The following is a 71620-nucleotide window of genomic DNA, read 5'->3' as shown; positions in this document are numbered from 1 at the left end:
TTGCTTGCTGGAGCCCAGGGTGTCTGGCACACACATGTAATAGTGAGTTTGTCTGCTATTCCACAGTTGAAGACGAATGAGGGCTGGGGCACCTGGGTGGCTCAGTCGATTAAGAGTCCAACTCTTGATTTCTGCTCAGGTCATGATCTTGTGGGATTGAGCTCACCTCAGCTCTGCACTGACAGCATGGAGACTATGTGGAGTTTGGTTCATTCTCTCCCTTTCTGTCTCTCTCCCTCTCTCTCTGTCCCTCCCCTGCACATCCCCCCCTTCAAAATAAAGAAACATAAAGAAAAAGAGAGGACTGAGTCCTGTTCACTGCTCTAAATTCTAGAGGCCTCCATCATCATACAGACAGCAGTTTGAGGCTATTTCAAGGGAATTCTATCCTTTATTTCCCCCCGAATGGTTAATTCTTTTATCAATTTTTATTGTCAGAGGTCTCTCTGCTTTGTTTTTCAGGGGAGGAGGAAAGTGATGTGTAGAAGTTTGGGGGAAGAAATCTTTCCCTCCATAGCCTATTTTAAATGGACTCTGTTTCCCAAAGTAAGGGTAGGTTTGCAAATCTGGGTTCCAGAAAAGAACGTACGGAACCAGTTCTCTCTCTGCTCAGAGAGCTGAGGGTGGCCGAGGGTTTCGTTTGCCCAGGATAGAAGATGTTACAGCTCCACTCTGTCAGTGACACACCTTTCACTGGCCATGAGCTTGAATCAGGAAATTGAGGACTTCATTGTGAGCAGTTTTGCTTAATAAGGGTTTCATTTTTATGTGTTCACATTTTCCTCATTGCATCCGGCGGGGTGAGATGGGGAAGGGGTGATAAATCCTGGATCACTCACTTTGCTCAAGGCCATTGAAGAATGATTTATACGCCTCATTTGACAATCGAAGTATTTGGTCTCCCTCTGTAGTCTTTTGGTATTTGTATGAGTGCCTCACGTACTTCTTTAAGGCAAAAAATAACCTCAAGCATTTGAACACCGATTCACCACAAGTCCCCCTCCTTTTCTCGTTCATTGCCTCACATACGATTTTACATATTTTGCAATCTCTGTGTGTGCTGTTTTGCCACCTTTTATAGATTGGCACTTTGGCAGGTCGCCCGCAGCTGCACTCTCATCACTTTGAATAGCTGTACAGTGTTTTATTCTACTGCGTCTCAGTCTCTTGCTTAGCTGTTCCCATTTCCATGTTTCCACTCTTAAAAATGGTGCTGCTGGCTGCATCTTTGTGGAAGTTTGGGGTGTTTTTTCTTCCCCTACTTGGGATCCCATGCTCTGAGAAAGTCACTTTGTCTCTAGGGAGCTGTCCCAGGGTTGGGGGGGGGGGACGCAACAGTGTGGAGCCTGGGCATTTCTGCTGGTCAGCAGAGAAGGGCGAGGCCAGTGTGACTTTCCCAGCCCCAGCGTGAATGGTCCTATGGAAAACTCCAGCGTGCAGTTCACTGCTGATTCAGTCACGGGCCTTCAGGGCCAGGCGGGCTATGCCAGTCTGCTGTCCCCTGCTGAGCCCCGAGCATGTTGAGTTTTTATTATTACAGAGAAGAAGGAAACTCGCTGCCCATAGTTGCCGGGCGAAGCCTAGTTTTGATGCACAGGGGGGTCCTCTCGGATGGAGACGCGAGGTACCGCCTTCACTCTTTCCTTTCCTCTCTGCCTTGCTCTGTGCCTTGGTGTGTCAGGACTGTCGGGGATACCCGCTGTTAGGATGTGGAAACCATGAATGAATCATCCCAAAAATATTTAGACAAAGCAGCTACGAAAACCAGAGCTCTAGTTCCGAATGAAACAGCCCTGGGGAAATGTGTGCCTGGTGGTGTGTTTACTTTCCTGCTGATGAATGTCTGCAAACAGATAGAGCTTCTGGGGATCCTATTCATGGAGACGCTTTAGAAAATAAACAGTAGCAGGTTTGCGTGCTTCTATTCCCTTCCAAATATAGAAAGGTATAATTCACATCTCGAGCAGCTTAGGAGATCTGTAAGAGGATAAAACCTGTATTTATCCACTTCGGTGATGAGGAAAATTACACTCAGGCCCAGAGTGGAGTATAAAAACTCACTGTGCCCTTTCTGAGGGTTTTTACTTCTTCATAAAGTAGGTAGAGTATTTTTAACCTATAATGGTTTCTGGTACAGGTTGCTATAGGCTCTTCAAGGACGTCTTTTTAATATAAATAGCCATCAGAGCTTGGCTGTGATTTTTTGCCTCTTGACGTTGTCAAAGTGACTGAGTTGGCCTCGCACTGTTTGAGGTTCCAAAAACTGGGTCCCTGACCGAAGAAGTTAGGATAATCTAGTTTCTTCCCAATAATCAATGCTGGCGTGTGGTCTGTGTTCTTAGCAGAGATTTGAGCTTATCTGAATATGTCTGGGAAGAGACGATAATGGTACTTGCTCATACTGGTGAGGAAACGCAATACCAAAAAAGAAAAAGAAAAAATGGTTAGGAAGCGTTGGTATTCAGTGCATTTTAGTGCACACTTTCAAACACTTGCTAAGTCAAGTTCTGCCAGGTTATCATGGTTACTGCAATCTTGTTTGGCCCTAAGAACAGTGATTTCATGGCCAGATTTATTCATTTTTTTAATCTGTAGCCAATTGTGAAACACAGGCGCCTTTAAGAGGATTTAGAACTTTAATTCACTCTTCTGGTTTATCTTGAGCCTTGCACTTAACAGCAAGAATCCTGTGTTTCTTCTCAGCATCGTCATCTTGGCCAAAGTCTTCAGAAAGTGAAAAAGGTCAAGATAAACGCTAGGTTTATCCGCAGAGAATTAGCAAAAGGCAGGGGGGGAGGGGAAGACAGCAGAATGGGAAGTAATAGCATCTGACTTAGAAACAATACGATGGCCACTTTTTATTTACTGTGCAAATATTAGTGACACTTGTTCCTGGTGACATCCTAGGGGATGTCTGAAGTGGTTTCTCCAACACCGTTTGCACAGCTTATCAGATTCCAGAGAAAGATTGGTTTTCCTTTGATCTGCTCCTGGGGTCTGTGGCCAGCAATTCACACGAGCTCTAGGATCTTCTGCAGAAAAGTCATGGGAGCTTAAGAAAACAACAACAGCCGCTTTCAGAAGATCTTATCTCTAGGGGAGGATCGCCAGCTGAAGAAGTTTCTAATCCGATATACCGCCAGCTGAAGAAGTTTCTAATCCGATATACGTTAAAAAAAAAAAAAAAGAAAAGGAAAGAAAAAGAAGTTTCTAATCTGGATCTTCGAAAGCTTTCCTAGCAGCCTTCTCGTTCCTCACCCCTGGGAGAACCCGGCCCGCTGAGCTGTGCACTGTTACCATCTCTCTGCCGCAGCTAATTAATTAGCGCAGTCTCTTTGGAGCCCTTGAGGGCCCTGCTTCTGTCCAATAGCAGTTGTTTATCTGATGATCTGCTTGGCTCTGGCAATTGATTTCCAAACAGACAGTAACTCTTCATGAGCTCTCGGCACTGGGATAGCAAAGCTTCCCTCCCCTGACTCTGAATTACTGCGACACTGTGCAAACAAGGAAGGGCAAGGGTGGCCTTGCGCACACAGTGGCATTTCCTGGAAGCATCTCGGTCGTGTTGTTCAAGTGATAATCAGAGTAACATTTTGTCTGCCTGTCGCCCCTAGGAGACCTCACAGGTTTCATGGAAAGCTGTAGATCACACACGTGACCCTAAACACAGTCTCGCTGCTGCTGAGGGGCACCTTCCCCGGGCTGTGCTTCCCGAAGTATATCTTGTCCGAGCTTCTGGCAAGAGCCAAGGGTCCTGCAAGGCTGTGCCCACATGGAGAATGGTGTTTGAGAGCGGAGGGTGAGCCGGCCCTCTGCCCTGCCCGGGTGACCGCAGTGAGAGTTTAGTCAAGGGAGCCCAGGCTGTAGGCGGACAGGCTGGTACTGAGACCCTCACGCGCCAGAGGTGAGCGGCTCCAAGAAAATCCCCCTGGCCCGGCTCTGATCCTCTAAGTCTAGCACGAGGCCCCAGGAATCTGGATTTTAATAGACGCAAGAAATGTTGGAATAGGGAACTTCGTGTGGGACCTGTGAGTGACTCTGGACTCTGGCCCTTTCTGGCTTTGGGTTCTCAGACAAGCTCACGTCACCTTTTCCTATGAGATGGGGCCAGCGCCTGTGTCGTCAAGACCGGGAGTGTTCCAGAACATTCCTTCTTAGAACTGTGTTATTACCGGCACCGTTATTGACACGTGCAAGAGAAAGAAGCTCACTCAAAAGGCTAGGGAATAAAATCACATGTAAAATCACAGTGGAAAACAGAAACGCGGGGTCTCTCATCAGCCCTTTTAATGAGTAGCACAAAAAAAAAAAAATATGAATCCAGTAATCTTCAAAATAGGCCAAATAATGAAATCCGTTTCCAGCAGGTGATTTTTAACCACTAAATCATTTTTATTTTGACCTTTGGAGTAGTTAATTTAGTCACATGGACTAAAAAAGATACACAAACTCTTCCCCCTTCACGCTGCCCTTGCCCCGGGCCCCCTAATACACAGGTAACCACTCTTCGCGATATGCGACAACTACCATTAGTAATAAGAACATTCCCGTACTATCTACTGCAGGCCATGCGCTGTTCTAAGTGCTTTTTCAATATCAGCCTGTTTATAAGCTGTGAGGCGGATGTTGTAATTTTGTTCTTTTTACAAACGAGGAGGCATAGAGGGGTTAAGTAACTCGCCCGTGGTCACTCAGCTCTGTGGTAGAGCCGGGTTTCAGAGCGAAGCAGCCCAGCCCTGGAACGAATGCCTTGATCCGTTTTGTCACCCTTCAGGAGGGGTCTTTCTGCAGATGCAAGCAAACATAAGGATAAATTTTCCCCTCCTTTTCCCCCAAAGGGTGGTATACTGTTCCCATTGTTCTGTCCCTCAGAACTTCCTCATTCTTTTCTGCGGTACCGTGTTATTTTGATCAAACACCCTCCCCTCCGTGGTTCATCCAGGAAGTAGAGACTGAACTGCATCTGTGTACCTGTCTGCGGGTCATTATGGGAGTGGCCGCCCCGACAGGCTTATGTCTGCCCGCCAGGTCTTTTAACTGAGGCACGCTACGAAGGCTCACGGTTGGAAATAAGAGCCGCAGGGGGAAACGGGAAGAAAACTTGCCAGTCTCCAAGGAGCCCCAGGTGTCATGCTCAGGAGAAGCACTGCAATGAAACAACTGTCCTGTGTGTACAGAAGCAACAAGTAGGGGCTACCCTAAAAGAGTTGCCTCACAGAAGTCATTTCTCTTCCTTTTTTTTATTTTTTTATTTTTAATTTATTTCTAGGGGAGAGAGACAGCGTGAGCAGGGGAGGGTCAGAGAGAGAGGGAGTCACAGACTGAAACAGGCTCCAGGCTCTGAGCTGGCAGTCAGCACAGAGCCTGACGCGGGGCCCGAACCCACGAACCGCGAGATCATGACCTAAGCGAAAGTCGGATGCTCAACCGACTAAGCCACCCAGGCGCCCCAGTCATTTCTCTTCCTAAATGTGAGGCTATATTTAATATCTCTGCAGCAGCCTTGTAGGCAGAATTGGCAAAACGGAATAAAGGCACTGCTCTCACTGGAGACTTGAAGGGAGAATGGGACAGAAAGAGCGCTCAGCCCCAGGACAGGGTGCTGGGAAGCCTCACAGCTAGTCGGTGGCGGACTCCGATTCTAGCAGAATGTATCTATTATGCCATGGGCTTCAGTCCACATTCTTTTTTCCTGGTGCTTTCTCCATCTTGACAATTATTTCTTCCTGTTGTTTGTCTGGTTACTTGCTTTAACCTGGGCACAGGGGTTGATTCCCTGGAAGTTAAGCTATGATGGAGTTTCCCCCCGGCCGGTGCCTCCAGATGAAGTCACTGGAGTAGAATTCATTGCCCTCTGATACACGTCTGGGATCTGCAAAGACCTGGGTTTAACAAAAAGCTAGTTTAGGTCAGAAGGAAAAATAAATATTGACGGACTCAAATCCAGAAAGAGGAAGCAGCTATTCATTTCATTTTGAAAAATGAGAGTTCAAGTTAGGGGCTGGTCAGGTGAGGGAATTCCCTCCCTTTTGAAATATTTGCTAAGCATAAGAATCCCATTTCATGGTCAGTTTTAAGGTACTTTTCATAACCTTGGAAATTTCTTAAAAGTGTGTCTATCATTATTCCCCTTTTGTGTTCCTTTTTTTTTTTAATTTTTTTAATGTTTTATTTATTTCTAGGAGAGAGAGAGAGAGACAGAAAGACAGCGTAAGCAGGGGAGGGTCAGAGAGAGAGGGAGTCACAGACGAAACAGGCTCCAGGCTCTGAGCCGGCAGTCAGCACAGAGCCCGACACGGGGCTCGAACCCACGAACTGCGAGATCATGACCTAAGTGAAAGTCGGACGCTTAACCGACTAAGCCACCCAGGTGCCCCTGTGTTCCTTTTTTTAAAAAAAAATTATTTTTCACATTCTATTCTGATAGAAGTGGAGTCCTTTTTTTGCATGTAACCTATAGCCAAGCCTGTTTTTCTTATGAAAGATGCTCACTGGCTTCTTTTGTTTTGCTCATCATTGCAGATGGGCTAATGACAGCTTTTAAAAAAAATCACAGCACGTTTATTACTTGGATGCTCTTGCACAGTTTGTTTTAGACTAAGTTGTGTTGCAGAAGACAGAAGTAGAGTTTTATCTCTTAATGACCCTCCACCCTGCTAGACTTCATGCTGGTCTTATTTCGGGTCTTTGAGTGGCCTTAAATTAGCTAAAGACCTGTCAGGAGGCAATGAGAAAATGCAGGGAGAATTTATCAAGGTCCTGGCCCATAGTAAGCCCTGACCAATGTCAGTTGGTGTCAGTACCCCTAAAGTGTCTATAATTAAGCCACCTCCACCAACTTGAGAAGCATCAATTGAAGACCAAAGATTTTGTGTGCATATGAAGGATTGTGTGCAGATAGTTTCCCTCATGCACAGAGGACACAGTCAGTGTGGGTCATTGACAAGGAATTCAGAAGTAAATCCTACCCACCCACAGCCCCCACATGGCATGCCCTTGAACACTACAGAAGCTCACTTTGCTGAACTTCGTCTCCTCTGAGCTTTTATGGAGGCCTGGGATGGGGAGACGACCGCAGGAGTATTTGCTGCCCACCAAATCAGCCATCTCATTCCGTGACAGTCACAGAAGGCTGTTTTCCAGGAAAGGAGGTCGGTGTTCCAGGAACGGCCCCCTGGGCAGATTCTGAGTCCCAGTCCAGCACTTACTTGTGGTGCCTCCCTAGGGAAAGAAACGTGGAGAAAAATTGACATCTCCCCTCTAGACCAGACAGAAAATGTAGGGAGGAAGAATCTAGGGAGGGATATTTTTCTCCGAAAAATCAGATAATCTCACAGAAGAAAGTTGGCCTTATTAAAGGTGGAGGGTAACGTAGTGTAGCAGTTGAGAAACAGCAGTAAGCTGTCTGGAGATTCGACATAGAGAGCTACTCTGTAATCTCTGGACCCAGGTAGGAGGGGCCACGGCAAAGGTCCTCTCCTTCCAGAGACTGAGAAACTACAGCAGGTGAGATTCAGTGAAGACTGAGAGTGAAGTACCCTTGGGCCCACATTTGTCAGGTACCAAGCTGAGTTTTTATTTTCACTTTACTCCTTCCCACGTTTTTGATGAGAATTTTGGGACAGTGGTGAGTGAATCTTCTAACAGATAGGTGAGGGCGTGGGGCTCTGAAACACCATCTCTGATGGAGATTCTGACCATCCCCTGAGGCCGATGGGGTGGTCTCACTGTGCTCATCACTGCCTGGCTGACCTTGAACAACCCCTGCCTCCCTGTGGACCTGTTTCCTTATCTATAAAGTGAGGACTTGATTCACTCATTCACAGAAGACTTTTTTTTTTTAACCTAACTGGGTTAAAATTCCCCTGACTAGAACCTCTCTTACAGTATTTAACAGAAGTGGTCAGAGTGGACGTATTTGACTTGTTTTTGACCTTAGGGGGAAAGCTTTCAGTCTCTCATCATTAAATATGATATTAGCTATGAGTTTTTCATACATGCCCTTTTCAGGTTGAATTAGTGCTCTTGCAATTCTAGCTTATTTAGCATTTTCATCATAACAAGGTGCTGTATTTTGTCAATTGCTTTTTCTGCATCAGTGGAGTTGCTTATATGGTTTTTGTCCTTTATTAATATGATGGATTACATTCATCGATTTTTGGATGTTAAACTAACCTTGAATTCCTGGGATCGATCGCACTGAGGGATGGTCAATAATCCTACACACAGAATGCCAGATTTGGCTTGCCAATTTGTTTTCTTGAGAGTTTTTGCATCTATAGTCATAAGGGCTGTAGTTTGTAAAAAAATCAGTTATTGCGGAACTTACATCAGGCATTGCTCTAGGGACTGGGGACACAGTCATTTTTCAGAACAGATAAAAAAAGACCTCTTGTGGAGCCTACATTCCTGTGACTGACTAACACAACTGCTTTCCACTCACATTTGACTTTCTTTTCCATTTTATCTCAATGATGCTTCGTGTTCAGCCTCAGTGCCCATGTGCCAGACATTTGGAAAGCTGGATGGTCCGTGCCTAGAGACTGGAAGAGGACCACTTTCTTTTTTCTTTTTTAAAGTTTATTTATTTTTGAGAGAGAGAGAGCAGGAGCAGGAGAGGGGCAGAGAGAGAGAGAGAGAGAAAGAGACAGAAAGAGAAAGAGAGAGAATCCCAAGCAGGCTCCATACCGACGGTGCAGAGCCCAACGTGGGGCTCAAAGTCACGAACTGTGAGCTGGAGCCAAAATCAAGAGTCAACGCTTAACCGACTGAGCCACACAGGCGCCCCAGCTTTCTTTTATAAGTTGCTGCTCCTTTTTCCCCCTCCTTTCCACTTAACTACTTCTACTATCAGGTATTAATGTTCTATATGTGGGTTCTTTCATTCAATATTATATTTGTGAGATTTGCTTATGTGGCTTTGTGTATTGGTTGGTTCACTCTCGTTGTTCCGTAGGATTTCATTATATGGATATTCAGCAGTCTATTCGCTGCACTATAAACAGACATTTGGATAATTTCCTGCTTGGGGCTGTTGCCAAACAGTGCTGCTGTGTGCATGTGTAGATCTGTCCTTTTTGCAAACATATTTACTTTACTTTGGGGAGGATCCCCAGGAGTGGGATTGCCCCGTCATAGGATGTATTTTAAGTTAATTTTTCGTAGATTCTACCAGTTTTCCACTATGAAAGTCCAAAGTAGGTTCCCACAGCAACGTATGACCATTCCAGGTGTGAAATGTGGTCACCAACACTTTGTAGCCAAACTGGTGAGCCTGTCCTAGTGTCCACATTGTGACTATAATTTGCATCTTTCTGGCACGTGATGAAACAAGGCAGGAGGTCCTGTTCATTTTAAATATGGCAGCTAAGCCAAGCCATCTGCCCACCTCGGGCCTTTTCTTCACAGATAGTGGCGCTCACTTGGGTACCCCTTCTCTGCCAGTAGTGGAACCAAGAGGCCGTTTCCATCCAAATGTCTTCTACAACCCCTGACTGGCTTTATATTTCCCCAGTAAGAAGAAGAAAAATGACTCGGGGAAAGCTATCACGACCACCCAGGACCAAGTGCCTAAGTATCAATATAACATGAATTTTGACAAGTTGGGCAAATGCATCATAATAAACAACAAGAACTTCGACAAAAAGACAGGTAAGTGTTGTGGGCGTGGGCTAACCTTCCCTGTTCCCTTCCGTTGTCTTCAGCTTGTATCAGACTTTGACTGGAGCAAGGCTGTGCCCAACTGCTGCGGCAGACAGCCCCCCACCCAGTGCTATTTACGTGTCCGGGAGGGAGGGATGCCAGGACACCAGAGGCATTAGAGTCGAAGGTCCCGCCAGGTGCGTTATCAGATGCAGGACTTGGACCGAAGGGCTAAGAATCAAGACGCGCCTGTGGTCCCAGTTGGAGTGGGGAGATGCCATGATGAGGCTCACCCTCTGTAGGCAAGCTAAGTGACCCTCTTTCAGTTCGCTTCATATATCAGTTGCTCATTTTATTTCTGAGAGAGAAAGGGTGCAAGTGGGGGAGGGACAGAGAGAGAGAGGGAGATACAGAATCTGAAACAGTCTCTAGGCTCTGAGCTGTCAGCACGACATGGGGCTCAAACTCGTGAACTGCGAGATCATGACCTGAGCTGGAATCGGACACCCAACTGACTGAGCCGCCCAGGAGCCCCAAGTTGCTCATTTGAATTGTGACCTTGGGAGCATTTACACAGGAGCCAGCAAAGCCACACTTAGCGCCTGACAGGGTGATGCTGGCGGGCGGTCCAGCAGCCCAGGATCGCTCACCGTGGGCTTCGCTCCCGCAGGCATGGACGTCCGAAAAGGAACAGACAAAGATGCCGAGGCTCTTTTCAAGTGCTTCAGAAACCTGGGTTTTGACGTGGTCATCTACAATGACTGCTCTTGTGCCAAAATGCAAGATCTGCTGAAACAAGGTGCGTGGCCTACCCCCTGCCTCCATCTTCTTCCTGTTCCCGGGAGGGGCAGCACGCCAGTGGGCTGGGGGGCGCGGGGGGTGCCTTTGCAGGACAGAGGGATTTCAGCCTGGGGAGACTTTCCTTCATCCAGATGACTCAGTCCCTGCCTGCGGGCTAGGCAGGGGATATGAGCTGATTTCATCTTTTAGGGAGAAATCTAAGTTTCCTGAAATAAATAAACATTAAAAAAAAACTTTTTTCGGGGCACCTGGGTGGCTCAGTCGGTTAAGCGTTCAACTTCAGCTCAGGTCATGATTTCACGGTTCGTGGGTTTGAGCCCTGCATCGGGCTCTGTGCTGACAGCTAGCTCAGAGCCTGGAGCCTGCTTCAGATTCTGTTTCTCCCTCTCTCTCTGACCCTCCCCTGCTCACGCTGTCTCTCTCTCTCTCTCAGAAATAAATAAAAAACATGTAAAAACTTTTTAAAACTTTTTTAATTCAAGAACAGTGTCAATTTCAAAGAGTTAATTCGTGGGGAAGGAACAAGTCTATAGCATTCTGTCCAGAAGGGAGTTGAAATGTAAATTTTTCTCTAATCTCCAAATATGTCAGATGTACATTATTTTTTTAAAGCTTATTTACTTATTATGAGAGAGAGAGAGAGTGAGAGAGAGAATCCCAAGCAGGCTCTGCACTGTCAGCCCAGAACTACACAGGGCTCAATCTCACAAGCTGTGAGACCACAACCTGAGCCGAGATCAAGTCAGACACTCAACCAACTGAGCCACCCAAGCGCGCCCCGAAGTACCTTCTTTTTTAAACAGATTTTACAGATAAGGAAACCAAGGCACAAATGGTTAAGTAACTTGCCTGGTATCACAGACCTAACGGGCAGCAGGACCGTGCCCTCAGCACCCCAGTATGCTGCCTCCCAGCGGCCCCCTGAGCCCCTCCCACATTTGGGGCACAGGTCCTCAGGAGGCAGCCCCCTCATGGTTTCAGACTGAGGGAGAATATTCTAGAGTTCTCCGCGTCTCTCAATTCTCTCCACTGGTCTTCCTCCTCCCCGTGAACACCTGTCTGACTGACAGTCAGTGCCGCTGCCAGGCTGGGAGGGAGGACCCTTTGGAGGCCCCGCAGGACTTATGTCTTAACCTTTCAACCTTCACCTGGCTTGCTCGCAGCGTCTGAAGAGGACCACGGAAATTCAGCTTGCTTCGCCTGCATCTTACTGAGCCACGGAGAAGAAAATTTAATTTATGGAACAGACGGTGTGACGGCCATCAAGGACTTGACGGCCCACTTTAGGGGAGATAGATGCAAAACCCTTCTAGAGAAACCCAAACTCTTCTTCATTCAGGTAAGCCCCCTTTCAGAGCCAATGCCATCGAAAACGGGAAAGATTACAGGGTGACTTGGGTCAGATCACTTCTACGAACGTGCGTGCTGTTTCAGTTGGGGTTTGCAGTTTGGTGTTTTGTTTCTCTGCCTCTAANCTGACTCGAGGCTTGAACTCAAGAACTGTGAGATCATGACCTGAGCCAAAGTTGGACACTTCACCGACTGAGCCCCCCGGGCACCCCTGTCAGGGCTTCTTTAAGACGCTACACTATTTTTTGGGGCGCCTGGGTGGCTTAGTCAGTTAAGCGTCCGACTTTCGCTTAGGTCATGATCTCACGGTTTGTGGGTTCGAGCCCTGTGTCGGGCTCTGTGCTGACTGCCAGCTCAGAGCCTGGAACCTGTTTCAGAGTCTGTGACTCCCTCTCTCTCTGACCCACCCCTGCTCACACTGTCTGTCTCTCTCTCTCCTAGAAATAAATAAAACATTAAAAAAAAATTAAAAAGAAAAAAAGACGCTGCACTATTTTCATTTGCTCTTGCTCACTAATTTGACACAACCTTTGTTCGTTTATGTAGTGATCAAACGCTTGCTGTCCCTGACACGCGCGTCCTCGGCACTGGGACGCTGCAGTGAAAGCACATGCCCTCCTCTGCCTGACTCCATGGAGTGATCTCTGCTTTGCTCCTTAGGCTTGCCGGGGGACAGAGCTCGATGACGGGGTCCAGGCTGACTCGGGGCCCATCAATGACACAGATGCCAGTCCCCGATACAAGATCCCTGTTGAAGCCGACTTTCTCTTCGCCTATTCCACAGTCCCAGGTATCAAGTCCGTTGCCTATTAACTGGACCGTGACATTCCACCATCAACACGCAGGCTTGGGGCTGTATTCCCTTCCTATTGCTGCAGTGCTAAATTCCCCAAAATGTAGTACCTTCAGACAGACAGGTGGATTCTCTTCCTGCTCTGGAGGTCAGAATTCCTAAATGGGCCGGCAGAGCTACGTCCCTTCTGGAGGCCCAAGGGGGAGGACCCATGTCCTTGCTTTTCCCAGCGTGTTTGGATTCCCTGGCTTGTGCTCCTCTTCCTCCAGCTTCAGAGCCGGCAACCTCACGTCTCTGTGATGCTCCTGTGAGCGTGTCCCTCTCTCTGATCACAGCTGGGGAAGGTGTGGGACTCCTGGGATTGGGGGGGCCCACCCAAGCAGCCCAGGGTACTCCCGCCCTCTTACTTCCGTCACTGTGATCACATGTGCCGAGTCCCTTCTGCCAAGTCCGGTCACCTGTCCACGGGTTCCAGGGCTAGGGCGTGGACCTCTCTGGGGGCCTGCCACGGGGATGTGATCACGTTTCTCTCCAACTAAGCTCAACCCTTCCATTGAGTATCACTCCTGTTATTGGTCATAGTAAGAACAAACATTTCTATAGCACTTTACATCTCACAGAGGGTTTTTCATGTCTCTTATCTCTTATCATTCTTCTAATAAGGGAGTAGGTAGTTAGGAAAGGTGTTACTATCTTAATTTTACAGACTAAAAAAAGTTGAGCTGGGGTGAGCTTAAGTGATATGCTCAAGATCCCATAGAGATTTTGGTATAAAACCAGAGCTGTAGCTCGGACCAGGATTCCTTTACACAGCGACCCAGAAACAGGCACCAGAAAATACCAGGAGTGAGCAAGCCCACCCATCCCCCAAGCTCCCTGTTGGCCTCAGTTGAGTGGAATTCTTGCCTCTATTTTAGCTAAAACCCATCACTTAGAAATGCCCTGTGAGGCAGTAGTTCTGTCACATGCTTGCTACAGAGGTATTGGCTGGTTACAGTAAATAGGTGTGTTTGGAAAACTAGCTCTGGCAGGATCTACAGATGAAGTTTCCTGAGAATGACAAGTTTACAGGCTTTAAGGATCACGTGAAAAAAAAAAAAATTGGTCTTCCTGCACTTGAGAGGGAGGCAGTGTCATGGGGGCATCTGTCTGGGTGACAAACCCAAGGCAGAGCTCAGTGTTCCGAGCAAGGTCTGGCAGAAGAAGGGGAAGAAGGGTGAACTCGAGGGAGGCAGGCGAGAGAGGCGTTCATAAAATGCCAATGAGTCACGAAGGCTCAAACGACAGGGGAAGGGAAAGATGGCTTCCCGGACCAAGTGCCGAGGGGTCAGGGGCCCAGTGCTCTGGCAAAACTCAAAATGCTGGACCGCAAGGTGGGTTAGCCCGCTTGGGCTGCTGTAACAAAATGCCACAGGCTCAAGGGCAGAAATATATTTCTCACCATTCTGGAGGCTAAGAAATCCAAGACCAAGGTGCCAGCCATTTTGGTTTCTAGTGAGGGTCTGCTTCTTGGCTGGTAGATGACCTGCTTCTAGCTCCGTCCCCACCCACGTGGCAGGGAGATGGTGGAGTCCTTCTGTTAAGGACACTAATTCTTTGGAATCAGAGCTCCACTCTCACAACCTCATTTAACATTAATTACCTTCAGAAAGCCCCTGTCTCCACACATAGTCCCATTAGGGGCTGGAGGCTCAACATTTGAGTTTTGGGGGACACAGTCCATAGCACAGGATGTGACGAGGCACAGCATAGATCAAACCTGGACAGGTGAATGGGGGTTCCCATTGTGGGGAGCCCTGTGTGCTGTCTGAAGCAGCCTGAACTTCACCCTGATAATGAAGTACAATGGAGCTATTTTAGGTAGGAGAATCACAAGATGAGGCTGGCTCCCTGGAAGACCAAGCAGGTCAGGGGTTAGAGGACATGAGTGCAGGGGCAGTACTGAAATGGAGGTGGCTGCACTCGACCAGCCTCACCAGTTCATTGTATTGAATGAGATGCGTTACATGAGCCCCAATGCAAGCGAATTGCATTCTGGTACTGCTAACATCATTGGGCTTAAATCATCACACTGGGGTTACCAGTGGGCTGTGGGAAGAATTCTGATGCCTCAGTCACGTCACACAGAAAGGTTATCCCTGCTTATTGTGCATTTATTCAATAAGTGATTGTTATAATGAGCAGTGACCCAATTCTCATCAAATTGCTGTGACCGTTTAGGACTACGGGCACAAATCACAGCTCTTCATGGAACCCAACTACAACTTTATTTTGTTTCATGCTCTCCTTTTAAACTGGAGGGAATGGGGGCTAGTGAGGGGAAGATTCCCTTGTCCCTGTATGGAAACATCAGCAGGTCCATGGCTTTACAGCTCGTGCTAAGATATTTAGACAGTATTGTCACTTTTCAAGTCAGTCACAGCCCTGTAACCAGAATGTCCAGACTGAAATAACAACTAAAACCCTGAGCCCAATTTGGCTGTAAATTTCTTTTTATCCCAGATCAGCCCGGCTCTAGGTCTAAGGTGCCTTGATCCTTCCCCTTACTCACCTCCTCACCCATTTGCCAGATCCTTTTTAGATTCTTTTTAGATTCTCCCAGAGTCAAAGATGGGAAGGAGGGAGGGAAGTGAGTTAAGGTAAGCTCCGGGTCCCGTGGTCACCTGGCTGCTTGTGCTCCGAACCGGGGAGATGATAAAGGCTGGGTACTTTCTCCTTGGGCACTTTCCTGAACCGCTGGGTTTCCTGGACCCTGCATCTCCTTGGCTTTGGCTTTGCATCTTCGTTCCTGGCTCTGCATCGTGATTCTTTCCTCCTCTTCTGGGCATCCTTCAGGGCACTTGTCCAGCCTCTTCCTGCTGAGATCTTCTTGTCCCTCCAAGAAATCCCATTGGACAGGACCCAGGGACGACTGAGAGCCAGCTCTCTCTGCCACAGACCATGTTTGGTCCATGAGAAGCACACCCCTTGCCCTTGTGATGGTGGCCTTCCCGGAGCAGCAGGCTCTCTGGGCTTCACTGTAAGGCAGTTGGTCAGGCAGCCACCTCTTACTTCCAGATTTCTCCATAAGGAGCTCGGCTTCAGTTCTGTGTCCCTCCTCCCTCCCCCCCAGCAGCAGGAACACATCTCAAAATTCTCAGAGATCTCTTGCAAGTTTCTCTCTTGTGAGGCTTGGATTAGAAAGTAGCTCTGCCCCCAGAGGACAGTGAGGGGTTGCAGAGTTAAGAGTGCTTCGCTGGCATTTCCTTTGAGCACTTAGGTATTTGCTATGTGTCCATGCAAGAACACCAGGTCTTGTGTTGAGCATCTTCATGCAGCCTTCTAAACCTAAGACCTTTGCTCACTGAGCACATGAGCATAATTCTCACCTGGGACTTGCATGCAGAGCAAGATAATTTCAGAAAAGCAGAGGTTCCGTACACCAAGAGCTCATTCTTGGTGGTGTGGCCAGGCCAGCTGATCTGATCATCTCCTTTATGTCTTATTGAAGGCTATTACTCATGGAGGAACCCGGGCAGTGGGTCCTGGTTCGTGCAGGCCCTGTGCTCCGTCCTGAACGAGCATGGCAAGAGCCTGGAGATCCTGCATATCCTCACCAGGGTGAACAACAGGGTGGCCAGGCACTTTGAGTCCCAGTCTGATGACCCCCACTTCCACGAGAAGAAACAGATCCCGTGTGTGGTCTCTATGCTCACCAAGGAACTCTACTTCTGAAAATAACCATTCCAGGGATGCCTTCTAGCTGGAAAGCGACGGATCATTCATTCATGAGTCTTTTTTTTTTTTTTTTTTTAATGTTCTTGAAATACCCAGAAATTCTAAAGGATTTTAATTTCAGGAACATTTATTGATTCCACAGGAAAGAAACTTTTCTGGTGCTGTCTTATGTTCTGTTTCCTGAGGCCTTTTTTTTTTTTTTTTTTTTTTTTTAAAAAATGTTATCCATTTGATGACTTTGTAATTTCTTCTTAAGACTGATTTTCTGTTTGTATTTTTCTCCTTGTTCCATTTAGTACATACAACAAAAACGACCTCTGCAGATGACTCTCGGCTGTGCCCACCATGATCAGTGGTGACACAGCAGGGTCCTGTTTGCACCTGGCATAGAGCATTTCAGTGCTGGAGAAAAAGCTGTGTGTGTTCACCTGTGTTGCAGACAGTGGGTATTGAGTGTGATTTGAGTGATTTTTCATTGGCTTAGGGCCGATTCTCATGCAAAAATTCCCAGATAAGTTAAAGGGAGAGAGGGAAAAGTTAATGAATCTAATACATATCAGACAGAAAACAGAAACCATTCTAGGTGTTTCAATAGAGGGGATTTAATAGAGGAGATTGGCTTACAAAGATGATCAAAAAGAAGGTAAATATAAGGAATCTGTTACCACCTAGGGCTATGAAAAGGTGTGGTTCCCTTAATCCAGAAGCCCACAGGAACTGGCCACCTGGTCATGGTGGGGGCCGCCTGGTGCAAGCTGGGACCACGAAGGGATAGTGGGATTTGGAGCCATGGCAGAAACAAAGCCCCTGCCTGAGATGGGTCAGTACCAGCTGAGTCAGATGTGGAGAAATACCCCAGCTTCATCTCTCCTGCCTTGGTCTCCCCCTGGCACCTTACCCTCCCAGCCATACCTGGAAGCCAGCTGACAGGGGCCCTGAGAAATGTGATTTCCTGGGATACAGAGCACAGCAAAGCCTAGTGAGGTGGGGCAGGAACAAGAAATGGATATCAGAATGGCCCATAATGTGAATATAAGTCATCCTATTCCCTGATGTTCAGTGATTCCTCATTCAGTAATTTATTCATTGAGTTGTCAGATAATCTACGTATTGCCCACTCTGTGCAAAATAATCTTTTTTTTTTTAGCTTTAACTATACCTGGAACTTGTTGGATTATTCCAAGCCTTATTCTGAGTAAATTTTTTGTTACCTCTAATTCTGTATGTGGGCAATGTTTATGGCAAAGATTTTTTGCACCTTGTGTTCAAGATTACTTTTTGAATTCTTGATAAGTTACTATTTTATTCTGCCTAATCACTGGTTAACATACACATGTTCCTATTTATTGATTAAAATGTGATTGCTTAATTCCTAACCTTCTCAGTTTGCTTTGCTTCTAAAGTTTTTTATGGCAGTGGGAAAATGGGAAAACAGGGTAAGAATTGACCTCACTGACTTGATCTCAACACATAATATAATTCATGTTTCTTTTGACGCTAGAAGACCAATAGAACAGTAAGTAAATCATCACTTAGGAACCGCAGATTCTTCACGTAAAGGGTTACTTAACTTATAAAGCTGGTTGCGATGAGCTACCATTTATTGATTTGGCAACAAGATCAGATGGAGTAGAAATATTTTTTGTATGAAGAAAATTAACTTTAGGGCCAGTTCATTAGATTTGTCCCTGGTTTCCTGCTATCTAAAGTATACCAAATGCACAAAATTTAAGGGTATGTCATGAATCAAGAATCAACAAGCATTCATCCTACCATTCTCAGGATTCACCAGCTGTGTGTTCTTTGGAAAATAGACTATCCTATTAAAGGAACCTCTCCTAGAAATAAATGTGCCTAAGTGCATTGTAATTGGAAGTAAAAACTATAGCACTCTAGTTTTTTGCCCTGTAAGCTTCCTTAAAGATCCCAAATGTCAGGATTTGGGACTTTGTAAAAAATTCTCTGAGCGATCGTAGGTATTAAGCTCACAAATAATGAATATTCCTTCACATCCCTTAGATGAGGGGTATAAATAGCTGTTAAGAAAGAGACTTCATCCTTGAGTACTTCATTGGGCAGACACTCTTGTTTATCAAGATCTGAAATGCTGTTCCAAGTTGGTTGTGTGCTCAGCCACACCTCCATTCTTAAACTTTTCTGATCCTTCTATGAACCAAAATTCTGATAAGCACTGAAACCTGGTGAATACACATTCCTTGTTCTCCTTCTTACTTAGAACGCAAGCTGCCCCTTGCAGGAGTAAGAGGCACAGTACCGTCTCGGCTCACATGGAAGACAGTGCAGGTGTGTGCCGTCCTTGTGGGCACAATGGGCTCAACTCTGGGTTTCTCTAGTTTTTCTCAAGATGCCTGTAGCCTGTTTTAAGTGTTAGCTGTTATTACATTCACAGTCAGCTTTAGGCTCTGCCGTGAGTGGTTTTCTCTGAGCAAATTTCCATAAACCATCCAAGCCTACTGTGTTTATGAATTGCCCAAAATAGGTCTCAAAGTGCCGGAGTTCGGTGTATTCACATGGTTTAAAGCCTGAAGGAAAGAAAGGCCTTTCTGTGAGAAAGATGATGTCTTCTGGAAGGGCACAGACCATAGGTGACAAATTCTTTATTTCAGTGACCAATTCTTTATTTTGTTCAGTCTTACAGCCTGTCCCCTGAAATCCTGCCCCCAGCTACTCTGGTAACTGGAGATTGCCTTTTGACTCCATAGGAGCACCTCCTGCTTCTACGTCCTTTTCAGCAAACCTCTGGCCAAGTGAGCAGGAGGTGGTCACCAGGTTAAAGCAGCAATCTGTCTGTGTCATGAGGCAGGGAGACAAGTAGCAGCAGCCTAGATATCACTAACTTCTGAAGGAATGTGATCCTTAAGAGTTCTCCAAAGATACACAGATCGAAACACTAAAGTCCTACTAAATGCTAGGTGTTGGGTTAGGGATAGGGCTAAAAAAGATGACCAGGAAATGATGCTTTCCCCAAAGGAGGTTAACAAATCCCTCCAGTAAACTAGTGTCTGTAAAGGAGATGTGCGCACATTACTCTGCATGCAAATAAGGGGGTGCCCCGCCGCTTGAGGATTCTGAGAGGCGTTCCCAGAGGAAATATCAAATCCTCTTTCATTTTCGCCACCCCAGAAAGGGTGAGGGAGGCAGTATGGAAGGGGAAATGAACTTTTTAGTGTGACTTTTTTACTTTAGAGATTCTCAAGCTCTGGATGCCTGAGAATCCTGGGGGAATGTGTGTATGAAGCAGATTCCCACACCCCCATCCTAACCCCATTGTAATTCTGTACTCTGGGGTGGAGACCAGGAATCTGCTCATTTAACAAACCTTCCTGAATATTCTCACATAGGGGTTTTATACTGATATCAAAAGTCTCCCTTGCAGATCAGCACAAGCGGCAGCAAAGCTTAAATGAAACAGCTGGAAAAAGATCACCAAGGGCCAGCAGTGTGTTGGCTATTCATAGACCCGGTGTCTTCATCAGCTCAGGCTGCTGTGACATCGCCATGGAGTGGGTGCCTTAACCAACAAATACACATTTCTCACAGTTCTGGAGGCTGGCTGGGAAGTCTAAGATCAAGGTGCTGGCAGATTCCATGTCTGTTGAGAGTCCACTTCCTGGATCATAGATTTCACTTTTCTGCTGTAGCCTCACATGACAGGAGGGAGAAGGAACTTTCAGTGGTCTCTAATGAGGGCACTAATCCATTCATGAGGAGCCTGCCCTCACGATCTAATCACCTCCCACAGGACCCACCTTCACATATCACCATATTGAAGGCTAGGATTTCAACATATGAATTTTAGGGAGACACAAACATTCAGTCCATAACACCTGGCTAACCATCTTATCCCAAGATTGAATAGCAAAGAATCCAAGGCACGCATGTGCTCGGGAGTACAGAACACTTGCCCGGGAACTTCAGAAGCTATACAGGAGCTTCAAGGCCATGGCAACTATTAGAGGAAGCCCATGACATGTCAAGAAGGAGCAGAAGGCAGATGGCTCGCAGTGATGGGTCCCAGTGCCCTGCTTCTCCAGCTGGTGGCAGTAGCCACATTTCCTTCTTCTTCCTCTCCAATCACTTAGGCAACCATTTCTAAAGAAGATAGGCCACCTATGTTTTCCGTCCTTCAGTACTTCACAGGCACCACAATGCAAACACTCACTTTGACAACATTACTAACATGTTTAAAAGAACTTCCCTCTACAACACCTTTCATTATGATTACATTATTATAATATAAATATTATAATGAATTAATGTTGAGTAGGAAAGGGAAAAAACAATTTTCAAGTGAATGGTTTTTTTTTCATACCAGGGTAAAGGACTAACTCTTGAAAGCTTAGGAAAATCAGCTTTTGCAAATTATCTTTTCTGAAGCTTCCAGCTGTATTGAATGCCAACAGTTTTTAAGCGCGGAGATGAAAGAGACAAATTCTTTTTCTTTTGTGTTGCTAATTGCAATTTTGCTAGCACGATGAAGCCTGCTTTCCTCTTGAGACATTTGCCAGAATACATTAATTGCACAAATATTTACAGACTGCTAAAGCACAGGGGCAGCTTAGACCAAAAAAGATATGGAACGCTTGAAATAAAAGTGCCTCTCTGACACATCGCATTTGTGGCCAGCTACCCAGAATCCGTGTAAACTGTTTGCCCTGTAGCCTCAGCCAATGTGTTTAGAGAACATTGTCCCTGGGTTGATTGACTGTTTACTTGGCTGCTAAAGTCTTTCTTCAAAAGCCTTGACACATCTTTTCCTCAGGGTTAAATATAAGGTTTTCAAAAATATAGATTCCTCTTATGGATCCCTGTATTGTCAACCTTGAGTCTCCCAGGCCACCCAGGTGACACATGGAAGAGGTCCATCCAATGGTTTCCAAATCCCAAGGAGCTTCAGAAAGCTAAGCAGAGCAAGCTAGAAGACTTGACTAGCAAAGCCACAACCTCTTAGTACCAGCTTGTTTTCCTAGCAGCCTAGTTAAGAACAAAGGCTCTGGACTCCTGAGAGCCCTGTTCAAACCCTCGCTTTGCCACTTCCAAGTTGTATGACCTCGAAGAACCTCTCAACCCCCATAAACCTTGTTTCTCCATCTTAAAATGGAAACAGTCCTATGTAGGTGCCTAAGAAATAGTCCCAACCTCCAAGAGCCTATAAGGAGTAAATGAAATAATGAATACAAAGCACTTAGCACGATGCCCGGACACAGAAACTCCTGAATAAATGTTTGGTTGTGTTTTTTAAACCAGCCTGAACGTATAAATTATTTAGGCCACAGAAAGAAGAGAGGGAAAGGGGTGGGGGGAGGAAGTACAAGTGGATTCTAATATCCAGAGGAGGCTCTTTCTGAGGATAATGGCTACCCATGCAGAAGAGAGGAGCACAGGCAGGAGCTCAAGCTGGCGAGTTGCTAAAGCATCACAGGAAGGCAAGACTGTCATAGCCACAAGGCTAAGCTTCAGGGTTACAGATGCCCAGTAGAATACAGGTGCCCATTTAAGTCAGAATTTCAGAAAAACATTTTTTTGGCAGATAAGTATATCCCAAATATTGCATGGAACATACCTGTATTAAAAAAAATTATTTCTGGGGCGCCTGAGTGGCTCAGTCAGTTGAGCGTCCAACTTAGGTTCATGTCATGATCTCACATTCGTGGGTTCCAGTCCCGCATCGTCCTCTGTGCTGCCTGCTCAGAGCCTGGAGCCTGCATCGGACTCTGTGTCTCCCTCTCTCTCTGCCCCTCCCCTGCTCATGCTCTGTCTCTCAAAAAATAAATACAACATTAAAAAATTTTTTTTAAAAACTTAAGAAGTTTATTGCTTACCTGAAATTCCAATTTAACTGGGAATCCTGTTTCTGAGAGGCTCTTTTTTTATATTATTTTTTGTTCTGTTTTGTTTTGTTATTATTGTTTTGGTTTTGTTGTTTTGTTTGTGTGTTTTGCTCCACGTAGCCACCCTGGCCCTAACTTTGCAGGCAGCTGCTCTGGCTGTCCTCACCTCCTCCTGGCCCTGAATTCCCACCTCACAGGAATGCTGGGAGGAGTCAGAGAAGTAGTGTGTGGGAAATGGCTCTGCAAACTCCAAAGAACTGTAACATCAAGTAAGGAGACATTTCCTTCTGTGGGTGTTGTTATGAAAATACTGAGTCATCAAGCAAGAGCCCAGTCTTTGTGAATTTAAGGAGATGTATGGAAAATTCCAAGGAGTTTAGGCAGTTTATTCAGAAGGGGGGGGGGTGCTCAAAAGACCCCAGTGAGAGGGACTAGATGTGATGCTGGTCAACTGTGGCTGCACTGAGGCTCACATGGAGTGCTTTTCCGGTCCCCAGGGAGCATCTAGACCAAGTGAGTCAGGATCTCTGAGAGTGTGGCCAGGACCAGTGTCATTGAACCTCTCCATGTGATTCCACTTTGTAGCCGAGCTTGCAAACCACTGGTAGAATACTCCTGTAAAAGGGAAGTTGAACAGGTGAGAAACCTTGGGCCCTGGGGCCCCGGGGAGGGTGCTAAGGGATAGTTACACCCCTTAGTGAAGTTGGCCATAAGAAGGGGAGGGGAGAAAAAGAAAAACAAATAAGAAAAACAAGGAAGGAGGAAATTTGTAAAGATAGATTTATTCCATCTGCTTTACTTTTTTTTTTTTTAATGTTTTAAAATAATAAACGTACACAGGGCAGTTTTTAAAGCCAGGAGGTTTGGATGTGAGTGAAAAGGAGTGGGTTAGATAAGAAAAGCAGATGAGAATTTTCTGTAATTAATCAACCAGCACCTAACAGCCACACACTCATAGGGGACAGTGTCCCTCTCATCTGGGAGGGCCAAATGATCCATTTGTGATTGAAAAGAGCTGTGTTGGAGGATTTGTACTTTTCATGAAATCGCAGATGGCTCACAATTTTTCTTCTAACTTATGACAGGACTTGTGGTAGATGAGGACCAATTTCTCTTTCAGGCATAAAGATTTGGAAGGTGTGGGTGGTTATGTAAAAATGTAGGAATTCATGTGCTGAGTAAGTAACACCTACATGAGAAGCCACCACTTGTCTTTGATTAACCATGACAGTCACCTAAAGGGAAGTGTATATTTTCAATCAACAAATATTCATTGAACTATGCACTGAGCACTGTTCTTGGCATTGATAGAACAGGTAACAAGACACTCTTGGTCCTCATTGAATTCGTATTTTAGTAGAAAAGACACATAGTTCATATAATTTCAGATAGTGAAAGGAGCTATAAAGAAAGATACAGGAGGCTAAGGAGCTCAGGAATGATGAAGTGGGCAAAGAGCAAGTTACGTTAGATGGAAGGCTGGGAAAGCCCTTTCTAATGCCTATGTCTGAACAGAAACTTAAATAGAGTAGGGGGTGCACCATGTGGATATGTGAAAAAGGAGGGTTGTAAGCAGAGGAAGCAGCTAGTGCAAAGACCCTGAGGCAGCTACCACCTGGCCCTGTTTAAGAAACATCAAGAGGGGCGCCTGGGTGGCTTAGTCGGTTAAGCGTCTGACTTTCGCTTAGGTCATGATCTCGCGGTTCGTGGGTTCGAGCCCCGCGTCGGGCTCTGTGCTGACTGCCAGCTCAGAGCCTGGAGCCTGTTTCAGTCTGTGTCTCCCTCTCTCTCTGACTCTCCCCTGCACACGCTGTCTCTCTCTCTTTCTCTCTCTCTCTCCTAGAAATAAATAAAAATATTAAAAAAAAAAAAAAGAAAGAAACATCAAGAAAGTCAGTGCTACAGAGCGGGGTGCTGGGAAATAAGGATGAAAGGCAGACAGGGCCAGGTCATGTAGGGGCTTTCGATCAAGGTGAGCACCTTGGATTTCATGCTAATGCAGTGGGAAGAAAGCCATTGGAGAGATCTGAGCAGGGAAGTGGGAGGATCTGATGAACTGTTGTGAAAGACACCATGAAGACTGGATGACTGAGAGAAAGAGCAGAAGAAGGGATCCCAGGTGGGAAGCTGTTGCTGTCGCTGCCTAGCTTAGGCGGGATGATGGCACATTGGGGTGGCCTGGAGGTTCTGAAAGTCGTCAGATGTGGGCTTTGTTTTGAAGGTACAGCCAGCAGGATTTGCTGACAGATTTGAAGTGGGATTGTGAGAGAAATCTGGAAACTGAGGATGACTTCCAGGTTTATGGCACAAGCAGGTACATAAAATGGTGCCATTTCCCGAGAGTGGGAACACATTTGGTAGGAAGGGTGAGAGCGGTGAAATCAACATTTGTGTTTTGCACAAGCTGTGTGAGTACCTACCAGACAGCTGAGGCGGACCCTTCCACTACCACCCAATACCCATTCTCCCTGTATTAGTGTCCGATGGCTGCAGAAACAAGCGAACACACATTCAGTCTCTTAAAATGGCACAGATTTGTTCTCTTAGAGTTACAGAGGTCAGAAATATAAAATCCAGGTGTTGATAGAACTGTGTTCCTTCTGAGGACTTCAGGGCATAATCTATTTCCTTGCTTTTTCCAGCCTCTAGAGGCTGCCCACATTCCTTCCCTCTTGGTCCCTTTGTCTATCTTCAACCCAGCAATGTAGCATTTTCTCTCTCCTATGACCAAATGCCTCCCTCTTCTAAGGACCCTTGTGATCACATCAGGCCCACCTGGCTAAGCCAGGATAATCTTCCCATCTCTAGATCCTTAACTTACTCACATCTGCATGTAAGATAATGTATTCATAGGCTCCAGGGATTAGGATGCAGACATCTCAGGGGGATCATTATTTAGCCTACCCCGAGTCACTACTTCCTTATCCTCAAAGCCCTGATGGAGGTCAAAAGATCAAGGTGCTTAACTAAAACACCACATTTCACAGGCCTATTTGCACATAAAGGTGCCCAGAGCATCTTGTAGAAGAGCCCAGCGCATGCCGGTGGTGGTCACCCCTGTCCTTCATTCTCATCACCTCAAGTGCCAACAGCCACGGGTCTTTGCCTGAGGAGTCCTTCTGGTCTCCTGAGCCTACTTTGCTACATATATGACAGGCCAGAAGTGCCAGAAATTAATGTCCCCCTGACAATTGACAGGAGTCGGTATATAGATACTCCAATTCCCTCATCCTGGACAAGACAACTGAGGCTGGTGGTATGCTGGCTCCCAGTTTTTCAAAGGGATTCAGTGCTAGATACCTTAGTGGTAACTTGCCTGATATCAAGTCTTTTATCAACTATCTTCCCTTCTTATTTGTAAAACAGGAAAAATAATATCTGCTTTGCGTCCCTCTAAACGTTTTTGTGTGAACAGAAAGAGACACTGCAAATGCTTTGTAAATGGTAAACTACAGAATCAATTAAGGTGGTATTATGAGATCCATAGACTATTAGGGCTGTTGGGTACCTGGAGGTCATCTTGTTACCCCAGAAAGAGAAAGAGGAAGACTCCAAGGGCTCCTAATAATTGAAGCAGACCAGAAGCATTCATTTGGTGTCCTAATTCTAGATCTGGTGGTTTGGCTTTATCATGATGTTTATTACTAGGTCCTCTCTTAGATGATTTTTAAGCCTCCTGGGGCCTCTATTTATTCATGTGAAACATACAAGAATGACCTGGCAGCCACACTCTCACTGTGTAGAGTACTTTGGGAGAGTCTTCAAACTCCGGGAGCTTAGCCCCTCTCATTAGAGGTGGGGCTCATGCATAAATTCAGTTGTAAATTGCAGGCACAATGCCACTGATTTATTTGACAAAGATTTGTAATGTACTTACTACCTTCTGAGCACTATTGTAAGTTCTTTACAAATATCTGCTCATTCAATCCTTATAACCACTCTATCAAGTAAGTACTATTATCATTCTCACTTTAGAGATGAGGAAACTGAGGCATAGAGAGATTAAATGACTTCTCCAAGACCACAGAACATAACAATGAACCCAGAAAGTCTGACTCCATGCTCAAAAAAACTATGCTATGCTGGGGCACCTGGGTGGTTCAGTTGGTTAAGCATCCAACTCTCTCTTCCCATTATGAACTACATTACCACCCTTTACCTATCAACCCATTGCTCCAATGCTAAGCAGGTAGGAAGAATAAGGATTCGGGACAATAAGGGGAAAGGGAAGGAAGAAAAAAGAAGCCCCCATCATCCCTCCTCTGGCCCTAATGGCGGTCTTGTTAGCTATTTCCCTAGCCCACAATCTTTGGGCCATTCTCTATTACCTATTATACATTCTCTTGTCCCCAGAAACTGGACCTAAATATTCTTTTGAAATAAAAAAGATTCCGACTTCAGCCTTCTATGGATCCCAGGGTCCTCCTTTGGCATCTGTGTCTGCTTTTGCTTTTACAAATGAATCCAAGTATAAAAATAGACACTGTTGTGTATATATGTTGGGAGAGGTCAGTAGAGATGATTACCTTTATTCTATTTCTCATATTTCAAAAATATTTAGAGAGTTTCCAAAAGGATAAACTAGGTGTCCACATGGATGACCAAGCACCCTTGCCTCTCACTCAGTTCCTTGACTTCCTCATCACCAATGACCTTTATTCTACACTATCACAAAGCCACCTGCTCCCTGCAACTGTTCTGTGTTTAAGATCATCAGTCAATCATTCTGTCTCTGAGCCACACCTCCTATCTTTCCAGCCAGCTGGTTCCATCTTTCTTCAATCTCATACGTACTTCCTCTCTAGGAGTCTCCTTCTAGTCTCTTTTTCCTCCTTATGCCCCTCTGATTCCATGGTTCATCATTTGGGTCAGTCTTTCAGAAATATCTTAACTTCCCTTGATCCTATCTTCCTGGCCAAAAAAAAAAACAAAAACAAAAAAACAACCCCATTAACTGGAAACAAACCTCACTCCCCAACTCCCGCATTCTTCTCCGGAACAGCCAAATGCCACTAGAGAAAACCATACATCAGTCAGACAGGTATCTTGGTAAATTCAAGATCAAGCTCACCAATCTCAAAAGGATCTCAACACTGCCAGCATCAATAAATACTTATAGAGTGGGGAAATATCTATGGAAGTTACTCTGGGAATTCTGAAATGAATGAACTGCATGCAAGTAGAGAAACAAACAAAGAGACAAAGCTAATAGATGAGGGCAGAAGAGAACAAAATGGGAAGAGTAATTTGGAAGCAAAAGGAAGAGAGGATTTCAACAAGGCTTGACTGCTATTCCTTCTTGTGAGCAAAACTCTTATTTTTAAGGATTCTTGAGTGGCTGTACAAGAGAGCCTAGCTAGAGCCTCCCTATTGATGACAACACTGTTATGGATGAAGAAGCAAATGGTCCTGGAGATTGCTGGTGTGTGCAGCTGTGTTGGAGAAGGCAGGCTTTTGTTTCCTCGTCTGGCACAAAGGAATCCTTTCTACCTTCCCCAGGAGGCCATTGGGAGGAAACGGATGGTGTGGGTGGTGCGAAGCAGAAGAATTATTTCAATAGTAATGACTGCAGGAGGTCAAGGCAAGGCTGAGGCTGTTCTCTATAAGAATCATTGTGACTAAAGGCAACGGCTAGTGGGAATTTTTTTTCTTTGTTTGCTTTTATTTTTTGATGCTAGACAGCTGGAATGCGAAGGGCTGGTCTGTGCCAAGCCACAAAATGTCTGAAAGCCCAGGACTTCCCCTAGGACAATAGCTTCCATTTTAGCTTAGGGCAAGAGTAAAATCTGTCATAAGATAGTAGTTTAGGAACTTCCTGTTGGTTCACATTTAAAGCAGTTTGTATTTAATTTTCATCTTGCCACTAAGAACCCAGAGTGAAGGTCAGGAGACCCAGAGACAGGGCACTTTGCTGAGAACTGAACCAGCGACCGGCTGGCTGCCTGTAAGTACTGCTTGGTTTGAACGTCTTAGGTTCTCAGGGGTTCTGGTAATCTGAAATGTTAATTGAGAAAAACTGCTTTTATGGGCTCTTGGTTCATAATTTTCTTGGATTGTATAGTCGGAAGGACATAGGACCTCTTGGCAACCTCCTCATCAAATCCCAAATGACATGAACATGAACAGGTTATGGACAAGGATAGTGGGTGTAGATTCTCTGGAATGGGATCAAAGAGATAAATCTGAAAGGCTTTTTTGTTTGGGGGCAGTGACAGGAAATGCAAGCAGAACTATAAAATAAATATTCTTTTATTTGTTTTATTTTTTATTTGTTTTATTATTTAATTTTATTTTACTTGTAAGAGAGAGAGCACGCACAAGCAGGGGAAGGGGCGAGAGAGAGAGAGAGAGAGAGAGAGAGAGAGAAGGTATCTCAAGCAGGCTCCGTGCCCAACACGGAGCTTGATCTCACAACCCTGGAATCATGGTTTGAGCCGAAATTAAGAGTTGGACGCTCAGCCAACTGAACCACCCACGCACCCCAATTCTTCTTTCTTAAATAGAAGGAGAAGCAAAGTCATTCAGACAGCAACTCTCAAGTTAGAGTTCTGGGTCTGTTCCTTTTTAATTATGAGCTCAAAGGCAAATTGCTTAGTCTCTTCTGATAACACTTTGCCCATATGTAAAATGGGTATTATAACCATTATAAAAGGAGTGTAAGTTTTATAGTATTATATGTAAAAGTATATATGAAATCTGTATGTTTCATATCTAGAAACATGTATGAAAGTGAATGAGATTTCATATATAATGTATAATTTTATTTCTATAACAGAAGCTTAGGCTTATTTTGCTTATATAAGCAAAATTTATATAATAAGTTTTATATATAATGGATTTCACATATGTATACATATACTAGATTTCATATATGCTATGAAATACATACATATGTAATTCAATATTTATATACCTACACACTTGAATCTTGAACAACATGGGGGTTAGAGGTGATAACCCTCCCATGCAGTTAAAAATCCATTTATAACTTTTGACTCCCTCAAAAACTTAAGCACAAATAGCCTATTGTTAACCAGAAGCCTTATTGATAACATAGTCAGTTAACACAGGTTTTGCATGTTATATTTATCATATATAATATACAAAATATGTAGCAAGGGCCCTTTGCCTCCCCTCATTTTACTGGCACTGCCCAGTACTGCCCTGCTCAATGCTTTCCTCATTATTGAGAGTCTTACTAATTCAAGGTAAGAATTGATCACCAACGCATCCCTAATTTCAAAGACCTCACCTGCCCTGAGACCCTTTACCCTGTAGGACCCGCTTCTCGAAAGGGCCCCACGTTGCTCAAAGGATCGCCAGCAGAGCTGCCCAGGAGAGGGCTCCATCTCTCAGAGTCAGTTTCACACGTGAGCCCCAGTCCTCAGAGTGAGGCACAGGCAGGCGCCTGCGGCAGGCGAAGAACAGAGCCCCTGCTCTGCAGTTTTCCTCCGGAGAAAGCAAGTTCCTAGCATGGAGAAGCGCTTGTCTTATGCTTCCTCTTGGCTAGAAACGCCTTCTCAGGTGCATTGGATCCACAGCACCCTGCCCTCTTCCCTGTTTTCGTCTCTCCTCCTTGGTGCTGCCCCGCCCTCAGGGACATTGTTGTCAGAGTCACTTAGGGAGCAGGAGCAGAGAAAGCCCAGGCAGTGTGTCCCTTCAGTCGCTCTAGCAACACGGCCACGGAACTGTCCACTTGGTGAGCACAAGCTGCTTGGATCTGTCCTTGTAACTTAGGCTCCTATCAGCCTTGGGAGCAGAACGGGAAGTGGGAGCTGCCCATCTCGGCAGCATTCCTGGGCACCATCCTGATGCTGGAGGTTTGAGTGGTTAAACAGTGACACACACTGTTGCCTGAGGACTAACTGACATTTACCTCTTCCTTTTGACAGACACGAACTAGGAGCCATAATGGAACCCAAGCCTCAGAAGAGTCCAGGTACCCAAGGGATATATTCTCCTAAGGAAAAAAGCTTATTGAAAATGATGAACAATTCTCATCAAGCTAAACCAGGGTACAGAAGATAGTTTTAGTGAGGATAACGGGTGGCATTCTGGGACAATGATTCATGGTATGGAGACTGTAGCAGAGGCTGTTGTGTCGGTTAATTATTTTGTGAGAGCTCACCTATCTAGAAATTTGACATTTTCTGACTTTCATTAACCAAATGTTAAATCTGTTGCTTGGAGATGGTGCCGAAGCAAACTATAGCCCACAAAAGACTGAAGAATATTTCACAATTTAATAGGAAATTCTCACTTGGAGAAACTGCCTGAATTGTTTATTATAGGGGTAGATGGAGGTGTATTATTCAGAGGTCCTTGTTTATGTTTACATAGCTCGTTGCAGGTGGATAGTTAGAAAAGCTGAGGTTAGGATGAAATAATTTAGAAGTCAAATTATCAAAGCACCTATTATTAGTAAGTCACTGTCCTTCATATTGTAGAGGATAGAGAGTAAGTAATAGAGTCATTGCTCTCAACGGGTTTATAAATTTTGTTGGGAAGTCAAGATAAACACATGTGGGTTACTGTATTGAGAAGCTAAGTACAAACAATCGGGATATGATAGGCATCATGAAAGTAAGTGTGAAACGTTATGGGAATCTGAAAAAGAAAGGGCATACAAGTAGTTGTGGGAATCTGGAGAGGTTTTATCAGAAGGCATGTAAGTTGGACCCTAAAAGATGTATAGGGTTTTAAGAGAGATTGGCGAAGAGCACATCTCAGCAGAGAGGGATGGCATAGCAAAGTAATGACTGGGTTAGAGGCAGGATGCATCAGAGGACAATGTGGCTATAAAGTAGGACATTGAAGAGCAGAGGATGAGGCTGTGGAAATACGGCACTATTTGTACTAGAACTTGACCTCATATGACCAGCAGTCCTTGAACAAGAGAACGGCATCATTAGATTTGCATTTTAGACTGGTCCTATTTTTTGAAATAGATATATTTTTTAACGTTTATAATTTATTTTGAGAGAGAGAGAGGAGGATGGAGAGAGACAAAGGGAGAGGGAGAGAGACAATCCCAAGCAGGCTTCATGCTGTCAGTACAGAGCCCGACATGGGGCTCTCAACCTCATGAACCATGAAATCATGACCTAAGCCAAAATCAAGAGTCAGGAGCTCCTGGGTGGCTCAGTCGGTTAAGTGTCCAACTTCGGCTCAGGTCATGATCTCGCGGTCTGTGGCTTCGAGCCCCGCATCGGGCTCTGTGCTGACAGCTCAGGGCCTGGAGCCTGTTTCAGATTCTGTGTCTCCATCTCTCTGTCCCTCACCAGCTCGTGCTCTGTCTCTGTCTCAAAAATAAATAAACGTTAAAAATTTTTTTTAAAAAATCAAGAGTCAGATGCTTAATTGACAGAGCCATTCAGGCACTCCTGAAATAGCTATTAAAGTAAAAATGACATACAATAAACTACGCATATTTAAAATGTATAATGTGATAAGTTTTGATATGTGTATATGCCTGGGAAGCTATTACCACAATCAAGATAACAAACATATGCATCACTCCCAAATGTTTTCTGTTATTGATTTTCAATTTGATTCCCTTATGCTCTGAAAATCTACTTTGTAAACCTTGGAACCTTTCAGATTTATTGAGACTGGTTTTAGGACCCAGAACATGATCTGTCTTGGGAAATGCTGCACATGCCCTTGAGAAAGGTGTTCATTGTGCTGTTGTTGAGAGTTCTGTAAATATCAATCAGGCCGAGCTTGTTATGGATACTGTTGTTCAAGTCCACTGAACCTTTATGTTTTTCTGCCTATTTTTTCTATCAGTTATGGAGAGAGAGGTACTGAAAACTCTCACTATAGTTGTGGATTGGTCTATTTCTGTGTAATTCTAGCAGGTTTTGCCTCAAGTTTGTTAAAAGTCTGTTATTCGGTACATAAATGTGTAGGATTATTATGTCCTTTTGGTTAATTGGTCCCTGTATCATTATGAAAAGACTTTTATCCCTGGTAACATTTTGCTATGAAATCTGATCTTACTATAGCCAGTCCAACTTTGCTTTGACTGCTGTTGGCATGGTATATCCTTTTCCTGACTTCTTACTTATATCCTATTTGTGTCTTTGTATTTGTTTTTTTAACGTTTATTTATTTATTTTAAGAGAGAGAGGGAGAGGGTGTATGAGCAGGTGAGAGACAGAAAGAGAGGGAGAGAGAAAATCCCAAGCAGTCTCTGCACTGTCAGTGCACAGCCCAGACGTGGGGCTCTAACCCACTCCCATGAAGCATGAGATCATGACCTGAGCCAAAATCAAGATTCGGATGTTTAACCGACTGAGCCACTGAGGTACCCTATGTGTATTTATATTTAAAATGTGTTTCTTGTGAGTACCATGCAGTTGAGTCTTGATTTTTTTTATCCAATATGACAGCTTCCTCCTTTTAATTGATTTTTTTAGACCATTTACACTTAATGTGAATATTGATGTGATCAGGTTTGAGTCTATCATAGCGTTGTTTTCTGTTTGTCTCATTTTTTTCTTTGTTCACCTTTTCCCTATTTTTCATCATTTTTTGAACTGAGTATTTTTATGATACTATTTATCGCTTTTCTTGGCTTATTAATTGTAACTGTTTTGTTATTTTAGTGGTCGCACTAGGGCATATAGTATATATTTTTAACATATCACAGTCTATCTTATTACAAGTGATATTATAACAATTCACATATAAGAATTTTATAAAAGTATACTTCTATTTTCCTCTCCTGGACTTCATGTCTTTTACTTAATGAAATGGCATTTTACTTATACATATGTTATAATCTGCACAGTATAATGTTAGTTTTTTGTTTGAACATTCAGTTGAATTTTTAAATATTTTAAGTAATGCAAAAAAATAATATATGTACTTTGCAGTGACCATTCAGTGTTGTTCATTCATCCATATAAATTCAGATTTCCATCGGGTATCATTTTTTTCCACCCAAAGGACTTCCTTTAATGTTTCTTGTAGTGCAGGCCTCTTGTTGAGGAATCTCTTTAGATTTTGTATATCTGAAAAATGTCTTGAAATTGCCTTTATATTTTTTAATTTTTTAACATTTTATTTTATTTTTTGAGAGACAGACAGAGTACAAGTAGGGGATGGGCAGAGAGAGAAGGAGACACAGAGCCAAGACAGTCTCTAGGCTCTGAGCTGTCGGCACAGAGCCCAATATAGGGCTCGAACCCACAAATGTGAGATCATGACTTGAGCCAAAGTCAGACACTCAACTGACTGAGCCACCCAGGCGCCCTGAAATTGCCTTTATTTTTGAAAGATATTTTTGATGCATATAAAATTCTAGAATGACAGGTTTTTCTTTCAGTACTTTAAATATTTTCTCCATTGTTTTTTTGCTCACATTATTTCTGATGAGCAATCTAATGCCTTTCATATGTTTTTTTTCCTTCTGCAAATGTATTTTCCTTCCTTCTGGCTGACTTTAAGGTTATTTTCTTTATCATTAGTTTTGAGCAATTTGATTACATCATGCCTCACTATAGTTTTTTCATGTACCTTGTGTTTGGGGTTCCTGACCTGCTTGGATCACTGGGTTTAGAGTTTTCTTTAAATTTATACACTTTTCAGCATTATTTCTTTAAATATTTTTTCTGTATCCCTACCCACTTAGGGATTTCATTACTTGTAGAGTAGGCCACTTGAAATTGTCCCACAGTCAGGCACCTGGGTGGCTCAGTGGGTTAAGCATCCAACTCTTGATTTTGGTGCAGGTCTTGATCTCACAGATGGTGGGATCGAGCCGCACATTAGGTTTTGTGTTGATACCATGGAGCCTGCTTGGGGTTCTCTCTCTCTTTCTTTCCCTCGCTCTCTGCCCCTCCCCCACTCACTCATGAGAGTGCACTCTCTCTCTCTCAAAATAAATAAACGTAAAAAGAAAAAAGAAATTGTCCCACTGTGCACTGCTCTTTTAATGTTTTTTTGTTCTTTTTTCCCCTCTGCGTTTATGTTGATAGTTCCCATTACTTCGTCTTCATGTTCACTAATCTACTATTCCTCCGATTCAGGGTGTTTTATTTGTTTATTTCTGAGACATTGTAGTTTTCATATTTGGAAGTTTACTTTGGGTCTTTTTTATATCATCTGTATCTCTACCTAGCTCCTTGAATACATTAAATACAGTTATAATAACTGTTTTTACAACTTCCTCTAGTAATTTGAACATCAGTGTCAGTTCTAGGCCCATTTTAATAGATCATGTTCCTAATTATGGGTCATGTTTTCCTGCCTCTTTGCATGTTTGGTAGTCTTCCACTGGTTGCCAGACATTGACATTTTTCCCTTGTTGGGTGCTGCATATTTTTGTATTTCTGCATATCTTGAGCTTGGTTTTGGGATGCAGGTAAGTTTTTTTGGAAACAATTTGATCCTTTTAAGACTTGCTTTTAGGGCACCTGGGTGGTTCAGTCAGTTAAGCAATCTGACTCTTGATTTTGGCTCAGGTCATGATATGGTTCATGAGCTCGAGCCCCATGTCCAGCTCTGCTCTGCTCTGCTCAGATCCTGCTTGAGATTCTCTGTCTCTTTCTCTCTCTCTCTCTTTCTCTCTCTCTCTGCCCCTCCCCTTCTCGTGTATTCTCTCTCTCTCAAAAATAAATAAATAAACTTTAAAAAAAAAAAAAAAAGATCATGAAGTTTCTCTCGTAGCTCATTTTTAAGCCCAGAATCCTGTTATAGAGAAAAACCCAAACACCTGATTTGTTGGGTGTATCTGGAGCAGTCCTCAGCCCAAAGATAATTATTCCTCACTACTGGGGTAGGACCTTTCTGAGTACCCTACCTAATGCCCCATAAATTATAAATGTTACCAGTCTGGCTGGAGGGAACAGGTATCTTTTCTGGTTTTGTATGAGCACTGGATGCTGTTTTCTCTAATATTTTCTAGTGGTTCTTTCTCTGGCCTTGGGTGGTTTCCTCACACACATATATTGCTTAATACTCTTGAATTCTTAAAAACATAGGCGTGTCTCTGTAATTCTTTCTGTGTGCAGCTCTTTCCTCTTTGGCTAGTGAATGCTAGTGCCTTAATTTCCCTGAAGCCTTAGCTCTGTCTCCTCAACTCAGGAATTCACCTGATTTCACCTCAGTTCCCCTTTCCTTTGCTGTAGCTGGAAACTCTGTCAAGGGAATTGTAGCCTTCCCCCCCCTTGTTTGTTTCCTGTCTCATAGGGATCAGTGATGTTATCACCCATGCCAAGTGTCCCGAAAACCGCTATTTTATTTATTTTGTCTGGGTAACCCAGTCTCTGTTATTCTGTCTTTGTCCAAAGTTCTGGGCCAGTCAGATTGTGTGTTCACACTCAGAGGTATGTCAAGGATGGGTTTGAAGATGTCAAGGCTGGGATTAGGATGTCAGACTGGACACTACTGCAACAGTACAGTGAGAAACATATGAAGGTCTTGATTGCATATGAATTTGAATACATTGAAACATATGAAGGTCTTGAAGGCAGCAGTGATGGGAAGAGAATGCTAGGGAGAGATCCCAGAGGTATTTGGGAAGTGAAAGTGGGCATGATTTAATCACTGACTGGCCATAAGACTGATGGAACGGTGACAGTTAAAGTGACTCAGAGTGTTCTAGGTAGAGAGGCTGGACAGGTATCGGTATCACCACTTCATGAAAGGCTCCAGGGGATAGAGTGACGAGAGAAAGAAGTTTATGAAAAGTCCAAGTGAAGAGGTTTAGGGGCAGAAATTGCATACACTAGGGTGAAAATATTGAAAATTTGTCCTGTCAGTTTCTCACAGACTGGATGTGCTGATGACATCCCTGGCATGGTTGCTTAACATATTCCTGTTTTTTGTATTTCCTACAAACTGGGTCTAGAGGATTGGTGAGATTGTTCCACTGGTTTTTTGGCAAAGCTAACATGGGTGGTCTTGTCCATTGGTTTTAAAATCAAACGCACTGTATTGGCCTACAGCCTCCCAGGCCCAACTGGACTTGGCTCGAGCGTTATCTTAGACCACTCTTAGAGTCCTCACGGGCTCGTTATATCCCAGCCACTCAGGGCTCCTGTGCTCTTCCTGCTCCCCTTTCCTGTCCCTGGGCCTTTGACTATGCTACTTCTTCTGTCTACCCAGCTCTTTACACGCTTGGCTCATCCTCATCATCATAAAGGTTTCCCCGGACTCCTCTTCCTCAAGGGCCCTCTCCACCTGGCAGCTCTGTCTCATTACCCTGGTCATGTTCTCCAATGCACGTATCACAATCTGCACTCATCTTGCCTGTTTTCGTTTCTTGTGTATCACCCACCTTCCACGTGTGACAGGAAGTTCCATGAAGGCAGGGAATACAAGCAGAAGCCAGGTGGCCTGAAAAGACCTGATCATGAAGTTTCTCTCGTAGCTCATTTTTAAGCCCAGAATCCTGTTATAGAGAAAAACCCAAACACCCTTATTAACGATTAATGTCATCTTGGCCAAAATTTTTCTGTCGCCATACCCTCTGAGTTTGCTTGAATGCAGCAAAGAGGCAGACATGTAATATCTCTGGACCTCATATACCTTAACCAGTAAATTGGCTGAATAGTGATGGCTTCATAAGCTCAGATTAAGATAACCAAATTGTCTACTGGGTTATTTTCTTCAGCTTAAGCTCTGGAGAAAACAGTGTCATGGCCATAGTCAATAAACACTGTCAGAGTTTTTGTGCCCCGGAGGTGGCAGTCAATGTGAATACCGGGGACACCCTGGAAGTGCCAAACTGGCCTAAGTCCTCATAGATATTTACTTTACTTTAAGATTCTGTGAATTGTATACAATGTGATTAGGGACTTCTAAGACCAAATTTTTATAAAGTATCTTACCTGTTGAAGCTTTAAATTTTTTTTTGAACCTTTTAAATTTAATACGACCAAAGAGCACCTATATTAGAGGCAGATGAGAGACTGGTTTATTCTGCAAATAATAAAGGCTAAAGTTTCCTCTGTTGTTAATAATAGCTGCTCTTCAGTGAGCCCTACTCTGTGCCAGGCCCAGTACGGAGAGGTTTCCACACATTAACTCCTTCAGTCCTCACCACAAATCTGTGGTGCTATTGCCTTCCTTTTACAGATGAGGAAGCAGGGAAAATTATAGATTCCAGGTGCTCTCTAAATATTTGTTCAGTAAATAAATCTGTTATTTTTGTCCGTGGCCATGCAATTTTAAAAAGGAGCCAAAACTTTTTTGCAATTTTGCTTCATTCTGTTTTTCTTTTCCTTTTCCGTGTGTGTGTGTGTGTGTGTGTGTGTGTGTGTGTAAAGGGATGGAGGGTGGGGAGCAGGCAGAGTTGCTGAGAACGAGGGGAAGGAGGAAAGGTGAGGACAGCTGCCTAGGAATTACTACATTCGTGTCGTAATTCTGGTGCGGCTGGAACAGCATGTGACTCTTGATCCTGGAGTCATGAGTCTGAGCCCCACGTTGGGTGTAGAGATTACTTAAATAAGTAAACTTTTTTATTTTAAGTTTATTTATTTTGAGAGAGACAGACACAGCTCAAGTGAGGGAGGGGCAGAGAGAGGGAGAGAGAGAATCCCAAGCAGACCCTGTGCTTGTCAGTGTAGAACCCACGAAGCCATGAGATCATGACTGGCGTCAAAAAGAGTCATACACTTTACTGCCTGAGCCACCCCAAGCTCCCCCTTAAATAAATAAACTTTTAAAAGAAAATGTTAAAAAAAAAAGAATTACTAAATTCTAATTTTTTTTGTTTTGTTTTTTTCTTTTATTTCTAGGAGAGAGAGAGACAGCGTGAGCAGGGGAGGGTCAGAGAGAGAGGGAGTCACAGACTCTGAAACAGGCTCCAGGCTCTGAGCTGGCAGTCAGCACAGAGCCCGACGCGGGACTTGAACCCATGAACCGCGAGCTCATGACCTAAGCGAAAGTCGGACGCTTAACCGACTAAGCCACCCAGGCGCCCCAAGAATTACTAAATTCTAGCATACTGTCCCCATCCGTTGTGCTACCTAATCCTGATTCTGTTTTCACTTAACAGAAAAGCTCTAACTCTTTAGTAAAGGCTGTCTTTATAAAAACCATGGGCAAACCAGAACTACAGCCTGGACGTGAAAGCAAAAAAACCTTTATTTTAACAACATGGTGCTTTTCTAGATAATAAAGGTAGTCTATTTCTCAAAGACATTTTGCAGAAAAAAATAAACCTCTAAATTTCAATCCTTACAGAGAAGCAGTTAACATTTTGGAAACCTTTTAAGGTAACCACTCTGCCACCTCATTTTCAAGAGCAGATGTTTTTGCTTCTGTTTACTAAGCCAAGGAGCAAGACAGAATTATCCTGCTTCTGTGGCTGGTGCTCTGATGGGAATAGCGACAAACCTTTGCTCACATCTTGAGAGCCAGCAACATGCCCCAGAAATGAGAGCCAGACGTTAAGGAGCTTCTAAATGTCATCTGAAGGAAGGTCCTGGCTATGGCCGAATAAGAAATAATGTCCTTGGACCTCTGGGCTCTTTGTTTTCCTGCCCTAGGATCGAAGTTCCTTTCCACACCTGAATAATTTGAAGACCTTTCCAAAGGGGAATAGTGTTTTCCAACCAAAGCGGTTCTTTCCTCAAATTTACAGGGAACAAACTGAGTCTGTTCACTTTCTTCTTTAGGCAAACAATTTACATTTTATTATGAAAATGAGGTCTGCAAACAAGATTACTTTATTAAATCACCACCTCCTCAGCTTTTCTTCTCGGCTGTAAGTATGCACCATGATCTAACGGGCCTCGCACTAGCTTCATGAGCGTTTTAAAAATCCTTTCTCTTCCTTGGAGATTTAACTAAGATGCAAAATGTTTTCATTTTTCAGTCTTCTTGGAAAAAGCGGTTTTTCATCCTGTCAAAGAGTGGGGGAAGGAGCCTTCATCTCTCCTATTACAAAGACCAACATCAGCGAGGTGCCATTGAAATTGACCGGTGTGCATCCAATCTGGAAAAACGTTTATAACAACAAGTACTAACAAAGGGCATCCAAATTGAAATTTAAATCATAGACTGAAAGAAGCAAAGCCTTCATGCTTACAATATTGGTTGCTGAAAAGAAGAAGCTAAAATGAGAAACATTCTGAGTAAAACACAGCCAAATACTTATTTCACATTGTATATAACGGTTCATAAATTATTCATTAATAAGCATTTAGTTACAAAAGACTTTGATTTGCTTAATTCACGGATGAGGGAGTGCAGATAAATTCATCATTTCATGCCAAGATGGATTTTCTAAAAAGTATTGGGATTTGCTTTTTTTTTTTTTAATTTTCTCTTTAAGAAGTTATATACAAAAAGAAAATTAGGAAACATGATAGTTTGTAGAGCAAAGAATTCAATGGAAATAGGAATTTTTGAATTAAGTTCAAGGGTGAACCAAGTATTTGCAATCAGTAATGAGCAGATCTAAACTTATTTTGTAACATTATTGGCAATTTCCAAAATATTGATCAAGCAGACCTAACTTTTATTCAGGTTGGATCCTAATATAAAACAGGAGTCATTGTGCTTGAATCTGTGTAATACTTTGTCTCTATCTAACAGAAGCTCCAGTGTAGAAGTTGGCATAAGTAGCCGTGAAAAAATGCAATCTGTACATAAGATGTTTAAATGCCACCCTGACGAGGTGATGTCCATCAGAACCATTAACAGGGAATATTTCCTCATTGGCCATGACAGGTAAGTAGTAAGAAAGCACAGTGTTCCCCGTGTGCACAATACAAAATGGACAGACAAATAAAACATCTCAAACCAATAAACAATAAACATACGTTGACCAGAAATCCATGGCCACCCCCTGCAACACCAACCGGGTGGTCTCCATTATTTGTTAAAACCTCTCAAAAAGTAACAGTATTCATTCCCTAGGGCTGCCATAACAAAGTACCACTAACTGCATGTTTGAGAGCCACAGATACGTTTTGTCTTACTGTTCTGGAGGCTAGGCGTTCAAAATCAGGGTGTCACAGGGCCATGTTCCTTCTGAAGGCACTAGGGAAGGTCTGTTCTAGGTCTTTCTCCCAGTTTCTGGTAGTTCCTTGGCTTGTGGCAGCAGACCTACAATGTTCACACAACATTCTCCCTGGGAGCCTGTCTCTGCATCCAAAGTTTTTATAAGGATGCTTGTCATAGTGGATTAGGAGGCCAGTACGACCTCATCTTAACCAATTACATCTACAACAACCCAACCCAATTTCCACATCAGATCACATTCTGAGGTGCTGGGGATTGACACTTCAACAGATGAATTTTGGGGGGGGGGACACAATTCAACCCACAACCCCATCACCATCATGCCAGATACCTTTCATGGAAAAGAACCCAAAACACAAGCATCTCTACAAGCTATATATGTTAGGGAGGGGCAATGCTCATCCCTGAAGAAGTCTTTGGTTTTTAAGAACGGCTCCTGGTGCCAGCAAAAGTGCCTAATAGATCCTTCATAGACTACTGTCTGCTTGACTCCAGAGAGGCCAAGGCCAACGGAGCGAACTAGGCAGAGGAGGCACAGAACGCTAAGGCCAAAGTTTGAAGAACCTTGATCTGCCACAGATTAAGCCCACGGCAAAAAGCTTTCTTTTTCACATTGTCATGAAAGGCAGTAGAAAAGATGTGATTTATATAAATTCATTCGAACACAGGCTTCATAAACACATGCCTTCCCCAAAGGGAGGCACACCTGGATGGCTATACAAAAATGCTGCTGACAAGTTAAGGGGCTGGCTTAAGAACACAAAAGAAATCAGTGTCAAAGCCAAAAGGTCCAAACCTATGATTACTACTGTTATTTTCGACTATTCTTCCCATTTCTCTGAGCTTTCCTCACAGAGGCGGCACGAAGATTAATTCTAGTGTGCAAGTTGTGGAGGTGGTGGGGAGCCAGTGGGTCATTGAAGCTACTTCGGGAAAAATCTTTATTCCCCTGGTATCTGCTCGCACTGACTGTTCCAACCTTAATGAAAGAATCGTTTTCTGGTTCAAAAGGAGCACAGGTGCTATAGTTGCCACCCGCCCGCTGAAAAGTTTATTCCTATCGACAGGGAGAAGATTAAAGACTGGGTCTCCTTCATGTCATCATTTTGCTGGGATGTCAAAGCAACACACCGGAATACAGAGGTGACTTTACATCACTAATAAAATAACAGGGCACCTGAACACAGCCTCTTTCACAAGGAAACAATGGTAGCTTTTGCTTTTCCTCCTTAGCAACTGGCACAGGGGATAAATAAGTGAGAAAATGTACATCCTTGTTATTTTTGTGATGAACAATAGGAAAAAATACTTCCGTGTTTTGCAAGAGACCTAAAATACAGACCCTTCAAATGTTCATTACGGGGTCAGAGGGATGCAATATAAGTGGGGCATTTTTTTTAAGAGTAGCTAAAACTACAGTAGTTCCCATCATTGTTATTCAAGATGCACAACAGCTACCTTTTCAATGACTCAGTCTAGGCTGGTTTCTATAAAAATGCTTTTCAGATCTCTTGCATTTTCACTGTAATATCTCTTTAATGTAAGGGCTAGTAGCTTTAGTTTTTAACTTACTTCCCAAGAACCTTCACTGATTTCCACAAGTCCTTTCTTAGGGCAGACCTTTATAAGTGAAACTCAGTCTCTAGGTATCATTTTGACATGTTTTCTAAGTTGTTCTATGCTTCTAGCAAGAGCAGAGGCCATAGAGGAAGGAAAGTGAGGTGTGTCTATGAGTAGACCCAAATGATCAGAAAGTAGTGGTACAGGGTCAAAAAGACAGGTTGCGGGACATTCAGGACATCTGAAGCCCAGGCTGAGAGTCCTCAAGGGTTTGGAAACAGGACAGAGGTATGATCACCTCACATCTTAACAAGAGAAGGCTGACTGGGGGGTATAAATGTTAGTGGAAAAGACTGAAGCCAGGAAGCCCAGCGACAAGGTTCTTGCTTCATTCCAGGCAAAACATGGATCATGCCCTGATTGCAATATTTCTTTTCCATAAGCAAGAGAAACTCTCACTGGGTGGTAAAAGGCCTTCTTCAGACCCCAATCCTCTCCTTCGTCCTTCCTGCGCATCGGAGGCTGTCAACCCCACCACACCAAGAAATAGTCTTCCAGACATGGTAATCAGACTTCCTTCTTTCTCTCTCGACACCTTGCCTGGGAGTCCACTGACGCTTCCAAAGTATTTCCCATGTATCTGACACCTTCCTCTAAGCCTAACCCACCATCATGATCTCAGCCCTATTATTTATCCTGTATTCAGTCTGTTTCTTATATCACAAATGAGCCTTCCTGCTTGCCCTGCCTACCTTGAAATGTATTCATTGATTTTGGGTGCTCCTTGCCATGCATCCGGTGATGTTGGGTGGAGAACCCTCCAGCTAAACCAAAGCCTGGCTGGCAACTTTTTCCTTCCTTTCATGCAAAGGGTGCAGATAACCTCTGTAAAAAGATTCCCAACACACCACTTGGTTTCCTACCATAACATTTATATGTCTGGGGTAAAATCAAGGTTCTTATTAATCTCTTCCATTTACCCAGATTGATCTTGCTTCTTCTTACGTGTGTGTGTTGCATTTGTGTGTGTGTGTGTGTGACATTTCACCTTCATTTCTAATGAAATCCATTTGAGGAAAAAAAAAATACATCTGGCCCTTGAAAGTGATTTGTGATTATATTCTCAACTCTCTTGGATTCACAACCTTCCCAACTTTGGGTAAATGAGCTGAGTGGTTGGGTTGTTGTTTTTTTTTTTTATCTTCTGCCATGGATACCATTTTGTCCCTTAGAGATGTAACTCTGGACTCCCCCTCTCCATGGGTACCAAGCACATCTTAATATGGCATAACCTTTGTTTTATCTAGTTGGGAGCTCTCCAACTATTTTAAAAGCTTTCTGTAGCATATCAAATTCACCAGGCCAAAGACCTCATTTGGTATTTGTAGGAAATGGGTTGAGAAAGATAACTCTTTTCAGCGAATACCCCCTTGCTTTTTCACTCATGATACCCCTTCTCCCTAAAGATAACATTACTGGTCATCCTGCCTTTTCACACTTTGTATTCCAATTCGGAGATTTTTCAGTCAGCTCCAGTTAAGAGTACCATCTACCTTGTTGGGTTTTGTTGTGGTGGTCATTGTTGTCATCGTCGTTGTTATTGAAACTAAGTGGGAACCATTCATCACCCCCAACTCAGCACGGTCTGGCTTCATGACCTTGGCACTAGAAAAATGGACACCATTTAAAGTATTTTGTTTTTTAAAATCACTTTCCTTCATGGACTTGCTAGAAAACTTTCAAGATCTTTTTCAAAACTCCTTGCTCAAAGGCATTGTTCTTAGAAGAATTAAGCTGTACTTGTAACAGTTTTCCTGCCAGGCAAAACAATTGCTTTAGTAGAGGATCTTGTATCTACTGGGAAGGGAAGGTGGTAATTGGCTAAACCTACATTACCTTGTAGACTATAATTCATACTATCACATGATCAACACTAGCAAATTGCATTGCTATGGAAACAATAGAAACGTGAGCAGAACACGAAAGAGGAATATTGAGCAGGAAGAGGAAAGGTGCGGTGCCTTGACCATGGGCTAATTATCTTCTCAGATGGTACTGGGTGAAAACTAGTAGACGGGAGTGGGGGACTCAGTGGCAGAGCTTAGTGCCTTAGACTATACCCTCCCCGAACCCCTGCTCCTGAGAGAACTGCTTGTTCTGAGTTACAGGTCCCAATGGCAGAGAACAGCCTGAAAGATGGGTTTATACTTTTACCTCAACAAGGTGACCCAGACTCAAGAAGCAAGTTCAAGTTGTGTGGACTTTTGCGTGTAACCTTGGAAAATCCTCCGATCTTCTCAAACTAATTAATCTATTATGGCATGTCCCTTGCAAAGAGAGAGAAAGAGAGAGAATAGAATTAATTCTGTCTTCATCTCTTTATTCAGCATTTAATGGAAAAAAATTCTCCAGAACTCAAACAAGCTCATCTGCCACATGATTTCTTGTCAGAGACTACTGAAGATCCAGAAGAAGAGAGCCATTATATTAGTCCTCGAAGTATTCTTTTAAAGGTAACCCCTTCCATCCCTTAATCCTTCATTCCTTGTATAAATACTCACTTGGTCCCTACTCTGTGCTGTTCCTGAGGCCCTAGGCTGGGCTCGATGGAACACAGTGACGAATCAGGCACTGGTGATGTGCTCACGGTGCTGACACTTGAAAATGAGGCCGCCGCCATGATACAAGACAGAAAGAACTCTGTGCTGAAGAGAGAAGCTTATAAAATGCCTGGCGTGCACGAGGGAAGGGAGGCAGGGGAGATGACTACCAGACAGAAGGAAAAGGCCATTAAAAAACATCCCCCACCACCACCAAATTAAGTACAAAACCATGCAGTAGAAGTTCAGAGAAGGACGAGATTGGCAATAGCTGAGGTGGTCAGAGGGCGCTGTGGGACCTCGGAAGGCCTGAACACAGCTTCACCAGGCCAGAGAGGAAAGGGGTGCTCCCGGTGACACCAGTGGCATGAAAGCTGGCTCTGGAGGAGCACCATTTGTAGGCGAGCAGCAGGAAAACTGGCTTGCCTGGAAGGAGTTTTTCCAAATATGGGTTAATGATTCATCTGTCAGGCAGGCAATTAAAAGTCCCGAGAGTTTTTGAGCAACCGCTCCCCCAAATGCCTTAGTTGTGAGGGGCTAGCTGAGAGCCTCCCGGGGGCAGTCTTTTCTAGGACTTCTGCAGCCCCTTGAAGCGAGTTGGCCAGCCTGTGAGCAGCGGCCTGAGGCCAGTTTTGACCCAGCCTGGTGACCTGCCTCTACAGTAGACCCGTTGGGAAAAAAGGGTTCATATCACTAAGTGCCTAGTGATGAAACAGAAAAATAAACAGCAAGTTAGTCAATAAAACACTGTATCCAGAAACACAGGGACTCCAGGAGGAGAAAACAGACTTTGAGTCAGCCAGAAGCTTTACCAGTTCAGCCTCCTAGAATGAGCGCCACTTTTCAATCCGATGGTGGTTGTACTGACTCTTTCTGGGCCCAGAGCCATCAAGTAAGGGATAGAAAGGTACCTGGTTATTGATAGGCTTGCATCCTTACGTCTATTCCTCTTATCTGTAGTTGGATACTTCTATTGCTTCCAATGATCCTGGTGAATTTGCTGACCCTGGTAGTCCAGAACAGCTTTCGGAGAGAACTGACTGTCATTACATGCCAATGAGATCCTGGTATGTAAAACCGCCATGTTCTTAACATTGAGTTTAGCTAATGTACTTTTACAGAACAACTATTGTTGGTATATTAATTCAAAAACATTACCACAGACCAAGATCGACACATTATTCCACAATCTCAAAACAGGAAGTGGGAATGGTTTCTCTGCCCACCGAAAACCATGTAGTGACCTCCTCAGGTCATTTTCTGTCTCCTGGGGAACTTATTTTCTACTCAGAATTGATGTCTCATCCTCATTTCTGTCCTTCAAGCCCAATGGGAAGGGTTATTTTGACTCCATAGCCATTTTCAGAAGGAATGTTTGTTGGATTTGATTCTAGCTGTGGCTGTGATTCTGAGGGCTGGGCATACTTGGAGACCTTGTTAGTTTTCATGTGGCTCCTAGCTACTGAAATCTGATTCACCCACCAAAGGAAGTTATAAATAAACATGCTGGAAAAGGGTATTGTATTAACTTCTCATATTCTAGTTTTTTCAGAGAGACGTCCCAAAAGTCTGCCGATAGCAAAGAGGGATCGCAGGCCCTTCCAGAGATCCAGAACGGGGAGCTTCACTTGCAAGAACAAGTCTCCCAAAGTGACTCCTGTCTTCCACCTGCCAATACGGAAGCACAGACCATGAATAATGAAAAGGGGTTGGCCTCGCTTACTATTGTGCAATTATCTATACTAATCAAGTAACGTTCTAATTTCTAAAGCTTTATGGGCCCTTGGAGCAATGCAGCCTTCCTTTTTAACTCAGAATTCAAGTTTTTAAATGGTTCCTAAAAATCTCCAAGTCAGTCAACAATCTGACTAGCTTCCCCTCCTTACTGATGTGGTGGCCAAGGACAGTGAGTAACAGAGCTGGAAGCAAAGCAGTCCCCTGGGCTGTGAGTAGCATTTTCAAATATTTCTAAAAATTATCCCTTGGCGAGTCTTTCAGGCCCTGGAACTCTGGATCATGCTGACGTAGGTAGCATGTCATCCAACGTCTATGGTTAAAATTATGGGCCTGTGAGTTGCATGAGGTTTGGTTATAAAAGAAGAGGGGGACATTTAGGTTTTACATGATGTCAAGAGCATTTGATGAAATTGTTCTCAGGTTTTGGTCTTTCCAGTATCCTCGTCTATGGAATCACTTCCAGTGGAGAAATAAGCAGACTGGCGTGATATATAATCAATTAAGTCCACCTTTTATTCTTTTCCCATTGTCTGCCAACCATTAGCACATCCCAAGAGGAGTGCAGGAGGGCATTAATGAGTAACTTAAATTCATATTCTCCAAATGTCTTGGACAGTTTTTAACTGGGAAATACCGTCTTAGATGTAGGAGGTAAAGTCTACTCAGAAAGTACAGTTCAGAGCCAGAGACAGCTGCCTGATGTGACTTTTATAAACATCTTATCTCATAGTAACATCCCTGATGAAAGCCAAGTGGAGAGCCTGAATGTGTTCCTTTCTTCTTCTGACATCATAAACTATCTTAGTCTCATAGAAGCCGCAGGACGGATATGGTAGGTAGGAGATTTGAGGGTTCTTGATTATAAATGGGGTTGGGAGATAAGGATACAACAACAAAACCGATCAGACAGCTTGGACTGTTGAGTTATTATCACAAAAGATCTTCGGTGGAGGCAAAAATAAAGGTATTGCTATGTAAGAGGATCAGCTGGGAAGTGGGTTGGGTAGAGGAGTACCCAAAAGTCCAGGTTTCTTATTTTTGGAAGGTAAGGAAAAGCAGGAAGGAATAGGTATGGTCCGAGGAAATCATTCCCAGTCAATGAGCAATGACTGTTTGATAAATGAATGAAGTGATGAAGTTAATGAAGTCAACAAGAACCTAAGGTCTAAAAGAAAAGGTCACAGCAAGGTCTAAGACATCCAGACACCTGTTGGTCTGGGACAGACACAAAAGAGAGAATTTTCATAAAATCAGCACTGTTTAATTTGATTCTATATTCTTTTAAAAACTTTGTAATTTATTTTGACAGAAGATTACATCTTCATAAGGGAAGAAAGCCCTTTAATGTAAAAAGCTTATTCATTCTATAAAAGGGCAGTAAACAACTCTTCCACTTTTCCAAATTTCCCACAGTCTGAGGGGCTCCATAAACCCTTGACTGAAACTCTAGACTTCTCTGTGCCCGAGCTTGCTCATTCATCAATTCATTTATTGTTCATTAGATATTCATTGTGTAATCATCATGTGCTCACTTTCAATAAATACTTCTTTAGCACTTTCTGTTTACTTGGAGTTAGGTGGGGTGGGTATAAATATTTTTTTTAAAGGTAGCATTCTACTTCTGGGGTCTCATAGCCTGGTGAAAAAAAAAACAGCCACATAAACAAGTAAATAAAAAATGCACTTCGNTTCATCAATTCATTTATTGTTCATTAGATATTCATTGTGTAATCATCATGTGCTCACTTTCAATAAATACTTCTTAAGCACTTTCTGTTTACTTGGAGTTAGGTGGGTATAAATATTTTTTTTAAAGGTAGCATTCTACTTCTGGGGTCTCATAGCCTGGTGAAAAAAAAAAAACAGCCACATAAACAAGTAAATAAAAAATGCACTTCATTTAAATATACAATAAATGGGTGCTCACCTATGCAATAGAAGTCCAGGGTGGGGGCGGGGAGGATTAATTAAAGGAAGTGAAATGTGGGAGAGCCATTAGAGGTGGTGTGATTAGAGTTGGCTTTGGAGGGTCAGGTCCAACAGAGGTGACAGACAAAAGAATATCCAAACAGAAAATAGAGTTTGTCTACTTCAGATGGGGTGCAACATAGCTGCAGAAGCTGGTGATGGTAATGACAGAACCCAGTCTGTGTCCTGTGAGCACAGTCTCACACTGGTGTCGAACACTGTGGTTCCTTTGCAGTGTGGCTCAGTGGCAAGGCCCCCCGCGCCTGGGATGTTTATTTTTTCACGGAGATCACATTTTGGCCGTGAATGACCTGAAGCCCCAGGGCCTGGAGGAGGTGTCCTTGTTTCTCAGCCGGTCTGATCAGAAGAAGGTGAGTCCTGCTGACTGGCTCTGGCCAAGAATAACATCAAGGTCTTGGGTGGAGCCTGAACGGTTCATATAAATACATGCAAATACCTGTGGCTTTAGAACCATTTCCAAATTTTCTCATGTAAGGTGGTATTTGGAGAGGGATCCAGATTAGGAGACTGAACGCTGGGGTCCAGGACCTCAGACGCTGCATGAAGTGATGGAAGGAGTTTGCAATGGAATCACATTGGCTCAGGGTTTGTGTTTCATCACCTTAAGCCAATTTGTGCCTCTTCTTCCTCTTCTGCAAAATTGGGAGTAAGGATGATACAAGCTGTTGGAATATTAAATGTGATCGTATGTGTAACATGTTGCTTACACATGTGATTGGCACCTAGTAAGTGTTCATAGAGTTACCTCTGCTTTTATTTCTTTGATTGGCTGGGGAACATTGTCCAGGGTCACCTTTACACACTTCAGTCCCCTCATCTCAGAAATCGACCTAGCTGTGCCTTCCTCACAGAGTTACTGTAAGAAGTAAACAAAACATGTGAGTGTGTACAAACTATGTATGTTTTTAAAGGGCTAGCATGGTTCTACCTGTGAGTAGTCTCCATGTGGTAAATTCCTTCCCTAGCCTATGTTTATTTCTTACATGACCTTGGGAAAATCATGTTCTTCTCTTGGCTTCAGTTTTTTCTCTCTACAGGAATATAGTCAGTTTTCAAACTGTGCTTCTTGGGCCCCTAAGAGACAGGAACTTGAGGAAAGGATAAAGAACAGGACTATATGTAAGACTTCAATGAGAGCAATCTACATTTATCATTTATCTTTTTTTGATGTTGGCTCTGTTAGCCCTCCTTGAAGAAACATTTCCTTGTCTTAAAATTCCCAAAAACTGGGGTACCTGGGTGGCTCAGTCATTTGGGCATCCAACACTTGATTTTGGCTCAGGTCATGATCCCAGGGTTGTGGGATCGAGTCCCATGTTGAGCTCTGTGCTGGGCATGGAGACTGCTTGGGATTCTATTTCTGTCTCCCTCTGCTCCTCTCCCCAACTTGCACTCTCTTTCTCTCTCTCTGGCTTTAAAAAAAAATCCTACTAATAAATAATATTAAATTTTTAAAAATTCCTGAAAACTGCTGTGCTAGGTGATCTCTCAAATTTCTTCTAGCTCTGAGAGTTTCTCATTATATAGGTCTTATCTCTTCTGCATGACACAATGACCTCATGCTATTCCTATTACCTCAATGGGAGAAGCAGCCAAGGATGAATGAGTTGTCAAAGATACATAAGTAGTTAGTAGTGGAGCAATGACTCATTCCTCATTCATTCACTAACTCACCATTTATGAATATCGCCTATATGCTGGTACTGAGCTAAGTCCTAGAGCTATATAAATAGCCTCAGCCTAAGCTTAAGGAGCTCACATAGTATGGATCAAATAGGCATGTTGTGTGCTAGTTACAATATGATGTGTGCCCTAAGATGTGAACAGAGGGCCAATGAAGCAGAAAGAAAGGAGTAAATCTATCTGAGGAAGGTTAGGAAGGTGTCTCAGAGAAGGTAATGTCTGGCTTGGGTTTCAAAGACCAGGTAGGAGTTTGGCAGAAAAGACGTAGATTTCAGGGGCTCAGGCCAACAATCAGGTAATCATAATATATTTCCACTGCCAAAAACCCAGCTGGGGCCAAGTGCCAGATAGAATCTTCTGAATCCTTCCAAAAGTTACCACCAAACAATACCTTGACCCAAAGATCCAGGCATCAGCTCCAAAGCCTGGGTTTTTGCCTGGATCTAGGAATTCCATCTGGGCACCATTGACTGTAGTTTAAGACTGCCTTTCTAGATGGTGGAATTGCCTGCGTGGGAGGAGACAATAGCATTTCTCCTAGACTGAGTCTGCCTGCCCCTTTCTACTGGAGAACAATTAGATGCTATGGAGAAATATGAGGTGTTCACCAAAATGGTTACCTGGAAGACCAAAAACTTCTACTTTCCCACCCCACCATTCCTGACGATTGTTTATATTAAAATGAATATCCAAAGAATGTTGGGAGAGGGGAGATGTAGAACCAAACCTAGGGGCAGCAAGGGTCCCAATTGTTCTAGAGCATTTGGACCAATCAGATCTACTTTCCCTCCTGTTGAGCTACAGTTGAGAAACAAGGAGGTTGGCTTAGGGACAGGGTAGGGACAGTGTGAGAATTTGAAAGGAGAGGAGAGGGATGTGTGTAAAAAACAAAGAAGAGGAAGAAAGAGATGCTAGATTACAGGACAAACACATCAAACATCAAACTTCAATTTCCCCCTGATCTTGTCAGGGGCTGATTTTGCCAGGTTTCATCTGGATTCTCTAGTTTCGAGAGGCGTTTACTTCCGGGTACAACTGGGAGCATCAGGAATCGTAGGTGTTCTCTGGAATCTACCCTAAAGGCTCAGCCCAGTGGCTTCCAGAGGATAAAAATCCACCTTCCACCTAAATATATAAGTCATCCTGGCTTCATCTGCCCCAGATGTTATGGTTCATCATAGGATTTTCTTCAAAACCAGTGTCAAAGTGTATTAATGAGGACAGACCAACAACAAACAATTCTAAGGATAATCTTTACTCACTTCATTTCCTTCTTGCTTGTGTTTTAGAAAATAAAACTCACCATCGGCCGGATCCCAAATTCAGAGAAATTCCATGCTGTAGCCTGTACGTGCCCGTTAAAATATGAAGGTGTTGTACCTTTTCAACTGGGTAAGTCTGGACCAGAGAAGAAATTGAAGAGGAGTCCAGCCATTAAAAAGGGCCAGGACAAAGGAACTAGAGAGTAACACGCCAGGACCCCCTGCTTAGAAGCAAGGATGGGCCCTGGACTGAGTTGGGCCTATGCCTCTTACAGCCGTGTGAGATAACGCTAATCAGCACACCTCTCTGATTTTCTGCATCTACATCTTAACGGCGGGGAAAACTCTCATCTCTGGCTATTGCATCAGGGATGTTGAGAGGGTCGTGGGGGGTAGTGACTATGGAACGCAGAGAAAATGTAAGGCCTGATTAGCTCAGACTTTGTCCCATGTACCACAGAGACTGGGTAAGTCCCTCATCTGAAATGTACTGTGCGTTCTCTGAGGTCATGGTCCACACAATCCCTTGTTGGGTAGGGAACACACAGTTGGGGATGTTCATTCCAGGAAGGCAAGATTCCCAAGAGATGTGATACCATATTGGCCTTCCCAAACAGCATCTCCTATTCATCACCCCCACGGTCCAAAATGCTGAGGCAGAGTGGCCTCTTGGCTTCAAGAATCATCTTGTTTTCTTAAAGACCCAGTAACTATTCTAGAAGTTGAAGCAGTTTTAGGTCATATACAGCAAAGATGTGTTTTCTCTACAAGTAATCAGGCAACAACTTAACACTTCCACGTTTGAAAGGTCTTACCTAATTGACACATTAATTAATTGATCCTGCAAGGCCAAAAACATCACTTCTTTTTTCATAAATAGGAAAACAAAGGCAGAGAGCAAAAGTATTCATCAAATCCGGGAATGTTAGGGCAAAAGGAGGCATCAGAAAATACATCTTACTATGCTGTCATTTTGTGCAGGAAGATACCAAGGCGCCAAATGCGTTATACAAACAAAACAGAAACAGATTTGTACATACAGAGAACGAACTGGTGGTTGCCAGAGTGGAGGCGATGGGCGGGGGCAGGCAAAGCAGGTGAGGGAGATTAAGAGGTACAGACTTCCAGTTATAAAATAAGTCTTGGGAATGAAAAGTAAAGCATAGGGGAATATAGTCAGTAATATTGCAATAACAATGCATGGGGTCAGATGGTGACTACACTTATGTGGTAAGCATAGCATAATGTATGGAAACTGTTGAATCGCTATGTTGTACACCTGAAACTAATATAACATGCTATGTTAACAAAATAATAATAATAATAATATACTTCCTTTGTAGTTCCCAGTTTCATAGCTTTTTAGTGGCAGACCAAGAATCTAAAACCAGCTCTGAGAAATAGATGTCCTGATCCTCTCTGTATATTTGGATTTAGGTTTGAAAAGACCTTCTGCAGATAGAAGAGACATTCAAATACAGTTCATTTTCTGTTATCCAGATTGTACGGAACGTATAAAGATTTTTACTTACTGTTTCTTTTCTTTTTAATTAAAAAAAATTTTTTTTTAGAGAGAGACAGACAGAGAGCATGCAGGGGAGGGGCAGAGAGAGAGGGTGATACAGAATCCAAAGCGGGTTCTGGGCTCTGAGCTGTCAGCACAGAGCCTGATGCGGGGCTCAAACTCACGAGCTGTGAGATCATGACCTGTACCAAAGTCAGACACTTAACTGACTGAGCCACCCAAGTACCCCTTATTGTTTTTGTAAACCGGGTTGAAGTTAAGACTTTGATTTTTTTCTAGTTTTATTAAAATATAATTGACATATAGCACTGTATCCGTTTAAGGTGTGCAGCATAATGTACAGCTTTATACAAATTCCTGTTTCTACTGCCCAGAAATTTGTCCTACAGAATTACACAAGTGTACAAAGATTATTTTTTAATGTTCACTGTGGCATTGTTTGTAATAATATAAACATTCTTCAGGGATTGCTTAATTATGATGACTTCATGTAATTCAAAAATCTGCAGATGTTAACCGTTCTGTATGTGCAGTCACGAAAAGATGTTCACAATATAGTAAGAATGAAAGAAGCAAGTTGCATAACAGTAGGTATAACGTTGTCCTATTTTTGCAAAAATAAAGGATTGGTATTAATGTATATGTATGTGTGTGTACACAATACCCCCGGCCCTAATGAAAAATACCTGCGTCGAAGGCTTGTTATGAGGTTTAAATGGGTGATATACACACAGCACCTAGCGCACTGCCTGTTACGTCATGAGCACTCAATCAATGTTAGGTCTGCTGCAGCTTTGATAATGATTTTTTGTTCAGTCCCAGATGAACGTATATCTAGTTCTTAATAAGAACCATCTCTGAGAAGGAGGACCAAGATTGACCATGTAGGGGAGGCATTTCTGTAATGTTTGAATGTTTCTTTGTTTGGCAGTAAGCATGTCACTTTTATTTAGAAAAAAAAATGGAAGTGTGGAAAATAAATAAATTTAATATATTTATATAAATTTATGCTTATTAGGTAAATATGTATATACATAAGCATATATTTGTTATTTAAATATATTTTATATATTTATTATATATTTATATAAATTTATATTTTATTATAATATAATATATTGTTATATATAAAAATTTATATTTATTTATAATTTATATAGAAATATAAATTATATAGAAANTTAATTTATATATGTAATGTATATGTATGTATAAATATAAATAAATTTTAAATCTTTATAAGTAAAAAACAAAACCACCTCATTAAAGGAAATACAAAAATCATCATCAATGTAAAACTGTCAGGAAACCAACAATGTGGGTCGATACACTGCTTTGAAGCCCAAAGTTTCTACCATTTTTTGGTTGGGAAGTCTACACCAAGAGATACCTGGGTAGCTCTGTTGGTTAAGCATCCAATTCTTGGTTTCGGCTCAGATCCTGATCTCAAGGTCGTGAGATCGAGTCCCAGGTTGGGTTCTGAGTGGACCCCACTTGCAATTTTCTCTCTCCCTCTCTCTCTCTGCCCCTCTCCCAGTCTCTCTCTCTCAGAGAAAAAAATCGACACTGGAAGGCTAATAAAAGCTACAACTAGATAGATGACAGACTGGCCACCAGGCCCTAAGCCCCTGATGGGATGAGCTGCATCCTTACCCAGCTCACAGAGCTCCTTGTGCCCAGCCCCTTCCAGGACTCATGAAGGGGGTGAGCCAGCTCCTGGCCCTCTCTCCCTTCTTCATGTTCTGCCTGCAACTGAATCAGCCCGGGGAGGGCGGGGGAGGGAGAGGGTGGTGGGGCTTGTTAGGAGGCTTCTGCCTTGGGGCCCCTCCCACAGAGAGGGCTTTCCTCCCAAAAGGAAGCCTCAGGGCAGATTCCATGGTTTCCCACCCACAGCCCAATTGATTCTGATTCAGTAGTTCCAGGGTGTGGCCCTGGAATCTGCATTCTAATGGGACTCCCAGGTGATTCCACTATGTGGACAAGGGACACTTAAGGAGCATCACCCTCAGGGGTGTCAGGGGGAGGCACGTGTGTCTCCTGAGAGGGTGCAGAACATGCAACGTGCACATGGCATTTTTGAGGAGAGAGGGCCCATGGTTTTCAGTAGTTCTGGAAGAGGCTAATGATGCCACCTTTTTCCTCCTCTTCCAGAAAGAACCCTATTCCAGAGTGAGACCGCTGGTGTTTACTCTTTGCTCTCTGCCCCTGGGGAGTATCCTAACCAGGGCCTTCAAGGAGCAATGCCATCCTGACTGTGCTGCCAGAGGCCATCAGGTGCAGAGAACATTAGGGTGGAGACAGAACCTGGTGCTTGGGCTTCAGGTGAAGTCATTTCCGCAGGCCTCATGGTTCACTTTCATTCCTGTGTGCCCCCCCTTCCCAGAGCCAGGGACCAGCCACTCCTCCCCCGTCCCCTGTCCTCGCCCAACGGTCAATGGGCCTTTCTTCCTCCTAATGTTAGTAGTGGCCCCAAGGGAAAAGACTGACTGACCTGGCCCAGAAGTCTGGTAAGCAAGGCATCGGGTCTCTAGGCCAGGACTAAAAAGGCTTGTGCCTCCAGGCACCTGGGTTGCTTAGTTGGTTAAGAGTCGGGCTCTTGACTTCAGCACAGGTCATGGTCTCAGGGTTCATGGGATCAAGCCCCATGTCAGGCTCCACACTAGTAGTGCAGAGCCTGCTTGGGATTCTCTCTTCCTCCATCTCTGCTCCTTTCCCGTTCATGCTCTTTTTGTCTCTCTCTCTCTCTCTCTCAAACTAAATACATAAACTTTAAAAAATAAAAAAGACTACCCTATGACCCAGCAATTGCACTATTAGATATTTATCCAAGGAATACAGGTGCTCTATTTTGAAGGGGCACATGCACCCCAATATTTATAGCAGCACTACCAACAAAAGCCAAAGTATGGAAAGAGCCCAATGTCCATCGACAGATGAATGGATAAAGAAGATGTGGTATATACATATAATGGAATATTACTCAGCAATCAAAAAGAATGAAATCTTGCCATTTGTAACTACATGGATGGAACTAGAGGGTATTATGCTAAGTGAAATTAGTCAGAGAAAGACAAGGATCATATGACTTCATGCATATGTGGAATTTACGATACAAAACAGATGAACAGAAGAGAAAGGAAGCAAAAGTAATATAAAAACAGGAAGGGAGACAAAGCATAAGAGACTCTATTTTTAAAAAATTTTTTTAATGTTTCATTTATTTCTAGGAGAGAGAGAGAGAGAGAGACAGTGTGTGCAGGGGAGGGTCAGAGAGAGAGGGAGTCACAGACTCTGAAACAGGCTCCAGGCTCTGAGCTGGCAGTCAGCACAGAGCCCGACGCGGGGCTCGAACCCACGAACCGCGAGATCATGACCTAAGCGAAAGTCGGACGCTCAACCGACTAAGCCACCCAGGTGCCCCAAGAGACTCTTAAATATAGAGAAAAAACTAAGGGTTGCTAGAGGCATTGTGGATGGGGACATGGGCTAAATGGGGGAGGAGCATTAAGGAAGACACTTGTTGGGATGAGCATTGGGTGTTATACATAGGGGATGAATCACTCGAATCTACTCCTGAAATCATTATTGCACTGCATGTTAACTAACTTGGATGTAAATTAAAAATAATAAAAATAAATAAATAAATAAATAAATAAAATTTATAAGAAAATTAAAAAAAAATTGTACCTTATATAAATAGAATCTCCCCACAGCACAGTGGGTAGGACAGACCCTCCCCCACACCACCCACCGCCAGCCACACCTACACCCACCCTCAGTACCTAATGCCGTCTGTGACCTCTTTCTTTCCAGAGCTGCCTTTGATGTTCACTCCAATCCCGTTCCAGGTGGATCAGCCTGAGCAAAGGGGGGGCTGGGGCCGCAGAGTGGGTGACCCAGCTGTCCCTATGGGGTGGCTCTGCTCTCAGCCATATTAAAGCCAAGCTGTGGGCCTTTTCAATGTAATCTGTTTTCTCAACAGCTAACAGGTTTCTCTAAGTAATTGATATTAACTTGGGAGCTATTGTGGACACACACACACACACACACACACACATACAAATACAAGGTCTAAAACCCTTTCACAAGAGCTCATGACATGGTTAAAGAAAGGAAAGATGACATACTGCAATTTCTTGTTTACCTGATGTCATTTGAGAAGGTACAATTCTATAAGTTTAATTTTAAAATTATGTTAATCGTCATCTTCCTAAAACTTGCTAATACATTCTTGCCTTTTTCAACTCTTCTTGCTTGGGTCATGGCTGTGGGCGTTCTTTCACCACACTCTGTATTTTCTAAGGACTACTGGAACCTGGAAGATCCTTTCCTTCTACACCAAATGATCCCAGACTGCTTGTGTTTATGCTGCGGGCCGGGAAAGTAGATGATACAGCTTGTTCTAAACATACATAAACTAGGGGTGCCTGGTTGGCTCAGTCAGTTAAGCATCTGACTTCAGCTCAGGTCATGATCTCATGGCTCGTGGGTTCGAGCCCCACGCTGGGTTCTGGGCTGACAGCTGGGAGCTTGGAGCCTGCTTCAGATTTTGTGTCACACTCTCTCTCTCTCTCTCTGCCCCTCCTCTGCTCACAATCTGTCTCTCTCCCTCAAAATTAAATAAACATAAAAAAAATTTTTTTTAACATGCATAAACTAAGAGTTAGTAGGCTATGAGTGTGAGAGATTTTGTGACTGCAGCTCATTAGTTTCTAATACGGGGTTCTGTGACATTGATGTGGGGTGCCCAGCTGTCCTGATAGTGATGTTTGTGGTACTGTCACCTGCTTGCCTCTTGGTTTCCAGATGTGTTCTGGGATAGGCAATACCGCCAGGAAAATGATTGGATGCCAAGTGCAATTACTCTCTCAGAAAAATTAAAGGACAATTAACTACCAAACTGTGGTGATGGAGAGAGCAAAGAGATGATGGTGGAATGCAGTGCTGATCACTACTTACGTCTGGTGTGGGTGTGCCACGGAATCTTACCTCAGCTTTGTAAGATCACAGCTACCGCTCTCCCTGTGTTTTGGATGGGGAAAGTAAAGCCCAGAGAAGCTAAATAATTTATTCGAGGCTAGTACGCGACAGAGCCAGAATTTCAACCAGACAGATTGCCTCTGGAGGCCACAAGCCGAACTCTACACCATGCTGAAAGCCTCCTGGAGGAGGAGGTGGCTTGTACTCAGGAAGAGGATAATCCCCGAGGCGCAGTGATATAGACAGGGGCGAGCCTGGAGCGTACTTTCCCAGTGAAATCAGGGAATGTGTGGAATGACTCAGTTTTCTCATCCGGCACTGATTTCAATAATATCCATTCATCTTCTGGGCCTCTTGCCCAGGAGAACCTTAAAAGTCCACACCGTATGTTGCAGGAACCAGGAGAATTCTCTGGAGGCTCCTGTCATGACTGGTTAGCATTTTTTACACCTCTCCTTTTAGATGGCCATCTGGTTCCATATGACATTCTGGTTAACAAGCAATTAATGCATAGCTCCAATGACAAAGGCTGTGAGGCTGGTCTCCTGGACGAAAGTTGAGTAATAAAGAATCCTGGACTTTGCAAGCCTTGTCATCATGTGGGGGTAATACACACATATAGATAGAGAAGTATAAGGCAAGTCCGATGAACCTAAATCCTTGGTTGAAGTACAAATTCAGGGTTAAATGAGTAAACAAATCTAAGACTAATCCAATGTAGTAGGTTTGGGAAGAGCTTCATATGAAGAGTGGCTTTTCCTTTTTTGTGGATGTAGGAAGTGAAACTTTACATCTGGCCAAATCCTCAGTGTACCGCCATCACAATATAATTGGCAGGACCAAAGAAGTTCTCAAGGTCCTATAGAACTCCTTAATCATTAGGCATTTTGAAGGATCACCTTTGAATTATCACCATCAGCACTTTCTGCGTACCTCTTGGATTCGGGGTACAGTGCCAAACGCTCGCGATATTAACAAGTATAAAATATGTTACCTTAGGGAGGTGATAACCTAACTAAGGGCATCGGTGTAAAAATTGCTTTGGGATAAAAATTTCCCAAATAGAACTGAGATATATATTCGCACAAAAACTTGCCCATGAATATTCGTAGCACCATTATTCATAATGATCCAAAAGGGAAAATGTCCATCAACTGATGTAGGAAAAAGATAAGACATATACATATATGTATATATATTATTATATACATATATATTATATATATACGCATATATATATATGATTTAGCCATAAAAAGGAATGAAGTACTGATATGTGCTACAACATGGATGAACCTTCAAACATTATGCTAAGTGAAAGAAACCAGTCACAAAAGGGCATATTATTATATGATTCTATTCATAGGAAATGCCCGGAATAAGACATAGTCCTACAGACAGAAAGTAGATGGAGGGGGAGGGAAGATGGGGAGTGGGTGCTTATGGATACCGATAGCATTTCTTTTTGAGGTGGTGAACATTTTTTGAAATTAGACGGTGGTGATGTTTGTACAACTCTGTGGATATAGTAAAAACCACTGAATTGTACACTTTAAAAAAGGTAAATTTTATGATATGTAAATTATATCTGTATAAAAATATATTTCACTCATGGATTCTAAAGTGGGGTGGGGAAATGGGATGCCAAGGCACTCCCCCAACCTCAGAGATAAGCTTCATTTATACTTGATGAAGAATAAAGGCAGAAGCAGTCTTTCCATGGACTGATTTAGCAGCCTTTTCTAAAACATTACATAATGTGAAGATGGTAAGGGCATCCTTGTGTAAGAAGCAGTTGATTACTTGATTAATAATACTCTTTAACTCCATTATAGGTGATAATTCTTATTATCATCCAATCATTAAAATAAAAGTACCTCAAGGACCAGACAACCTGCTTAAAGACTCATTCAGACTAAGGTGTAAATAGCTATACGAGTCTTAACTTAGAGCAGAAGAATGGCGGGAGAGGACAGAAGAGCACCCAGTTAACTAGAAGGGTCAGATATGCAGTGCTTGACTGCAGGAAAAGAGGAAAGATACCAATAAATCATCCAAGACAAACTCTTTCTCAATTTATCAATAGCTGACTAGTTATCGATACTGTCTAAAGGAGCTAGAAGTTATAGTCCCTACTCTAAAGACTTCTAGGAATTGTTCTGAAAACATAACTGCTATTTTTGCTCAGCATCATATGTAGGACTGAAAGGATTTCTCATACTGGAAAGAAAGGTAACTCCTTGATGAAATGTTATTTGCTTTAGATGCTAATCTGATCCTGTTTTTTTCATAAACTGTCTTGTAATCCCATTATCTTACCACCAAAAAAAAAAAAATACACAAAATTTAGCACTATAGGAGAAAGGTTTCCATGGAGCCTGAACAATGACCCAGTCACGAGGGCCCAGCCAGCAGATGAGAGGCTCTAGCAACGCGCTAAGCAGAGAGGAATAAGGCGTGAAGTCATGGGGGAGATTTAGGAAGGAATCAGTCTTAACCAATTACAGATGGCTAGCAAGCTGTTGCCAGCTCAAATCAGCCTGCATGCTGTAATCCTGCTTCTCTTTAATTAATATCTCACACTTCCAAACAAAGTGGGTGAAATTGTAGAGAAGCCTGCCCGGAATCCTCTCGGCTTACATAAGCCAAACTTGAGCTGGCCTGTGGATTTATTAGCAGTGCTGTGAACATTTTTAATGCAGCATTTATTTACTGAGCTGTATAAATAGACTTGATACTAGTGTCACCATCAGTTTAGGAAAGATGCTTCCCTTCATATGGTCTTACGGTGGCTGTGAGGCATCTGTACATCATTCGATGCTTCAGAGCTTTTTCGTATCCACCCCCGCCTCCTGCAATCCTTCTCTCCCATTTTGCTGACTTTGAGAGTGTAGATGGCAATCCGGATCATTAAAACTGTGTCAGAACTGCCCGATTAACTCTCTATGATCCAGGAATTAAAAACTAAGAGTGAAGCAAACCCCAGTGCTGTGAGCACTTTTAATGGAGCATTGACAAACACTTGACTCACAAGGTCCAACCTCCAACCCAATGTCAGCTCTCTCTGTCTCTCAGGCGGTGTTGATTGCCCATCCATGTCTCTATATCACATCCTACCTAATTCTTCTGTGGCGTGCCAATCTGTTAAAGGTGTTTGTCAATATATATGTTATTCCACATAAGTCTTGATTCTTTGCAAGCAAGCTATGTCTTGGTCACTTTTATATTGTTAGGATCTTTAAGAGTGCTCAGAATAATAATAAATGCATTCTGAATTATAGTGAAATACAAGGTTACCATCTCACAGTGTGAAGCCTTCCCCAAAGCACAGCTACAGTGCTCACAGGACACAAAGTCTCCACTTGGTGGCTGGGTTCTTAGGGCTGTGTAGGTCAGAGACTCTTGGGATAATAAAGGTCTAACGTCCATCATTAGCAAATGTCCTCGACTTTGCCCCAAGTCAATAAACAAGTATTTATTCTGTGCTGCTTAATACAGGCTTCGAGCTTAGAAGCTGTAGAAGGTTCCTTCTTTATTCTTACAGTCATAGAAAGGAATGGAAAGGGGTTGGTTTTCGTTTTTGTGTTTGTGTTTGAGCATCTGTTGAACACAGTGAGGCACTGCATGGGGCTTTATGAACATTATTCCACTTAACCTTCCAAACAACCTTCAAGGCAAGTGCTGTGACTTCACACATGAAAAACCTCATTTTACAGGTGAGAACAATGACGCTCACAGAGGTTAAGTAATTGTCGCAAGGTCACAGATTCAAACCCAGGCTGGCCTGACTCCCAAACCCATGTAGCACGATATGAGGCATAGTCTTTGGAGGAGTCCCACCGAACTGTCACTTAGTTGCTGTTTGACCTTGGGCCTAGAACATATATTTCACCTCTTGGGCCTCAACTACACCATCTGTAAAATGGAAATAATACTACTGGTTTGGACGAAGGATAATCTAATCTTTTAAGGAACCCCGGTAACCCTTAGGCCTATCATTCTAAATCTACTCGAGATATGACCAATTACCAAGAGAAAAGTGTGTAACATAAGAAAGAATGTATTGAAGTGCTAACATCTACCATACAAACAGCAGGAGAGGCAGGATTTCGGAGGGAAAAAAAGGTGCCTACAAGCTAACATCCAAGGCCATTTGAAACAGACCAGACTTAAACCGGAATTCAAAGGACGAATAATATTTGGGAAGATGAGGGAGGAAGTAGGTTGAGCTAAGGGAGAAAGGTGAGTTTGAAATGAGCATGATAGTAAGAATATCACTGCACAGAATGATAATGAAAAATACCATTGATTGTGTATTTGCTGTTAGAGCGGGAATTGCGCCAAGCACTTTGTCGGCATAATTTCATTTAATTTTCACACCAATCTTACAGGTTACCTCTTTGGTTACCTCTATGAAAACGGAGGAGCAGGGAGGTGAAGTGATTTGCCCAAGGTCACATAGTTAAGGTGTAGAACCAGGACTCTGACTAATCCGGAAAGAGGACACACTTTGGAGAGAAGTCACAAGAAGTCTATGGAAGCCAGGACAATAAGTCTCCATGAGCTAATTTTCCCCACAGAATGTTAACAAATGAAACATCTTAGAGATGCCTCATCCAAATTCCTGCAGCTTGTCCTAACTTTTGATGAAACAACAAATCCTACTCATTTGATTTGACCTTTTCTGGGTATTCACCGTATCATTTCATTTTTGCCAATGTCAACAGATTTCATGGTTTGTTTTTATAGGCTGATGTCAACATAAAATCAAGGTGGTTTCCAATAGCTACTCTCCCTTTTGAGAATTATCCTTTCTTCCCCTTTTGTGAGTTAATATCTAAAAACAATTACTGACTAATTTGTCTATTTTTCCATGTTGAAAGACAAGGAGAGGTTGGCTGGTCAATGAATAGCAGATTTATTTCCTTAATCCAATTTGGTAAATGGCAGGCACAAGAATCATTTTACAGAGAATATTTTACATGTTCTAAGGATTCTTTAGAGGATGATAGCTCAGGGATAGGGATCTTTGTTTTGTAGTCAAAATTTCTTTGTATATCATTATGTTTAGCAAAGAGTCCCAAGTTTTATTATTCCCGTAATATTTATAGATGCATTTCTTATGTCCCTATTGGGATTTTTTTTCTCTTTCTCTTTCTCCCAGGCTTTTAACTCTCTTCTATGCTCCTTGAGCTCTTTAACTAACGACCAGCTCTCTATGTGTTATTGTATCAGAAAATTTCTAGGCTGGAGGCTTTGGCTCTATCATATATTTAATTCAAAAATTTAAAGCTAGACCTCAAATATAGAAATGACATGATAGAAGTCACTTTCTTATATCCCTGCACAAAATGGAACAATCAGAAGTTGTGACTATGTTGTTTGGTGGGGTCAAGAAATGATCTGGCTTCAAATCAATCCACCTTTGATCATGGGCCCTTTTTGGTTCAGATAAACCCACTCTTTAGGGGCACCTGGGTGGCTTAGTCAGTTAAGCCTTTGACTGTTAATTTTGGCTCAGGTCATGATCTCATGGTTCATGGGATTGAATCCTGCATCAGACTCTGCACTGACAGCGTGGAGCCTGCTTGTGATTCTCTGTCTTCCCCTCTCTCTGCCCCTCCCCTGCTGTCTCTCTCTCTCTCTCATATATATGTATGTGTGTATATATATATATATGTGTCTCTCAAAGTAAATAAATAAACACTTATTTAAAAACAAAGAAAAAAGAAAAACCCACTCTTTAGATGACGATTACAGTTTGAAGCATCCATACCTACTTTTGTTCATCCATAGTGGCAAAGAATCAGTCGACCTGACCCAGCAGGAAGAAGTCACTTGGAGACTCCGCAGCCATCAGGTAAAGCTGCTACTATCACACACTGTGTTGGCTTTCTCGAGACATCAGTTATGAAAAATCTAACGGAACACCCAGCAAAACCAGAAGTCTTTTTAGATAAGAAAATTGTGAATCCTGTGTCCCTAGGTGTGAAGCTTACCACCTGGATAGGAAGTAAGGTGTGTTGAAAGTTAGCATTTAGGGGCATCTGGGTGGCTCAGTTGGTTGACTCCTGATTTTGGCTCAGGTCCCAATCCCAAGGTCGTGGGATCGAGCTCTGTGGTGGGCTCCATACTAAGCATGGAGCTGTTTAAGGTTCTCTCTCCCTCTGCCCCTCCCCTGCTTGTGTGTGCACTCTCTCTCTCTCTCTCTTTTTCTCTCGAAAGAAAGACAGAAAGAAAGAAAGAAAGAAAGAAAGAAAGAAAGAAAGAAAGAAAGAAAGAAAGAAAGAAAGAAAGAAAGAAAGAAAGAAAGTCAGAATTTAATGATAATCACGGCAGTCACTGAAGAATTTGTATGGTCAGAGGAAGATGTGGCAAGGCTGTGGAGAAGCACACTCCCCGTACTCACTCCTTGGGTGTCCAACGCCCCCTGCTGCCTTCATGTGGAAATTCAGCCACACAGTCTCCAGCTTTGCTATGATTCCTGGGTGGGTGGGGGCTGCACAGAGCAAGTTTAGCTAATTGGAGACAACTCACCTGGCACTTGAGAGGGCCTCATACTGAAATACTTCACCAAAGCCTCTTAATACAACATAAATCTATTACAAAACTGCACGGAAAATTATGCGGATAGCACTTATTTTGAAAATGACTGGCAAGTGCAAAGGAATTATGCAGCATTTCTCCATATGTTAACTGCTTTTCATTTCAGGTCTGAAAATAAAGCCAAACTTAATCATTATGGCAGGACTGAATGACAATATGTTTCTGTGTTCAGTCCTTATGTCAATTCGTTTCCAGATTAGCATTTGCCAAGTAAAATGGAAAGCTACACTTAAGATGTAAGTCACAGTCCAGTGCAACTCTACCAATGTGTGTTGAATACCTACTGTGTGTGAGATACCCTGAGATATAAAAGTGGATAAAATATAACCCTTCTTTCAGTAGGGTTCCTAGTGCCATCTCTGGCATTGCAAATTGTCGAGGTGAACACCTACCTGAAAACACATGGAGAAGACGTGGAAAACAGAAATCAGTGTCAAAGCTGAAATCCCTTCCTTATTCCCAAACTGATGATCAACTTTAACCTGAAAGTGGGGGGTTAAGATTCAAGTTTTAAATGCTCTTTAACCTTGGTAAATCCTCTAAGTTTCCAATCCTGAGTATTTGTTGGCCAATTTGTACCCATTGAAGAAAAGCCACTGGTTCAACAAATATTTCCAGCACCAATTATGTTCCAAGTACTATTCAAGGCATCAGAGCTACAGCAATAAACAAAAGAAGCAAAAATTGCTTCTTTCATGGAGCTTACATTTTGGTAAAATCATCAATGACAGCCTAGAAATTATAATAGATGTGTTTTCCATACAAAGTTGACAGAGACTATATATTTTCTACCAATTTTTTTTAAGGACTGGCATCTGAATTGAAAATAAAGAATATGGATCCTGGTTATTACTTAATTATACCCATATTTTAAAAATTAATAATGTATGTATTCTTAAGTGAACTTTACTATTGATTAAATACATGTAATTAATTGTTGAAAATATTAAATCTACTTAACATGCTAACAATATCAAAACACTTTCATAAATTTTCTGCTACTCGTAAAATCTTGGGTCTTGCTGGATCGTGGTTTCTGCTGTCAGTGTGATCTTGGCTTTCCCTTCCTGACGAATGTAATCTCTTGAATAACATGTTTTTGTCCTGAGAAGCAGTAATCCCACATGTGTAGCCTTGTAAAGACCTCAGATATTTTTCCCTTCACAATTTTGCTGCGTTTCTGCAAGATAGCTGGAATGGATCAGACATTTCCTAGCAACATCTTTTGGATATAAAGAGCTCTGAATTTAACATTCAAATGATACAGTGCACCATCTGAAGGGGGCGGGGGGAAGCAAGAAATTGATTAAAAATTTGCAGAGGTTTGCACTGATCAAAAGAACTAAAAAGAGGGCAGTGTTGCCAATGAATTCAACAGTATGGTTCCCAAGGCGGTGAAGCATTGGTGGACAGTAAAACATCTGGATTGAGTTGGAGCTCTACCACTGACTCACTGTGCAGCCTTACGTAAGTGACAAGGTCTCTGGTTCACCACCCCCTCCATTTCTTTTTTTTTTAATGGTTTTATTTTTTATTGAGAGACAGAGAGAGATAGGGCAAGAGCATGGGAGGGGCAGAGGGAAAGGGAAACACAGAATCTGAAGGAGTCTCCAGGCTCTGAGCTGTCAGCACAGAGCCTGACATGGGGCCTGAACCCACGAAGTGTGAGATCATGACCTGAGCTGAAGTCCCCACCACTTAACCGACTGAGCCCCCCAGGTGCCCCCCACCCCTCCATTTCAAACCTACATCTGGCCTCCAAATAAGGAGCCTTCCCTCCTGAACAAATTGATGTTTAAGTCAAGTAGATTAGATCTCTGTGAGTAATCTCATTTGGCTTAAAATAGAACCAGGTGGAACAATTCATCTTAGCGTAGCATTTTGGTTGATAAATCAACACTAATCTCAGGAATTTAGAGCTGGCTGTCTACTCTTCTGTACCAAAGGGCACTTTAATGATTTCCTCCCATGTACAAAATGATTTTAACAGAAGTTTAAAAAGTCACATGACCGACCTCCTCAAGATCTGTTCTGAATGATCAGATTTAGAATCTTGCCTAATCCAAAAGTATAATATTCAGAAATTCACAGGACTATAATCTAATTCTGTAAATAAAACAAGGATGAGCCTGGGCGAGGAGATTGTTTTCAGATTATTTCAAGATCACATCTCCCTAGTTTTGCAATGTATTTCTTCAGCCATGAACATAAATAATTGCACAATATTTTCAGAACTTTAGTCAGGTTGAAATCAGGCAATAAGACTAAAACCAACTGAATTTACTCTGCCTCTTTCTCACATTTCCTTATTTTTCATAAAAGCTTTATTTATTAGACATCTTTTAAGTTCAGTGGAAATTTCAGATTCATTTTGTTGATGAATGGGCTATATTATATAACTTTTCTCCCAGTAAAAATTGCCGTTGAGGCTCACCGTGACAATTCTCCTCCATCATATTAGGAAAATACTCCTTAACACAATTGTGATTTTTTTGTGTATTCTTAAAATCTTTACAACTAAGAAAAGACCTAAAGGCTGAAAGATAACAGGTGGGTTTTTTGGTTTTTGGTTTGGTTTTAGGTTTTGGGTTTTTTTTGGTTTTTTTTTGTTTTTTTTCTAAAAAGTTCACACAGTAAAGGAGAAAATGTCCCAACTACAGTTTCCCTGATACCAGAGAGTCCAGCAGGTCAAAAGTTAAAGTCTTTGCAGGTACAGGTGATGATTAAAGATCCTGGCATTCTGTCCTGACAAGATATCAAGTATCCCAACAATAATGAAGATGTATAGAATAAGTCTGCCATGTTTTCCTGTGGGTTGGAGATTGGAGTTGGCTATGGCATGGGGGACACTTCCTAACCTGCAGGAGTATGGAATATCTCCTGGGAACACAGAATAAATATTTACTTATTCTAACAGATGTTCTGTGAATCATTTGGTACATTCACTTCCAAGAAGATCAAACCTTTATTCCCACTCATCTGCAATTTTTGAAAATATATAGGATCTATACATGATATGTGTGTGGTATGTGTGTGAGTGTAAGTATCTGTGTGTTTAAATCGTTATTTTCTCCTTCTGCAAATTTCAGTTTTCTTCATGACTGAACAAAAATTCGTCTCAGATAAATTGTCTTTTCAATCTGCCTGCATAAAATAGTAAGAAAGAAAGCCTCTGATTTCTTTTTATTTTAAGAGTATTTATTTATTTTAAAAGAGAGCAAGAGCACGTGTGCACAGGTAGGAGAGGGGCAGAGAGAGAGGTAGAGACAGAGAATCCCAAGCAGGCATCACACTATCAGTGCAGAGCCCGACGCGGGGCTTGAACCGTGAGATCATGACCTGAGCCAAAATCAAGAGTCGTTGGCTTAACTGACCCAGGCATCCCAAAAGCCTGTCCTTTCTTAATCTAACATGGACTCCTGTAGTAAAGGAATATTAACTTTATAGGAACATTAATTTGAAATGCAAGCCTACTTCTCTGATTTATACATTTTTCATAATTCATTTTATTTTTAGTATTTGTTTATATCCTAGGTGATAAATATGTGTGAGAAATAATAGAGCTGATTCATTTTAGGCTGGCTTCCTGTTTAGTCATGAGGAAAATCCTAAAAGTCTGCAGAGAAAAATAATTGATTTCATTTTTCTTAATTCTTAAAAGTCACATAAGGTTGAAATGAATTGTACTAAGGGTATGAAATAAATTAGAAAAATGGTGACAAATAGGACAAAATTGCATAGTTTTCACAGTTACCTTAGGCTTCCTAATTATTTCTGTACTAGTGAGATTTGATTGATCAGGTCAGTGGTTCTCAATCCTGGCCACATATTAGAATTCTCTGGTGAACTTTTCAAAAAAAGTACCAATGCATGAGCCGTCTCCCAGACCATATTGAATCAGAATCCCTAGTGGTGGGGCTTGGGCCTCAGTATTTTTGGAAACATTCCATATGTTTCTAATATGCGACTTGAGTTGAGAAACACTGAGTTAGGGCTTAAGGAGAATCTGACCCTAGAAACATGAGTGATCATGTGGTCTATGTTCTAGAAGATGCCACTGTAGACCTACCACCAGCAGGTAGCAGTAGAGGGAAATAAAAACCAGGCCAGGTGCCACTCTGGTTAAGAAAGCACTGCCAATGCACGTTGGGCACCGAAAGGAAACTTTAAAGACAGAAGGACTTCTTAAAAATTATCCTCAAGGTTGTGTTATTTGGCTTTTTCTGAAACTTATACTTGGGTATGATATTTTGAAAATCCAGCACGTGCAACCAAGGCGAGGGATATGAAAGCCTAGAAGATGGGGGAGGGGATGCGGAGGGGGGAAAAGTCACCAAACAAAAAAACCTTTCTTTCTTGGGGCGCCTGGGTGGCTCAGTCGCTTAAGCGTCCAACTTCGGCTCAGGTCATGATCATACGGTTCGTGGGTTCAAGCCCCGCATCCGGCTGTGTGCTGACAGCTAGCTCAGAGCCTGGAGCCTGCTTCGGATTCTGTGTCTCCCTCTCTCTCTGACCCTCCCCTGTTCATGCTGTTTCTCTCTCTCAGAAATAAACAAAACATTAAAAAAATTAAAAAAACAAAAACAAAAACATTTCTTTCTCAAGGACTTCTTTCCCTCCAAAATACCTCAAGTTATTGGGAGAAATATCTCTAGCCCTATTTATATCTGTACTTACCTGTGTTCTAAACCATCAGGACTTTGGAAAGAACTACAGAATTTAAAATTCAAGGTGGAGAAATCTTGATGCCCTGACAATGTGATCTTGGGTAAGTTCATCTCCGTATGCCTCAGTTTCCTCATTTGCAAAATAGGGTTTAGATGGAAAAATAATGGAAATCCCAACCACTTATAAAATTTTTAAGTGTACAAGCATTAATTAGTTTCTTTAATTAAATTGGCTTTCGGGTATATTGGAATTTCGAGGTCATTCTATCAATACTCATTTTTTGAGGGCCTCCCATGTCCGCAGCTTTATACTAAGGGCTGTGGTGTAATGAATGTTGTTAAGTATGGCTGAGAATACACAAAATGTGGCCATTGTTCTAAATACCTGTACACACCTTGACTCTCAGTGTTTCAAGAACTAGTGAAAAAGGAGTTAATGGTTCAATTAAAGTTGCTTAAATGTGACTAAAATAGGACATTCTCTTCTCTGCAACTGGAAAGAACATTGCTGCATTTTAGGCTGCCGGTTTCTGGAGAGCAGCCGAGTTTTAAAATGTTTATATCCCCATGTCCTCCTGCCCCAAAAGGCTTAATAAAGATTCTGGTTGGAATTAAATTTATAATATGGTGACTGGACATTTAATTTTTACTGAAACGTAGTCTAATCCCCTTAGAATATTGCATTTCATCTATGTAAATATCTACAATTCGCAGATGTCTGTCCCTATGCCAACAAATTGCAAAAGACCGTTGATGCTATTTGGCCTCCCAAGAGCTCACAGATTTGTTTACAAACTATAATCAGTATTATTTTCAAGATTTGCAATCAAAATTGTGAACCTCAGAAGTCAGCTGCTCGGGCATTTCATAACACATAGCCCAAGACTGATAAACTTGACTCTTGTTTGCCTGCCTGATCTCCCCAACTACACCATAGTTACCGAAGGGCAGCTTTAGGACTTCTGTTACATGTCTCATTCAGAGCAGACACTCAAAGGTTCTTCATAAGGCATGGAGTACTAGAGCTAAAGGGAGTGGGGGACACCATTGGATCTAACATTCTCTTCTCCAGACTGAGATCGAGAGACCCCAGAAAGACCAACGACTTGACCAAGGCAACTCAGTGAGTAGAAAAATGAGAACTTGCACCTAGGACTCCCAACTCCCAGATCCGTTGGATGGATTAATAAGAAGCATCAAAAAGCTCAGAGAAGACTCAATAGTTTGAAAGGCTGCAGCTGAGAAGGAGTCAGAGGTATGGAGTCATTCTATTCCTCCAGTGCCCTGCTGGTCCCCTATGATGGATGGATGGATGGAAAGACACAGGGTTACAAGTGTGAGTAGCACACAAAAGCAGAATTGGTGGCATTTAGGGGCATATAAGGATACAGAGGAAAAGTAGGTGGATTGTTCCATCCCAACCTGCCTCCAGGAACTTTCCGAGCTTGTCCAGACCTGGTTCTTCAAAGAGAACTAACTGGTTTACCAAAGCTCTGAGTCAGAGCTCTCAGGATATCTGCCCATATAAATCTGGATCTGGGAAGCAGGGAGTGGGAGATGGATTTGTAAATAACATTGCATCCAACAAGCAAGAAGGCGATTGCTGTCTATCATGCATTTTAACGCAAGAGAGGCTCAGCTTTCATTTATATTGCTGGAATTTGGAGTCAGAACAGAACAGTATCAAAGACGCCCCAGGATTCACTCTTGCTTTTAAAATGCAGAGTGGCCACACTTGTTGCTGGGATCATCACAGGAAAAGCCCAATGGCTAGCAGTGAAGTTTCCTCAGCATTTCCTTACTGTAATGTACGTAGGAAGCACATATCTTTTATTGGACTGAAATCCACATATGGCTAATATTTCCAAGGCTGACAAAACACAAGAACAGAGGGATACCTTTGCGAGTAATCCTCATGTCATAGAGTGATTTCAGGCATTCCACGTGCTTGAGGTTTACAATGTTAAATATCAATTTCAGCTATGTTACTTAGTTCCTGACAAGAAATCTCCGGGGTACAAAGACAGTAAGACAATTAGAATTGCAGTTTGTGTCCCATAGTGAAGACCGAGCACATGTGCTGGCACAATGCCCAGCAGAGGAGAGTTAGCAGAATATCCAATATGGCTGTGTCCTTGGGGTCAGAGAAGACTTGATGTCTCCAGTCTGCAGACTCCATGTATCCTCGATAATGGGTCTCAGGCTAAAAGCTAATTGTGCAAAAAGTCAAATCTCAGGTAGAGATGAGATGGCCATCTAAAGCTAACATGCAAATTAGCATAGGCCCATGGATTTAGTCCTAAAATAAAATAAACCCAGACCAGAGGAACTGGGAACTCAATCAAAAATTAGGAATAGATGGGTGATTCTTCTCCGAATAGAAAATTACAACTATTAATGACTTCTTAGGAATGTGTGCTAGAATTAGTCCTAAGTTTTTATAAATGATCCAGAATTGGAAACTCTGAGTTTGTACATCATGCTAAGTTTTTCCAGAAGCTGAATGCCAATAAGGATAAGCGGTGGAAGAGCTTGCTGAGTTCTGAGAACCACGGGGATGGAAATGGAAGGTTTCAACATAGTCAGCCATGCTTAAAGACTTGTGGGATCCAGCTGTCACTTAGACCACAGGAAAGTTGTAATGGAGCGTCCTCAAAGCGCGGGCTCAACGTGCTACCACTGAAAACAAATGCCCACAAAACGTCATGTCCTCAGGAAGCGATATGCAAGCTAACTCTGCACAAACTGTAAAGTACTCAGACACTGTCAGGTGCTTTCAATGACGTGTTCCAAGCCGAGCTGAAGATGGGTCAGAGCTGCTTGGGAAGGGCCTGGGGGGGCTCCCATATTGGGATTCTGGTAGATGTAAGCTTG

General features: G+C 42.9%; 2 protein-coding genes across 6 annotated transcripts in view; both read left to right on the top strand.

Moving 5' to 3' along the window:
- Nucleotides 1–17679, top strand: part of CASP7 (caspase 7) — a 29586-nt gene extending 11907 nt beyond the window's left edge. For both annotated transcript variants that reach the window (XM_077779568.1, XM_077779567.1), the window contains exons 3-7: nucleotides 9515–9651; nucleotides 10313–10441; nucleotides 11607–11782; nucleotides 12454–12583; nucleotides 16077–17679. In XM_077779568.1, coding sequence (XP_077635694.1) covers nucleotides 9515–9651; nucleotides 10313–10441; nucleotides 11607–11782; nucleotides 12454–12583; nucleotides 16077–16300 — 796 coding nt within the window. In that variant the 3' untranslated portion in view covers nucleotides 16301–17679. The remainder of the gene's footprint in view (nucleotides 1–9514; nucleotides 9652–10312; nucleotides 10442–11606; nucleotides 11783–12453; nucleotides 12584–16076) is intronic.
- Nucleotides 17680–27930: 10251 nt separating this feature from the next.
- On the top strand, nucleotides 27931–51251 carry PLEKHS1 (pleckstrin homology domain containing S1). 4 transcript variants are annotated; one of them, XM_077779564.1, is made up of 13 exons: nucleotides 27931–28099; nucleotides 30048–30094; nucleotides 38787–38875; nucleotides 38987–39093; nucleotides 39709–39843; nucleotides 41205–41280; nucleotides 42141–42260; nucleotides 44085–44210; nucleotides 45258–45364; nucleotides 45841–46005; nucleotides 46765–46866; nucleotides 48238–48373; nucleotides 50996–51251. In XM_077779564.1, exons 2-13 carry the CDS (start codon nucleotides 30067–30069, stop codon nucleotides 51173–51175), a joined length of 1371 nt encoding a protein of 456 aa, XP_077635690.1. In that variant the 5' UTR covers nucleotides 27931–28099; nucleotides 30048–30066; the 3' UTR covers nucleotides 51176–51251. The 4 variants fall into 4 exon arrangements, with proteins under 4 accessions (XP_077635690.1, XP_077635689.1, XP_077635692.1 ...); XM_077779563.1 differs by having other exon boundaries at nucleotides 45841–46047; XM_077779566.1 differs by lacking the exon at nucleotides 50996–51251 and having other exon boundaries at nucleotides 45841–46047; nucleotides 46765–46870; nucleotides 48238–48251.
- Nucleotides 51252–71620: the final 20369 nt, after the last annotated feature.

This window comes from Crocuta crocuta, unplaced genomic scaffold, assembly GCF_008692635.1.
Source record: "Crocuta crocuta isolate KB4526 unplaced genomic scaffold, BGI_CrCroc_1.0 scaffold138, whole genome shotgun sequence".
NCBI classification, from domain to species: domain Eukaryota; kingdom Metazoa; phylum Chordata; class Mammalia; order Carnivora; family Hyaenidae; genus Crocuta; species Crocuta crocuta.
Note: the sequence above shows the minus strand (reverse complement) of the source record. Positions and strands in the feature narration are given on the sequence as shown.

Coding starts and splice junctions, on each gene's coding strand:
- PLEKHS1 (XM_077779563.1), top strand. CDS start 30,067: ATGGAACCCAAGCCTCAGAAGAGTCCAG. Junction 44,211..45,257: donor CTCGAAGTATTCTTTTAAAG/GTAACCCCTTCC, acceptor TCTTATCTGTAG/TTGGATACTTCTATTGCTTC. Junction 45,365..45,840: donor TACATGCCAATGAGATCCTG/GTATGTAAAACC, acceptor CTCATATTCTAG/TTTTTTCAGAGAGACGTCCC.